This window comes from Bemisia tabaci, chromosome 8, assembly GCF_918797505.1.
Source record: "Bemisia tabaci chromosome 8, PGI_BMITA_v3".
Lineage (NCBI taxonomy): Eukaryota > Metazoa > Arthropoda > Insecta > Hemiptera > Aleyrodidae > Bemisia > Bemisia tabaci.
Genome location: NC_092800.1, coordinates 33,471,416 through 33,541,337, shown reverse-complemented (window position 1 = coordinate 33,541,337; position 69,922 = coordinate 33,471,416). Strand labels below are relative to the sequence as shown.

At 38.1% G+C, this 69,922-nt stretch overlaps 3 protein-coding genes across 11 annotated transcripts in view; all 3 read right to left on the bottom strand.

Annotated features, from left to right (window-relative positions):
- Positions 1-20,723: 20,723 nt before the first annotated feature.
- On the bottom strand, positions 20,724-42,467 carry LOC109030202 (uncharacterized). The gene is made up of 14 exons (XM_072303586.1): positions 41,960-42,467; positions 39,262-39,679; positions 38,035-38,392; positions 35,404-35,605; positions 33,000-33,227; positions 31,711-31,962; positions 30,807-30,973; positions 27,452-27,654; positions 26,337-26,753; positions 25,034-25,394; positions 23,735-23,924; positions 23,103-23,330; positions 21,922-22,173; positions 20,724-21,352 (listed from the first exon to the last, which is right to left on the bottom strand). Exons 1-14 carry the CDS (start codon positions 41,976-41,978, stop codon positions 21,183-21,185), a joined length of 3,465 nt encoding a protein of 1,154 aa, XP_072159687.1. The 5' UTR covers positions 41,979-42,467; the 3' UTR covers positions 20,724-21,182.
- Positions 42,468-48,670: 6,203 nt separating this feature from the next.
- LOC109042758 (cytochrome P450 6a2) lies at positions 48,671-61,283 on the bottom strand. 6 transcript variants are annotated; one of them, XM_072303864.1, is made up of 7 exons: positions 61,104-61,270; positions 59,524-59,634; positions 56,868-57,271; positions 54,775-55,244; positions 53,409-53,621; positions 50,976-51,218; positions 48,671-50,094 (listed from the first exon to the last, which is right to left on the bottom strand). In XM_072303864.1, exons 3-7 carry the CDS (start codon positions 57,263-57,265, stop codon positions 49,916-49,918), a joined length of 1,503 nt encoding a protein of 500 aa, XP_072159965.1. In that variant the 5' UTR covers positions 57,266-57,271; positions 59,524-59,634; positions 61,104-61,270; the 3' UTR covers positions 48,671-49,915. The 6 variants fall into 6 exon arrangements, with proteins under 6 accessions (XP_072159965.1, XP_072159964.1, XP_072159961.1 ...); XM_072303863.1 differs by having other exon boundaries at positions 61,111-61,270; XM_072303860.1 differs by lacking the exon at positions 59,524-59,634 and having other exon boundaries at positions 53,409-53,564; positions 61,104-61,283.
- A 5,540-nt stretch (positions 61,284-66,823) lies between these two features.
- The window catches only part of LOC109030245 (probable cytochrome P450 6a20), a 22,813-nt gene continuing 19,714 nt past the window's right edge, over positions 66,824-69,922 (bottom strand). For all 4 annotated transcript variants that reach the window (XM_019041107.2, XM_019041108.2, XM_072303069.1 and 1 more), the window contains exons 5-7: positions 69,684-69,911; positions 68,108-68,359; positions 66,824-67,131 (exon numbers count right to left, since the gene is read on the bottom strand). In XM_019041107.2, coding sequence (XP_018896652.2) covers positions 66,959-67,131; positions 68,108-68,359; positions 69,684-69,911 — 653 coding nt within the window. In that variant the 3' untranslated portion in view covers positions 66,824-66,958. The remainder of the gene's footprint in view (positions 67,132-68,107; positions 68,360-69,683; positions 69,912-69,922) is intronic.

Below are 69,922 nucleotides of genomic sequence, written 5' to 3'. Positions count from 1 at the left end.
GAATACTGATACAGTATGAATATGAATAACAAAATACATTCATATATATTTCTTTATATTTATAAATGTCTCTTGAATGTCATAATATTCGGTTTTCGTGTAAGATGTATGTTATTGATGTATAATTTCCCCAACCTTGTCTTCAATGCATGATTCGGCTAGTGTTTATCTGACAGAAAAGTATAATGGTAATAAACTGTAGTGAGTTTATTTTTATTTTTATTCTCTGGCATGTATAAATACACTGTTTATAAATCTTTCTATGAATTTATTTATTGAATATATAAGTTAATCATGTTATTTATGATGTCAGCATAATAATATGTGTTTTAAATATCTGTACTTTACATAACCGTCACTAATTTTTGTACTTTTTGAATTTTCTTTTTTACATCATTAAATTATTCTACCTTTTAAATTTTGAAATAATCTTTTTAGTTTTTCAGTATTTAGTTTTAATCTTTTTTAGTCCGTTTTTTAATATAATTGTTGAACTTTATTTGTTGTTCATTTGTTTCTTTTTTTCTACCCGGCAATTTGAATAGATAATTTTTCCAGTTATTTTCTATCATTAGTTTATCAATCAATGTAGTTAATATGTAGCTTGAGCTAGTAAAATAGGACATTTTCTCTTCTGAGTGGCCATTTTTTGTAATTTATAAAGTTCAATGCACTATCAGGTGTCCTTCAACTTAGTATACCGTGAAATACAAGCTGAGCTGAAAAGTCAAACTGTGATGAATTATTTTTGTCAGATACTTCATCCGAAATGTAAAATTAAAATTCATTCAAAAGGAGCACTAGCCAAATTATTATGCTGAATGACTTTACTCCTCTGAGATAAAACTTCAAGAAAATTCTGAGAGAGACGGGTGAATTTTACTTTTCTCCCTGCAAGACTACCCGCCCCTTCTAAAGACAAGTGGCATTTGCTTCATATTTACCATCAACGAAGATGCAACGAACTGTGGCGTAGGGATAATCTTTATTCTTGACTAAACTACACCTAGTTAACTTAAAATAACTAGTATAATTGATCTACAGCATCAATAAATATAATATGAAAACCGGAACAGTATCTATTTAACAATTTGAATTTGGCTCAGTCATTGAATAGTCGGAAATGCAGAGAGAAAGCGTCTCTCTTGTTGTCTAAAGTATCACAATACCACTTATTTCTAAACAGAGTTTCAAAGTTTGGCCCACGAGTTTCGATAAGTAGGTAGCGATGCTCGTTAGCAAAATTTTTAAAAGTGGTAACTCAGTATAGTTTTTCATCGTTCTCACATTGTTTTTCATTTTATTTATTTTTATTTATTATTATTATTTTTGGTAGCGCAACTATCTAAGTACCTAATCCCCTGAGTAGTTTTCCCATAAGGCTCCCAACTTCTTACTCAACTGTTTTGTTACTTAGTTCATTCAGCAGAAGCGTTATGGGAAAAGATATTTGTGTTTAAAATAACTCAATACCCCTCCAGCAGGTATTTTTAGCTCGTTCCAACTTCATCCAGTCGAGATAAAAAAGAAAATATTAAGTTTAAGGAAAAAACAGAATCCTCCATATCGGGGAATTTTTTTCAAGCTTCACATTCTGTAGTTTTGTACACATTGTTTTGGCAACGTCCATTTCTTATTCAGATAGATTTTCGCGTATATTTCTCGTAGGAACTACAGATGAGTCTATACTTCACGTTTTTCTGTCCCTCAAACAAATTTGGAAATGTAGGACCTTCCACTGACTCTTACTGTGTTTGATATTCAAAAATAAAGAATTTGAGCAGTACCTCTACCTGCCAGAGGCACATTTTGCAAAATATTCCATAAGTATTGCCCGGTGTTCAGTTTTTTCACGGAACATCGGCTATGTTCATTAGGCTGTACAAGTATCTACAAAGGATGTTGAAAACTTGACTATCCTCTTATTCGTGCGAATAAGGGATCTTTTCGGAAAATAAAATATCGAAAAGACAGTCATTTCTGAATGTCTTGAGAGGACTAGATTTGTTTAACATTTTTACTTCATCGTTTTTGTATCAGAAATATATTCTTGTAATTTAATCTACTTATTATCAGTTAAACCAGCATAGATCATTCGATGATAAGTCTCGGTATTTTATTTTTTTATGTTGAACTTGTTTTCGTGTACTCAGTGTTGATTTTTCTCCTCATTGGGAAAAATGTATTTTCAGATATTAAACATAGAAAAGGCGATAAAAGCTATGAGAAAGGAAAAAAAACTAGGTTCAAAGCATGCACCTCACCATTGCATGAGAGAATTGAAAATAACTGTGACGACATAGGCTTACCAAGTTAGGATTAGTTTCGAAATTGTTGAAAATTATTTTAAAAATCGATGGGTGGACCTTTTTAGCCAGCCCGATGAAGAAATTGATTGTCACATCAGTTGCATATATTCCCATAAATTGGGGAGGACTCAAAGAAATATCTTAGAATATATGTTAGCCGTCGAACCGCGATCAAAATGCGTCGAATTGATCAATTAATGGGCTCAGTGTATCTCAGTGTTTTCAGAATTCTATCTTTTTACTTAAAAAGTATTTCTTTGAAATCAAATTAAAGACTTGCGCCTTCATAAAATTAGATATTTACAACTGAACACTTCCACCTTTACAACAGTGGTCACGAGGTCTAATTGATTCTCATAAGTAGGCAACTTCACGAAGTTGATGGAAAGTAATAAAAGGAACCTCCGTAAAATCTTTGCGGGGATGGTCAAGACTTATACGCTTCTTCATTTACAACGAGCCTTTTTTTCCTTTTGCATTATATGTTCACCCATAAGCAATACATTTTTGATTAACATATTTGTCAAAAAACGCTTAAGTCCTAGGACTAGACTTTCGAAGTAAAACACGGGAAGGAGTGGCAAGTTGCAACAGAAAGGCATATAAATTGGCCTAAAACGAATGGTATTAAATCATCGATGCGTAAAACATTTGAGTATATGTCAATAAAAATCTATTTTCTGAAATGTAAAAATGTATTTTCATTGGTGTTTGTTAATTCTGAAATAATTTCTATGTAGAAAATAGTTAAATATAATTATTTAAACATTTCTCAACCGTAGATAATTACCTATTTTTAAATGCTGTCGATTTGTATTTATATCCATTTCAGTGTGTTCTTTGGTGGTTTTATTTGTTACTGCTCTTTTTCTATAAACTCTCTTTTTTTCCTCTTTTTTAAAAAGATTAAAATCAAGCATATTTTTAGAATTACCACATACCACTCTACCTATAGGATTACCCTTTGCTAACTTAGGTATTTGAAAAGAAAAACACTGTGATTAATTTCCATACAACATGAAGTCGTTCAAATCGTTAATTTAATTTATAAATATTTTTTCCCTCGAAAAAATACGTAAAATTGTTCAATTTTGATTTTGATTTTGAATCTCCAGCTTCAAAATTTTCCAATGTGCCCTCAAACAGCTCTTCCCTACATCACAAAAATGAATATTTAATGCACCATTTCTGTTTTCTCCTCTCTTCCTCAAGAGAGTCCCTTTTATTTCAAATCACTATAATAGTAACTTTGAAAGTCTCAAATATCGCAGTCTATTCACCATAAAACCTGTAAATAAGAATCACATACTTAGGATGAGGCCATTTTCACACAAGCAGGAGATGAGCATCGGGTTATCCTGCCCTGACAAGGAAAAACACCGTATGAACATTTGAACGTTGCCAAATCTTTTGTGATTAAAAATGAATTGTCCAGAAAACTTGTAAATATTTCCCTGGAAAATTGTTTGAAAATTTACTCCCACGTTAACTTAACGCATCTGAAAATTTCCAAGCAAAACTGTCATTACTTTTATCAAGAATACATATTTCAATCAGAAAGTTTTTGCAACCTTAGAATATTTATAGGGCATTCTTCCCTCGCACGGTTGTATTAATGACTCAAAAAATAACCTCTGGCCGGAAAGACATTGATGGGCTCGGCAAAAGTAGTAACATTAACACTTGTGAATTGCTTCTTCTCGTCAGTTTCACGTTCATCTGAGGAAGCGAAAGTTTTGTTCTGACCTTTTCATCTTCATGTTCTGCTAAATCAAAATTGAACAGATTTTACTCGAGGTGCAAGAGTTTGATCGCTGGAATCCATCTCTCCGTTTAAATTATTTGTAAATTTTCATTTGTAGTTGAATTTTTGTTATTTTTGTTACCTCTTTTATACCTTGTTTATATGTTCTTTTTCTTTTTCTTTTTTAAACTTTGTCTTTAGTTTTGTTTTTGAAATGGTTAAAATTATGACCAACATGGTGTCAAAGTTACCTCTTACTATTAATCAAAATGTATTGGATATCGATTTGGGTAGTAATGGCAAAGAACGAGCTTCAGACAAGTGTCGAAAGTGTCACGCTAATTTGGACAAAGACAGGAGAAATTTGTTAAACGCAAATATGTATATTACAGAAGTTCAAAAGATCAATAATATAAACATATCTGTGAAAACTCATTTTTCTAACACTGTGGGAATTAATAATTTCTTTTCACAAACTAACAACAATCAAAAGTGAAAATCGGTATCGAGTCTGAGGAAGCTTTGCTGTTACTGCCAGGATTCGATTCCACATACATATTCATTACATTTAAGCATCAATGCATGCATATACACTATTTCTGATGTATTAATTTTACTCCGTGTGTTACAAAATGCTAATCCTGCAAGGTGTGCTTTCACTCGAAAAATGCTCAAAATCCAGCAAGACGGCTAGAGGCGCTTACTGATAATCAGGAATCAGTTTTACCGTCTGAAAGTTATCTATTGTCTTCATTCACCAGTATACCAAAATACTATGCCATAGTATTTTGTCATATCAACGAACTTCCTTATCGAAGTTGCACCAACAGAACCTTTCTCTACTTCCACTAAGCTGATACATACATGAAATTTTACTTTTTGGACCTATGCATGCGAATTAAGAAATATCATAAAGTGAATTAAATGCGACGAAAACGTATTGAAATTTAATTTAAATACCAATAGCTCAATGACAGCATTTAACTGACAATTTAAGCTTGTGTAGAATCACAATATTAACATGTAAAGCTTACATAGAACATATAAAACATGTTTTCCGTGAGGAGCAATTTGCGAATATTACCCCTTAAATGTGTATAGCCCTATATTTAGACATCCGAGTGGTTAAAACTACCTAGGTTCCTTATTTGTTCAAGTTTTTCTGTCTGTGCTGTCTCTCTTTATTTCAATAAGTATATTTGGACTCCGTTTTGCAATTAGGAACTTTAAATTCTAGCCGGGTTTAAAAACAACGTATGTGACATTAGTTTCCCCTATGCACATAAGTGTTTTTTCAGAAGAGCCAGAATTTATAGTTCCAAATTGCAAAATGCAGTCCATTTAAGAATGGTTTCATCATAGGAACATTAAGCTGCTCAATAGTACGGTTGGCAAAAAAAAGGCCCTTGCAGGATTTGTTAAAATTGTGTGTGTATTCTATGTACATAAAATAATCTTTACATTTATATAAAGTATGATATATGGATTTATTTTGTTACTTCATTATTTTTATCCTTTTATACCTAGTTCATTTTGTTAAAAAAAATAAAACAGAAAAAAAATTTACTAATTTTATTATTACTCTTATTATTTTTCTATATAACAAATCTTTTTATTAGCATTTTGTCATATTGTTTTACCTTTTTGAAAATAAAATGTCGATGTTAAAATAAACCGTTTACCTTCTTTCCACTGATTTAATTTTCTCCGCCGATTCCCGAATCCATCATATAATATTTACACAGCAAGTACTGATAATTAACGTAAGACAAAATGTTGTCACCTCCCGGCCAAAGTATCACGAGCACCATGCGACGGCTCAAAATTTCCGCCACCATTTTATTTTTTTACACAGAAATTGTTGGTTCTGGAATCTGTTTGAAAATTTCACTGATTTTTATCGGCGCACAAAGAAAATTCAGTGAAATTTCCGGACAGCTTCATTGTACAATTTTTCTGTGAAAAAATAAAATGGCGGCGGTAATTTTGAAATGTCGCAAAGCGCTTGTGATACTTTGCTCAGGAGGTGACGATATGCTGGATCAGAGAGAAAAATGAGTCTTGCTGCAAACCGTGCAGATTGGAAGAACGAATACACCATTCATGCTGTAGAGTCCCAAGGAAAGACATTGAATAGAGGTCCTAAGCTACCAATAAAGGAATGGATGCCAAAAAAATCACCAAAAAAATACATCATCCATAATTGATCATCTATGATCATCGATAATTGCTAATGATCGTTGATTTATTAGTGTCAAAAGTGATGAATTTAAGACTAGATTTTCTTCTCTTGATGAAACTAGAGATTAATTCAACTCATTTTACAACGTGGAGTATACCTTTCAGACCGCTCATTTCACTTAAAAAACTCAACTGTTTTCAATTCCTGAAATTTTTCAAGATTTTGCTTTGCTTCAAATGTCCTCTAAAAACTCCACGAAAACAAATAGTGAAATTATGAATATGTTTTAAGTATAATGTCGAAGGAACTATTCAGTTATTCGTGCTCTTTGGTTGTCTATCGTCGCATATCGACGTGAAAATACGAAAAATTGTATCTTGGTTGCGGTGTCTCAAATTCTCCGCCCCTTGGGATGAATACTTTATTTAAATATAGAGAATGTTTCTCAGAAATTTTTTTTCGAAATTCTCATCAGGTAACATTTTTGAGACGATGAAGAAAAATCACACGAAATTTTACGTGATAACAATCACCATTCATAAAAATGTGCATTTACTCCTTTAAAAATTGATAGGAAATTTGCAACGTCTCAAACAGAGAAACGGAAGTTCCGTAGTCTCACAAAAACATGAAGGGGCACTAGTTTTCTTAACGCTATCTCTTGGATACAACTATATGTGCTCTTGGCATGCCTGTGATGCATAATCAAAAAACTGAAGGCGCGCTTCGTTATCTCATGGTAATCCTGATAGGCTGGAAGCAGAGACAACTATTTACAATCGGTCTTGTTTCATGGGTGGCCATGATGTGCATCGATGGCTGAAGTCGGAAGATGCGTATGCGTATGCATGCCATAACTTTTCAAAATGTCCAATTAAGTTTTATTTTTCCTAAAGAAAAAGAACCAGAAAAACGTCGTATTATTTTCTGTGAATGAGTGAAAAAAATTCACATAGAATTGAGATGTTGCATGTGTGAGGAATTTGCGATTTGACTACTGATTTCTATGTAAAAATTCGGGAGAAACACGATGATGCCACTGGTTTTCTCTGAAATCAACTCCCAAGCTCAAAAAGCAGCTCTCAAGTTGAGGCCAAAATGGAGGGGATATCCCACGCTATCCTGAGAGTCCACCTCTACATCAAGACAAACCCTCCATGCGCAGATAGGGAGCATATACATTAGCAGAGTTGCCGTGTTTTCAGTTTTGGAGTCCCCTAATAAAGTGGCAGCCCTGTCAATGTATTTGCTCCCTATCTTTGCATGGAGAGTTTTTCTTGATGTAGACGTGGACTCTCAGGGTAGGGTGGGATATCTCCTCCATTTTGGCCTCAACTTGAGAGCTTTTTTTGAGCTTGGAAGTTGACTTCAGAGAAAACCAGTGGCACCATCGTGTTTCTCGCAAACTTTTACATAAGAAACAACAGTCAAATCGCAAATTCCTCACACATGCAACATCTCCATTTCCTCTTTAAAAGAGTGGCTAGGAAAACGAAACAAAAACTTCCAACGCCGCACGGTGGATCGAGTTCATCAGAGAGGTCGAACATGAAAATCTTAACTAAATCTTCAAATTTTCATGTTTAAAAATTTAAATTTAAAATTTTAAGGGGTGCCTTGAGAAGGAACTTCCACGAGGAAACCAATGCAACCACTTTTAGAACCTCAAAGTCGTGTATAAACGAAGTTGTAAGCGTTTAAAGTTTCTAAATTTTGTCCAACCTCTCCTATTGACTCGATCTACTGTGCGCATACAAAGATACTCATTTCTCGATTTAGTCATCGATTCACAGAAAATGAGTATTAAAATTGAAGTCTAATCTCTTCACATTGCAATGTCTGGATGCTGCCATTCTAGTGCACTACAGATGTCAAATTTGACTGGAATGATTCAACGCAATGTTTTTTACAGGGAACGAAAAAGAAAACAAAGCAAGTTACCTACTCAGATTTTGCAGAAAATTAAAACATCAAATTTCCGGGGACCATATCAAGCAGACAAACGCTTAAGCACTCACTCAAAACAAAATATTCACATTCGCCGTGATCATTATTTCACGACATTACCTCAGGTATATAAGCCCCAAGTCTTTATCTTCTGATTCTAAAGACGAATAAGTAAGAAGTAGAAGAAAAGGAGAAGGAAGATGGAGTAAAAGAGAGAGTGAGAGGCGAAAAAATTAGGAATACACGAAGAAAAGGGATTATTCTCTTTTCCGTACTCCTCCTTCATCTTCTTTTCTTGTTACTTGTTTTCATACCTCTTTTTCTTTCACGTGAGAACATAACTTCATTTCAATGCCGCCAACTTCCTTCTCGCAAATTTCATATTAACAAGGAAAATCTCGGGCATATCTAATTGAAAATTTCACCAGTTTTCCCTCAGATCTCATGCAAAGATCAGAAAAATTTCGAATTAAAACTGCACAAGTAAATTTTTTAAAAAAAAAATTAATTGTTTGAGTCAATTTGGCAACTTTGTAACGGAGGTACGATCCCTCGTCCGAGAGACTACGATATGTCAGAAATCCCAAGACCCAAATATGTCAGACCAGAATTAACAGTTATAATGTGACGATCCTTGAAACAATAAAAAGATACACATTTCATGAGCTTTAAAGATTAAAAGCTCCTTTACTCTTCCAGGTCGACCGTTTGTAAGGATGATGAATGAGGCATGAATACAGTGCGCGAGGTAAGATAAAAGAATGTAATACGATCTTGGTTACACGGTACATCCCAGCTCGCTCGACAAGGCATTGAATAATGCAGAAGAGATCTTCGGCGAGGTGCGAAGGCGTGAATGATCGATTATCGATATTTCCCCATTTGAAGCTATGATAAAGAATCGATTATAAGGTCTTCGTTGCGGACACCCTGTTTATCGATATTTTTTCACAGGTTTGAATGGCAGACCAATCGATATATCGCCAAGCACGCCACGCCACTGTGCGAGAGGTTTGAAGGAAGATCGGAAAATATGAATTATGGCTTAAATGAAGGGTGGATAATGCGTCAGGCTCAAATCGAGTGTAAAGTAGGTCGAATTCCTGTGAAGTAAAAAAAACCCCTTGGAAATCGTGAGCCCAAAACCGGGCCTTGGGGTTGCAACTAGGTCGTCGGTGCGCCACTCAGCTCACCCCTTTTTTGCCCCCCCCCCCCATCCCTAACGCATTAACGTTTGTGCGTCACTCCGATTGGGTCAGAGGGCCAAGGAGATCTTATCATGGAACTTTCACGCTGGTGTTCGCAATGGTTAAGCTTCCCTGGTGAAGGGCTCTCTCCGCTTCACAATCACACGCAGAGCCTTAAGGGCGTACTCAAAGCCGTTCTTTCATCAGCAATTTTCCTCAGGGACCTCATGAGGTAACAGCGTGAGAGAGCTTAAAACAATGGTGCAAAACACAGCAATGTAAGGATTTTATAAAAAAAAAATAAAAATAAAAATAAAATAAAATAAAGAAAAATGTGTGTCCGTCCATTGAAGGAAGGATTTTGGTCCACAGAAACCCAAAATTGAGTTATTGATACAAACGAGCGTGCTACGAACATTTTATGGGCATAAAACGACCAAAAATTTCGAACCTGACCGGAAGTGTGTTGATTTTAAGTTTGCAGTACAAAAATATTCAGTTTCGAGAGAGAGCTGTCTGAAATTCTCTTTAAGATGGTTGAGGCTAGAAATGTTCTGTATTATTGTGCAAATTTGCGCTTCTCCTTAACAAAAATATGACTTAAGTTGCTCATTTCTGAATTTTTTAAGACAACTTTTCCTGAAATCTAAAAATCTAACCTTTCGACCGAGCTCGGAAAAATTGCCTCACGAAAAATGTTGCCTCCTTGGCACAAAGTTTTCTTTCCCAATGACGGCAGCAGATAAGAACCTTTACTACTGAACAGCATTACACTTATGACAACTTCGAAAAATGGTGCATATTCCTAAATTTTCAGCCTTTAGAGGAACATGATGCACTCCTCCCTGCAATTATCTCAACATTACTCTCGATATTTTGGCAAAGGAATGAATCAAATAGGTGGACCTAGGTGACTATATAAAATAAGAATTTCCGCGATGTATGTAACATTCATCACATCGGTATCCCTCTCTATTAAAGCGTTTCAAAATCTTACATGGTATTTCATTTTTTCAAAGGAAAACGAACCAAAATATTTCTTCCGATTTTCCGTGATTTTCAAGAAAAAATTGTCAGTTCTCTTCAAAAAATTGTTGAGCCCCCCTCCCCTTACTCCTTTGTAACGCACCCGTAACGCAGCCCTACATCCTACCCTTATGAATTACGTAACGCTTGCCTGATCCCCCATCCCCTCTCCAATTTTCATAAAATTAAGAAAACGCTGAGAAAACAGCTTGAAAAAAATTTGGGTTTTTATTTCGCTAAAATACGACGAGAAGAGATCAACAAAGTTTCGGAAAGATTCATTTGAGCACGGCGGAATTTTCAATTTTTTGCACGTTTTTTTTCACAGTCCCCCCCCCCCTCCCCCCCCGGCTTTGATTTGGTGCGCAGCGTTGGGCTTGACCCTCCTTTCCATCTCGTAACGCACCGTAACGCTGGCTCAACCCCCCCCCCTTCTCCCCTAAGTGCGTTACAAAGTACTTGAACGGCCCCTAAGATAGGGCTTGACCCTCCATCCTCTTCATTAGATTCCGTAGGGAAAACTAAACCCTCCTTTCCCCCTCCCCCTCCCCCCTTTCCTCCTTAAAATTCCCCCTTACCCGGAGAAAAAATCCTCGTGCGTGGGACCCGAAGTTTAGGTCTATGGATCTCTGAAGTTTTCAGATTGAGCTTCTGAATACTTTAGGTCTAACTGTCAAGGTTCGGATCATACATCTGAAACTTCAGTTCTTACATCTGAAGTACTTCAAATGTGAGAACCGAAGTTTTTCGGATGTGAGAACCGAAGTACTTTCAGCTGTAAGAACTGAAGTTTCAGGTGTGTGATCCAAACCTCAGCAGCTGGACCTAGAGTGTTCAGATGCTCAATCCGAAAACTTCAGAGATCTATATGACCCAAACTTCGGGTCCCACGCACGAAGTTTTTTTCTCTGTTTACAAAATTAACCCCTTTAAATAGGTTTCAAAATACTCGAGCAGCTTACTTCGGGGCATTCTATTACCTTTTTTTCTTCTTTTTCCTCAGTCCCTCCTTTCTTTTTTCTTTTTACGTACCTGTCTCCTCTCCCCCGGAGGTTTCGGACGGATGCATTTTTCATCGGTTGCACCTCGCCGAGAGGAAGAACTCGATGGATCGATCGGAAGTGGGATTGCGGGGGAAACTCAAGCTGAACGTTTGACCTTTAAAAACAATGAGAGCAAGTTCGGGGAGGGCAGGACGGGAGGGGCGCTGGGCGGGGGTGGCGGGCGCCGGGCGCATGCGCCGAGCAGCGTGGCATCGATCCCACCTTGACCTAGTGCCGGGGTGCCCGCTCTATTTTTAAAATCCCCCACCCTCCACCCCCTCCGCTCCCCTCGCCGCCCCCTTCCCCTCGAATCGGCCGCCCCTCCCGCCCTTACCCGCGTGGGGTAGGCGTAAGCTTTCAGGGCTTGATGCTCGCCCTTTGGGGCGCGTACAGTGGACGCTCCGTGGAGTTTCGTTGACCGGAATGTTAAAGGGCTGCCTTGATAGCGGAGAGAACAGTATAAGTGCATGCTGGGATAAACCTCGACACACATAAAAGCACGGGCTAACCATGGCTCATACAGCAATGCACTTACGAATCTCCTCGCTATCACGGCAGAGGGACGCTTCAAGTACAGTGGACTCTCGATAATTCGAAATTGAAGGGAATCGGCTTATTTTTCTTCGAATTAGCGAGGATTCGAAATAAAGAGAGTTCGAATTAAAGAGATTCGTTTGGAGAAATGCCGAATTAGAGAGGTTCGAATGTAGAAGGAAAAATGACTGGGAAAAATGGAGCGCCTTCAATTTCGTATGATACTGTGCAACACTTCTAGTGTAAAATAGTTGCTTCAAGCGCCGTGGTACGCTGCGGCGCGGCGCGGCGGGCGGGCAGCGGCAGCCAGCGCAAAACGCGCATTGGTGCCTACAAACCTAACAGGGATACTTCACGCATTGCGCAATGCGTGAAGTATCCCTGTTAGGTTTGTAGGCGCCAATGCGCTGCCGCTCCGCTTTGTGTTAGGCTCTAATATTTAATCTCATGGAGTCAGCGTTTTCCAACTCATGACTTTGAGATGTTTGCACACTCTGTATGGAATATTCTTATTGTAATTCATGAGAAAAAATATGTAGTAAAGGAAAATATAATGTGCGTTTTGTAAATATTAAGGTGATTCCGTACAAACTTAAGGATTTACAAAGCACGCGAATTTCTACACAATTTCTTATAGCCTTTTATAACCGATGGCGAAAAAGCAACAGCCAGGCGATAAAGTGTAAAGCTCCGCGATAGGAACTATAGCCCGGCTGCATCATTTTTTATCGCTTCGTGTAGCCCGGCCGTATGATTTTTTCCACTTTCTACAGCCAGCTATATGATTTTCTGTAGCCTTCTTTAGCCGCTATAAGAACTCCTATGGTATTTTGAAACGCAGCTCTTATCGCCAATTTTTACCAGGGCTCATCTCATGGAATGAGAAAACCCACTGTTCGACGCGCATCATCTGGTTGTGAAGGCTAATGGGTGGGGAGGAGGAGAGAGAGATCGTGAGATCGAAGATGCAGAGGGTGGGGCGGTGAGTTGGGGGGTGGGGCTCTGGGGGTTGCTGTGTGCATCCGTGCCCTCTGGGTCTTGCGCGTCCCAAAATGTCATAGCTTCAACTTCACTCGCCGCGATACTACTTGGCCACCGTCCAAAACCCTTGGCTCGTGGCCAGCTTAAACCATCAGAAAAATGAAAACCTCAAGTGTACGCGATATGGACGCATTAAGGTGAATTTAATTGATCTAGGGGCGAGATCCACCATTGTATTGTATATTACCTAGGTCACTGAAATGCAACGATCGAATTGGTTTTTAGTAGAGCACTGGAAAAAAAAAAACATATTGGATCTGGAGTCCAGACTCTTGAAAACATTGACAAGAAAAAATACTCTTGATTCAATCAGATTTAAGCTTAAATCAAGAGCAAATCCGCTCAAATTTGAGCGGATTTCTTTTGATTTAAGCTTAAATCTGATTGAATCAAGAGTCATTTTTCTGTCGATGATTTTCAAGAGTCTGGACTCTAGATCCAATGTGTGGTTTTTTTCCCAGTATGGAGTAAGGAGGTATAAGCTTTGGACAACAAAAATTTTGACGCATTTCTTTTTCCCCTCCCCTGAACAAACCATCAGAAAATGTTTAAATACCCTTCACAAACCGCAAAAATTGAAAATTCTAAACTGACGCCCCTCTACCTGAAAACGATTTAAGTATATGCCTCCCCTACATATGGTCAGAACATGGTGCATTCATTCTAGAAAATAACATTGAGTCCCAAGCGACAAAAGTAGAACAGCGCACCCTCAGCCATACGTTTTGGTCGACGGACGCGGACGAGACGAATGATTGTAACAACTGAATGCAACTATTCGTGTTCTGGGGCGGTGCGTGTTGCATATTCAAGGAGTTGAAGGCGCTCAGACTTTCCTGCACAGATAGCGATGCATTGTGTGTGTGGCTTTCTATCAAAAATTCTCAGATATATTGATCCGTTGAGGTAACAGGACAGGTGAGGGCGTACTCACAGAGTACACAGGCAGTTTACGAACTACGGAAGGAGGACGCAGGACTAACGAAAGAGGGAGGAAAAGATGAAGATTATCTACACTGAGAGTTTTGAATAAGTGCAATAGAAAGGGCAAAACACGTTACGCTATATTTGGGATTTTTCAACTACCCTCCTTCCCTAGAGTCCCTTATATTGAGAGTCAAGACACACACCCTCATGATCACAAACGGATTAAAGATTACAAAAATTGAACGTTTTCCGTAATTTTTGATCGCCCATTCTCAGATTCCTTCATCCGTTCCCTCTCTTATTCCGTTGTTCTTGCGACCGTATTCTCGGTCCATTACAGATTATAATCTTTGCAATTGCTGAAAATGTAATCTTTATTCCGTTTGTGACTCTGTGGAGGCCTGATACGTAACCAATCAGAATGGATTCACATTGTCTTGACTCTCAGTATAAAGGACTCATCCTTCCCTATCGTAACGCTTTTGTCGAGTGTTGAAGTGCATGTCGTGATTTCCTTGCGATTTTGAAATCTTACGAGTTGCTTTACTGATATATGTACAACCGTGCTACGGAGAAACGCCATATGAGCCTCCAGACGTTGCCAAACTTCTTTTGACTAATCACGAATTTTTCAGGAAAAATTTCAAGTATTTTTCTTAAAAATTTCTAGAGAATTCAAGCAGTAATTTGATTTAAAGTGCCTGAAAATTTTATCGGAAAAAATTCAAATTTTTTTTAAAAATGAGCGTTTTCTGAGAATAAATTTGGCAACATTTGAATTTTGTTCGGTGTTTTTCCTTAGCACGGCAGTATAGACCCTATTGGTAGTAACTTCACTATAGGGATTCACCGTCACATCAGATTGGATTTAAAAAAATAACAATAAAATAATCTCTCTCATTTCGTCGTTCCTTTGGCTTACCAGCGTATTTCGATTCCGCATCGGCCCTTGGAAGCATAGATTTACATGAAAAACAGGGGTACCGCGAAAAATTGAGATACGCCCTCACGTCAAAGGGCGACGATTTCCACCAATAAAAATGAATCGATATATGTCACTATTCAGTTAGCGCATGTATTTCTCGTGTGCAACATACCCATCCCGAATTTTAGCGGGGCATAATTCACGAACGACCCCATTAAGACCACAGAATCATGAGCTGATCGTAGTAGAGACTGTATGGAGAGTACCGACAGATCTGCTCCGAAAGTCTCATCAGCCTTCTCCGATGCCTCCGCGAATAAGTTGGCCAAGGCAGCCAACCTATGAATTTCAATTTTACAAGCGATTGCATAACAATAGACGTATTGTTACGAACGTCCTTTATTAAGCACGTGTTTGACTCATTTTGCGATAATTTCTCATTCGCGATAAACGCTCATTTCTGTACATTCTTGCCATCTTGGTTAAATTGGAATCTGCAGACTGCAGTGAAATTGTGCGATTAAAGTTGGTAGAAAGGTGGCTGCACTTATGGCCTTAAGCCCTCCATGACCGATCTGTCGGTACTGCTCCCTATACAGTACTCTAATCGTGAGATTCTTGTGCTCACGTTTCGTCTGAAACAGGGTCAATACGATACAAAATCCCTTCCGCCGCCGCAAATTCTTCGAGGCGGCACCAACGCACGCTTGCATACAACAAAGATCAAATAATACTCCCTAAGAGGGATATAAAATGAAGAGCTAAACATGGCACGAAACACTTTACAGGCCATGAAAACGGAGAAAAATGAGGATGAGATAAAGCCTTGCCCACAAATCGTCGCCTCACTCGACTATAGACATAACTTCATCCCCGTGTAAGCCCTGAACGGCATAAAATTATATGCTGAACAAGGGTTATTTCGAAGAGCCGGTGCGCCTTTTCATCAGTGACGTAATGCAAAAGCTCGGCTGGAAAAGAGTGTCGTGGAAGTTTCTGGGTCAGATTTCCCCCACCACCGACGACTCTCACCCTGCCACCACCCTCCCCCGCTCAAGCTTAGCAAAAAGCGCGTATCTACATACGGTTTTCACTTGAGTTATGAGGTTTTCACTCGGGAGGGTAGCGCTGTGCTGTCCTACCCGTTTCAATTCCATGCCTCCTGCGTTCTCCTGTCTCCGTGCTTTTCATCATGGTGGCTGCCGTTCTTCCCAGATTGGTCATGGATTCCCCCTCTCATTGTTCTGTAGTTAAGCCTCTTTTACATCCGATTAAATTGTTCTCAAGGCGAGTGCATGGCGTCGGTCTGAATGACCTGGTCATAAGCGAGTAAGCTCGGGATTAACCGTTCTGGTGACAGGATTAATCCTGCAGTTTGAAAAAAAGTTGGGAGCTGTTCAATTTTTTTAAGCCGAAAGTAGGCCAGGAGTTATGCATTATAATCCGGCAATTCCAGGAAAACTGATGATTTTCCTCAACGAATATCAAACCGCCAAAGGTCCGGTTTGATTTGATGTTTTTGAAAGTTTGCAGTCCTATTATTTTAGGCTTAGAGGTTCCAGTTTATCGATTTTGAGGGCTTTTTCCGGATTATGTCCATTTTTCTATGTGTGCATGGTCACTTATGATCTCAATCCGATGACTGTATAAAAGCAAAGTTGAATTCTAGACGTCTGCAAATTTACAAAGATTTCCGATTTTTGAAATTTTTTACAGACCAGAAAATTAGGCTTTTTAAAGAAATCATCTAGTGTGAAAGACTGCCGTTCATTAATTGAGTCACGTGCCTCAAAAATTGCCCCAACTCTACATGGGATAGAGAGGAAAACCCAGAAAAACAACAAAAACTGAATTTAGTCAAACATTTTAGAGGAATGGAAAATATGTTCTTGGGCCCTTTTATTTCGTTCCAAAAAAGAGTATTATAACCATAAATTTGAACATTATGAAATATAAAATTCCCTTTATGCTGACCAATGAATGTTGGGGTGAGCACTTTGCTAGGAAATGTTTTGCAAATTAGATTAGAATTCCTAATCCAATTCATTAACTCTTTGGCCATAGGTACTTATTGGGCCTATCAGAGCTGTATAACAAGTATACGCTATGTAGAGATGTAGCCAACGGGTCTGCGAATTTACATTTTGTCTACGTGCCGCTAAAAGTGGTGAGAATAATGAGTAGAAAATCAAAGTGCACATGAATAGAATTCCAACTCATATGATTAGAATTTCAACTTATATGAATTAATTTAACTCAAGAGCAGAATTTCCTATCAGTTTTCCAACTCTATGACTAAAATTCCAACTCACATGAGTTCAGCGTGAATTACCGTTCCGATATCTCAGAACCAGTCCCGCATCAAAGAAATAAGCGAACAAAATGTTTTATTTTTCAATTTACGTAGGTACTATGTCGTGTCTCCTGGTTAGAAACACACCTTGAAAAATGAAAAAAATAAATCCATATGAGTTGACCTTTTTACTCTTTTGAGTAGAAAATCTAGTGATATGAGTAGATTTCTACTCATATAAGTAGAAGTTCCACTAACGTGAGTTGGCGAATTCTGAATAGCCTACTCGTCATTTAGTGGTGATCTCCAGATGGATTTTCCAAGATAAGGGGCATTTTCAGACACAACGAGAAACACTGCGGAAGGCTCTGACGCGCACATCGAAGGAAACAGAAGTAGCGCGTAAAGCGAGTTCACTGCCCCGGGAATTTATCTTCTCAGCTCATTAAAATTAATCACTGCTCAAGTGACCACCGCGGTTACAATCCTAGCGCCAATTATCCGTGATTTTCAATAGGCTCAATACGCACGCAGGTGATCATAATTACACGGTCGAGAATTTACGTATGGCCCCTGATGGCTTGGCCCACCTAGTTCGGCGAGAAAATTTAAAAGTCAGAACTCATTCGAAGAATGGAAGTTAAAAATAAATCCAGTATTTGTAGGCAGAAGACCATGCGCTGTAACGTGTTATGAACCATAGTTTCACATCGAGCCATTGGTATAAGTACAAATTTTCAAGAGGCAGTCCGTGACATGGTATCATGAAAAACCTGAAGGGGAAAAGTTTGGGAAAATGGGGGGGGGGGGCTCAGTTTGAGTCGAAACGTCTCGGGTTCCCTTCGTGTTTTTATGTCACGGATATATACGTGGAAAAAAATTCATCACATGAATGATTGGCCACGCTATTTGGTGCTTGTAACGGTACTTCTCAATTCATATAACCGTGCTTTGCTTCATATGACCAAACTTTTAAACCGAACTAAACTGTAAAAATAGTTCTGTAGCATGAAACTAAGTGTAAGAAGAGCTTGGATGAATGGTTTGAGGATACTATTACCAAAACCAAGAGTACGTGTACACGAACCGTATAATGTGGCCGCGATAGTGCACCGAACTCTGGTCCAAATAACCAAACCTTTTCGGTCGTATCTAACGAGAAAACTTGATTTCGAAACTGGCTCTCGTGAAAAGGGGAGCCGGAGGGGAGGGGTGTCACTGAAATAGACGAGTAGGGATACGTAAAATATTCTGCTGATATCAGTTGGATTTTTACTGATTTCAGTTGAAGATCCGGTTTCGAAACTGCTGATGGTCCGCTAGACCAGGTACGAATTCTGATACATGTTTCTTAAGCTTGTGCATTCACTTAAGTAACACTTCACGTCTACAGTCTTGTAAGCGCTAATATGCGTTTCACGCCAACTGACCGACTGCACTGCTTTTGGCGCAATGCGAGAAGTATTCATGCAGTCTTGTAGGCGCTAATAAATGTCACGCCGACCGGCCTGTTTGGCGCAATGCGAGAAGTATTCCTCCAGTCTTGCAGGCGCTAATATACGTCAAGTGTCGGTCGCGCTGTGTTTGGCTCGATCATTCGAACTTGCGTTAGAATAATCGCGCCATCGAATAGTGGGGCTTAAAGAGCCCATATTGTGTCTCGACGCCGTATGAACACTCCAACGTTGCCTCGTTTCTCCCGATAAAATATTTTTTCCGAGTAAAGTTATGAGAGTTCTCTATCTTCGTTTTTTTAGATTGAAATGGACCATTAAACAAGTACGAATTTAAGCATTCTGGTATATGCTTCTTCATTAGAATTTCACGTAGAATACGATTCTTGCATCGAAATTTACTAAAATCAACTCCTAACTAAGATATTACCGTTTTAATTTTACATTGGTTACGGATAATTTGAATTGCCCGATCACAAGAAACACAATACTCTAGGTGAGTCGCAAATCGCGCACTATAATGGTTTTGGGCAGGCTTCTCGATCAAGCACTGTTCATTTTCCACCAATTATGGTTCAAAGTGTAAACAATTTGCTATAGCTGAGCCAAAGCGTCAATATTGAGGTTGCCATATTTTCACACCGCAGAGACTGCCTTACCGCGCGGTAACGTTATTACTTCGCGATCAGTGGCGTGGCGTGCTTTGCGATCTATCGATATTTCCCCATTTGAAGCTGTAGTAAATGATCGATTATAAAGGTGTTCGCTGCGAACACCCTGATTATCGATTCTTTTCTATAGGTTTAAATGGTAGATCAATCGATTTATCGCAAAGCACGCCACGCCACTGTTCGCAATCTGACATACGTAGACCATTGTGTTTGCATGAGAGGAAGGCTTGAAATCACGCGTTAAGAAACATTAGATATCTTGATTAGGAATCAATTTCAGTAATTTTATTGCACGAATCTTGCCCTACGTAAAATTTGGTTAAGAAACATGTATTAGAATGCTTAACTTCGTACCTTGTCCAGTGGCCTATTCCCGCTCATGTTTGATTTTTTAGAAGAAATCAGCAATAGCTTATTTTGAACGGTTCTGCGAATTTTCCAGTTTATCGTGACATAGAATCTCATGGCGTATTGCAACGGGGCGCTTGCAAACATCCATTAATAAACAAAAAAATAGGTTGTCTTATGAAACTTATCATTTTTCTTTAATACAATGAAGCGGTTTTTGATTCTCATTCCTTCATTTCTACATAGGAGTACTCATTCTCTCTTGAAATAATCAAAACCTCGATATTTCCAAAAATTCACTCAATGTGTTCCTATTCCTCTGCTGGAACCTTAACTTTGAACTGCACCATTGTGCTTGGCAAAGTATTCTGAAGGAGAGAGACAACAACTGAAACAAGGGGAGCGAGAAAGTATAAAAAACAGCTGTTTTCCCAGATACTAGCATTAAACATATGTAAATTTAAACTTTTCACCTTTTTTTTAAATTTTGCCTTTTTGCATATTGGAACTTGATTGAACTTGTAAAATTGTAAAAGCTAAAATGAGTACACAGTATCCAGTATAAATATAACGCTTAATAAACGTATAAGAGGATCTTTTTACGAGGTTATCTTATTCGATAATTTACACAAGTTTCAAAAAGTAAGCAGAAAAATACATTTTCAATTAAATTTGTTAATAATATGTTTACCGTCTCATTATATCATGTATATTGCAATTATTTCCTCCTACATCAAGAGTTTAACTCATTTCCAGGTAGCCATCTGAGCGACATCGAAAACCTCATGTGTGAAAAGCGCCTTCAAAAAAGAAAGAGACAACTTCTCATACGCGCCTGAGTTTGAACGATAGAGGGTACTAACGCAACTTAATCCTAATTGGCGGGTTAATAGCGAATCAGTTATCGTCATCATTGCTGTTTAAAAAGTCTACGTGTAATCATAAGACGGTCGCTTTTCATTAATAAAACATAGTAATCGTAAAAAAGCGCTGACATTTTATGATTCTCAAGGCTGCAAATGCAATTTTTCCTCTTTGCTTTCTATATGTTTATCTGTATCTGTTGTGTGCAACAGATCCATTGACTGATAAAAAGAAATAAATTATAAGCACATAATAATGAAACCAAGAGATTGTAGTAAAGAACTTTGAAAAATGGTCTTTGTATTGCTTGAATCCATAAAGTTACAGTAAAATTGTATGCGGTAAAAACAGTTGCAATGTGAGCAAATAAAACGCAATAAAGACGGAAATATTGATACCGCATCAACGAATGGAACTTATAACGAATGTATAAGCTAAGTGGTATAAATAACTGGGCATAAACTGACTCCAATTTCAGAGACTAGACTATTCGCTTAGTTTTGCTTTGTTAGCTACGGATTATTTAAGAAACGGTTTCGTAACAACTTAGTTGGTAACTTTTCTGTTTATCGAAAAAAAAAGAAATATCAGACTAAACATGCCGTCATTCGAAAAAAAAATCAACGTAAAACTAAATGCAACATGAAAAATATAGAAATAATGCTTAACTTTAAAAGCTGTTAAATTTCATGACTTTGCGCGTTTCTGAAATCTGACCCAAACATCACAGGGAGTGTGCAATCCAGGTTTAGGATCGTATTTCAAGGGTATTGATGTTTTCTCGCATGTGTGAATCGTGTAGTTGCTGACTATGTATGATAGGACTGATTTCATCTCGTACATAGCGAATCGCATACCTGAAAAGTGAATAAAGTGACAGGTAGTAGCGATAAGATATATTTACCTTCTTAGCGGTGCTATAGCTGCTTTGGCTGCACGTGGGTACGGTAAAAAAGAGGGAAGCATATAAAATCTGTATGTTTTTCTCAAAACATAAAGAAAGAAAAAAGAAAAGGTGAAAAGAGAGATTTAATGCATCTAAGCCTTCAGCATTGAAGTTATTGTAGCTTCGATAAATCGAATAATTCCGAGCAAACAATTTACAGTGGATTTATTGTACTTTCTAGAACGTGAAGGTAGTCAATCTATGACTCGATAATTTCTAGGTTTTAAGAAACACTTTCGAAAATCTCGAACAGTTACATTATATATACGCAGTAGTGCGTCCGGCTTTAATGAATAAAATTTAATAGGGAATTGTTCCAAAATAACTTTAAAAGTACATCCAAAGTGAATAACACAATTTATTTTTTTGAATTTAGTCCGCGGTATTATTAATCTGCACTTTTGGAGTTGACTCATCGTATTTTCTAATAAAATATTGCAAATTTAAGAAAAAACCAAGCCTTAAAATTTTAAAACTTACCGATGCATATCCGGGGTCCATCACCAAACGGTAAGTAAGAGCCGGGTACGATGTTATCCTTGTTTTCTCCGATAAACCTCTCTGGTTTGAATTTCTCTGGTTCCGGAAAGTATTTTGGATCATGATGAAGAGCGTAAATCGAAACAAATAAGTTGACCCCTTCTTCAACAACGACTGAGGTGTTCGGTAGTTGGGTCGTCTCAGTGCAACGTCTTGCCAGAACAGAAGCAACTGGGTATTTTCTCAGAGTCTCTAAAAATGAGAAAAAAAAGGAAAATTATGACTGAGAATGCAGGTACGTTTAACAGTCTGTTGAACACGGTTGACACACGCAATTGAGTAAACTTTACGTAAATAAAGTAGCACAAAAATCATGCGCCATTAAGAGGTCCACCATTTGACGAGCGAGGAGCGTCATGTAGCCTTTATAGTTAAGCCAATTGAGGGGCTTGGAGGACAAGGCGCATAAGTGCAGGTTTCGCTGTTAAAAAGCTGCTGTGTTTAAGGCTGTGTTTTTGGAATTACATGGGTCCTTAAGGCGACGTAAAAGTTCAAACTGACTTTTTATGCCTCAAAATTGGAATTTGGCTGCTAATTTTCAACAGAATATCGACGGTATAAGTCGGCAATCACATAACTCGGTTTGCGACGTCGCAGACTTCCTGTCATACTTCATTTTTTAAACGGGAAACTACTCAACGGCAACTCTTTAAAACTGTCGTGATTTTTCTTCTCGGTGCGAAGAAAATTCTGCAAAAACTTCAAGGAATGATGTCAATTTGTTCTCCTTTAAAAAAATAACATAGAGGCAGAGATTTTCAGACACCGCAAACGATACGAGTTATGTGATTGCCGACTTACACCGTCGATATGCATGAAGACTAGTTTTACTTGAAATCATGAATATCTCAATTTTTTCAAAAAATGAACTTATGCGCCTTGTCCTCCAAACCCTTCAATCATAAATGGTGCTGTGGTGGTATTCTTTGTTCACTCTCTTGGCACAAAGGTTGATGAGTTTTGCAAAATATCATTTTGGTATGAAGAGAGGAATTCAGTGATGCTTATCGCCATGTTTGTTGCAGAGAAATTTGTATTTCTCGGAGAAAATAGAGATACCTAACCTCTATGGATTAAAATGTAAACCTTCAGCAAAGATTTTTGAATATTCTGGTACCCACCTGAAATAACAGCATCCATGTAAACGAGCTCTTTCAGGGCGTCGTAGTCCAAATTTTTACTCCGTCCTTGTTTCACAGATTCCACCTCGTCTCTCAGTTTCATGAAAATATCTGGGTGTAAAGCAAGCTCGTACAGACAGTGACTGAGTGTAATGGCTATTGTCTCATACCCAGCAATAAAGAAGGTAAATGCATTCGAGACTACAACACTGTCAGTAAATAGGATGTCTGGAAAGATGAACAAAGCAAAAAACTTAATTTTTTTCGAGGTTTCATGGCAAGGTCTTCAAACTAGTAATATATTTTGACTCTCATTGTAAATAGTTTTTAATTTAATCTTAACGGTTTCACCTGTGTAAGAATTTTGGCGATAGAAATATGTAACTCAATAAGTCAAACAGTTACTCGCTGTTCTAATTAATTTTGAAAATCGACCAAATTTTTAAACCCTTTAGCTTTTACAGACGCATCAGAATTTCAAATGTCTCTGAAAGTAGGCACGTCGATCTCCATTTCAATTGACTTGAGATGAAAAGGAGCATTTACAAAAATAAATAAACATCGATTTAATAGTAAAATAAGAAAACACGAGCTAAAAATACAGCTAAACTAAAATTTGACAATTTATGTACCTTTCTGTGTTTCAACAAATCCATTTTGAATTTCATTTGTAACTGTATCCTGATCGTTGATGTTTTGCTTTTGTTTAATCTCTTCTGCTTGAATATCGATCAGAACTTGCAAGAAATCACTCCTCTTGTACGTATTTGATTCTCTATGCCTGACAGCGTCCTTAAGGGCCGTCCAGAAAAATTTCATAACCTAAAATAATAATAAAAATTCAAAAACACACAAAAATTAAGATCCATCGTTAATTGACGATTTTCGCTAAACAGGATTTCCCCTCACAAATAGGCTAGAGAGAATTCTCTAATTAACCTTAGTCGAACATTAACTCTGATCAAATGTCAAACGACACCCAGTCTTAGTGATGCAATTTCTATTAAATCTTCTCTCTTGCACCCTGAACAAATTTGGCAGAAGCCATGCAGGCATTGGGTTTGCGGAACATTCAAGGAACGTGTTCGTCAAAATGCTTCTACTGATTTTATATGCGTTCAAAATCGATTCTTTCTAAATCTAGAAAAACGCCCACAAAACTCATTTTTGTTTTTATCAAAACGATCTATCCTAAAATACTCTCAAACGGTAACTTTTTGTACGCTTGTTTCTCAAAACGACGCATACCTCAAGTCCATGCCCAATAAGTCCCTGCACTTTTTGACTGCGACAGTAGATCCACCATCTTGCTTCTTGCATTTATTTTCTATGCTAAACTGGCGTCAAAACGATCTTCTGTCGCAGTGTAAAGTTGCATAATTTATTTAGCGTTGAACTTTGTCCACTATTTTTTGTGGCTCCATCATCTCAACTTATTTTATTATTTTTTCCTGTCTCGAGAGCTCCTTTGTCTGGTTTAATAATTGCATACAATGCAAAAATGAGGCATAACATACTGCCGTGCTAAGGAAGACCGCCGTATGAACACTCGAGAGTTGTCAAATGGACTGCATTTTGCAATTTGGAACTATAAATTCTGGCTCATTTGAAAAAAACACGTATGTGCATAGGGAAACAAATTTCACATGCGTTGTTTTTAAACCGGGCTATAATTTATGATTCCAAATTGCAAAATGTAGTCCAAATAGCCTCGGATAAAACATGTATTTTTGAAGAAAATCATGCGTATTTCTCTTTGAAATTTTCAGACATTTTAGACACATTTTCGAACAAAAGGGTCTGAAAAATTGAGGAAAATTATTCAAAATTTTTCTACATAAATTATGTTTTTGTTGAAGAAAATATGGCAACGTCTGAAGGCTCATACGGTGTTCCTCCTTATCAAGGCAGTATAATAGAAGGCACATTACTTCTGGATTGGATTCTCCCAGTCCGATGAGTTTTGTCAGAGTTGGTGATAAACTCCTCAGCAAAACCCGAATGTGCATTCTTAGCGTAGTTTTGGTGAAGATTCGGCCGATTCGTCTAAACTCAGAATTTTCGTCCCGGATTGAGTTGCAATTGAGACCAAAGGCGCAAGCACCGATGACGTCAGTCGTGAATTTGGCCATGATCTCCCGTACATTCAGCATGGGGTTCTTGCAGTCATCATCCAAGGCCTTGTCCAGGTAATCGGCCAGTTCGGTGATGCATTCCTGCATCAATCCTTGCATGGCCTTCAATTTGCCCGAGCTGAAAGCCGGTGTCAACTTGTATCGCACATTCCTCCAGCTGTTAATCAAATGGACCGCATTAAACAGAAAGGAACCAAGCCACATCAGCTATTGCCAAATTTAATTGAGCAATTTAATTTTTTACATGAAAACGGTTCTGCGGATTTCCGTGGAAATTACAGTGAAAATTCTCCATAGTTTGAAGCAAATGCCTTAAAAATTTTAAAAGAATCCGCACGAACGTTCTCTCGTAAAAAATTGCATTGCCCGATTAAATTTGGCAATAGCTGATGTGGCTTGGTTCCTTTCTGTTAAACTCGGTCCAAATAAGGCTTCGGAAATAAAATTAAGGGCGTTAAAGTCTGCACAAATAGAGTTTAAACTTCGTCATGATTTCGAAGTTTAATTTATTTTGGTTTTCGTACTTATCTACGAAAAAAAAATAGCTCATAATTCAAATTTACGCCATAGACTGATCTTTATAAGGTGAAAGAAATGATTATCTTTTATCACTTTCAGGTAAATCATAATTATATAATGAAATTTTGGTTTATTTTTAAAACTAGATTATATTCTTGTTTTTAGTCAAATTTAATGTAATTGAACAATTTCTAATCCAATGGCTTAAATAAAAATGTTTAGTTTTGGGTACTTATTTTCTCTTTTAAGATATATAATTGATTATGAAATTGATTATGAAACTCCGAGGCTTCGGTTCAAGCAACCGAAGTTTTCGGATGTAGGAACCAAACTCTGGTTCGGGCAATTGAAGTATTTGATAAGTATTTCCTGAACCGAAAATGTCAGTGTTTCGTATGAATTAAAATTGCATTAAAAAACCACTATCTCTTTCTCGATTTTGAAACCATGCAATTGCCTGCATTTTTTGGCTATGGATAGGTTATTTATCGATCAACCAGAAACAATGGTTCCTTTGTGAGCCGAAGTTTGATTCTCCACGTGGGGAAAAAAAGAAAAAACTGTAATGAATAACACCAACCGTTGTCCCGTCAAATTAAGTAGATTCGGTGAAAAAAAGCTCAGGCTCTCGATTTTTTGGGCATTGCGGTCGTGAAAATAGGAGAAGTTCTTCACAAATATACTCCGGATTAATTCTGGATCTCGAATCATGAGCGCTGGGTTTGTCATCTGGTAAAATCCGCCAAATTTATGGCCGTCGAGTTCATTGTAAATTCGTTGGAAAACAAAAGCTAAGGGTACACGTCGGAGGACCAAATCTTTCGTGTTACTGAAGAGAAAAGAGATCGACTTGGAGCATGGCACACCCCGCCTCTCCCAATAAGAGTATTTTTTTCGAAGATAGTACACAATGGAAAGTGCTAAACAAGAGACGAGTAACAGGACACTCGTCATGGAAGACAACGAATTCAAAACCGGGAACAGAGGCATGTTGTACCTGTAAAAAACCCAAAACGCGTTAATATACGCGTTACAAAATCATATTTACACCATTGAAAATAGTTATATCCCATTTACATCCTGAAGATGACATTCAGTCCTTTCGAGTCAAAATGGACGAAATTTAAATTAATCTGACCCTATACTGTAAATTTATGCGTCACGGGCAATTAGTCAAATCAGGCATTTTATCGAATGCCCGGGCAGATAGTCAAATATTGACAGTTTACAAAATTTTGTAAATTAATGGCGAAGAGCTCTTGAGTTTTTGATATTTTGGGGGAAAAAATCATTAAACTTACGAATTCCTCTTGTTTCTTCCTCTTCAAATGCTTCTTATTTATTTAAATGTTAAACTTTTAAATATTCTATGTTTTGAGACATGCTGATGATTCACTTAGAGATAAATGTTCATTCATGAACTAAAGATCGATTAAAATATTATTCCCTGATCCATATTTTTACGGAGAGATCTTTTTACTGGAGGAATTAATTATTTTGCTCAAAATTAGGAAAAGAATCAGAATTTCATCCCACGTGAAAATATTTGACTATTAGCCTAGGCATCTGACAAAATGCCTGATTTTACTATTTGCCTGCGACATAACACTTCTCTGGTTTGAGGAGCTTAGTGGAGTTTTTGTTATTTTTTATTATAGGAACGTACATGGTTATAATTGGGAGGGCTAAATTTACTTCAATGCAAGTGTAATATAATCAACATATTTGAGAAGATCAGGCAAAAAGACCTTGACCTTATGCTTAAGGCATGAGCGCTGACAGAAAGACTGTTTTCCTCTGTGGATTCGACTGGGTACTTTCTTACCATCCAGAAAAAAAGGCTTTGCAATTGATATGACATTTGCTGTGTGATCACTTACCATCAGATTGTCGTAAAACTGCAATTTGAACACAATATACAATACTTAGAGAAATAAATGTTTAACAGTTCTGTTTCGTTGAATTGCACTCCTGGAGGAAAGAAGCAAAACCACGGTTACGTGGTTGGAGGGAGTATTATAACTGAATTATTATCAATCGTTGAGAGCTCTGAATTTTAGCAAATTAAATTGGCACTCATTGAGTGTAAAAAATAATCTTCAGTCTCTCACGCCAAAGGTCACTTGATGAAGATAACTCAATTTTTATGTATTTTTATTGAGCTACTTGACATGAAAAATACATAAAAATCAATTTTTTTTTTTTACCATGTCCATTCTCTTTGGAATCAGAAGCCTTTCGAGGGCTGTGCCACTCAATCCATAGCGTCTTCATCGCTGTTTATTCCTTTGTGAAAGTGGAGCCCATACGTTGGGGCCAGTGGCGTGGCGTGCTTTGCGATATATCGATTGTTGTGCCATTAAAACCTATGAAAAAGGATCGATAAACAGGGTGTTCGCAGCGAACACCTTAATAATCGATTCTTTACCATGCGTTTAAATGGCAAAACAATCGATAAATCGCAATTCACGCCACGCCACTGGTTGGGGCTGTGAGCATATCGCAAATCGACGGTGAAACTACCAGACTACGTATCTCGGTTTGCGACGTTGCAACTTCTTGTCATATTCATTAATTTTTAAATGGAAAACCATTCAACATAAATTCTTAATATTTTCCGTGATTTTCTTTATCCGTGCGAAGGAAACTCTGTGAAAAATTCCAGGAATGATATTAATTTGTTCTTCTTCAAAAAAATAAAATGGGAGCGAAAATTTTTAAACACTGCAAACGAGATAGGTGGGCTGGTAGTTTCACGGTCAAAATTTATTTAGATTATTCTGTTAGGTGCATGCTTTAATGGATTATTTTAGGCACGGTGCAAATTTCAGCAGTGTGGTAGATCAATTAACATCGAAATGTCATTTATAATACGATTTGCAAAACGAAAATTGTTGAAAGAATCTGTTAACCAAGGTATTTTTGTTTCCCGGTCCCCAGTTTCAAATTCCCCGCTCATAAAAAAATCATCTTATGCTTCAGTTAGATCAACTATTAAACGTCCCCGTAAAGCGTGTGTGTTTCTTGCTTCAGTTGAAAAATAAGGCAGAAAAGAATGGTTTAAAACTGCTGGATTCCTTTAAAACCATGGGAACAGTTTGGAAGATTTTACCTTTATTTATGCTAAAGGAATGGATGCGGGGAATTTGACTACAAGTGACGGGGCTGAAAAAATTTTGAGTTTAGGAATGGATTTTGAATTTTCTTCACGAAGTCATCGTGATTTTTGGTAGGTCTCACCACTGAAAATTATATTCTTTTATTTGTATCTCTTCTGGGCTACAGACCCACTGACTGACATAAAAAGACAGTTTTTACATACACATGCAGGATGAAGAAAAATGAGACAACGATGGAAAACTATTAAAATATGTCCGATTTATTTCATAAATCTATCGAGGTAAAGAAAAATTTTATGGAGTAAAAAAACGAAATCAATCTTATTACAATAAAATGCAATGAATACTAAGGTGTATAATTGGACTACATATCGCACTTAGGAACTACAATTTCTAGCCCATTCATGAAAACACTCATATGCATAGAGAAACTAATGGTACGTACGTCGTTTCTAAACTGACCAGGTATTGTAGTATTTTTAATTTCAAATTGCAAAATGCAGTCCAACTAATGTACTACGAAACAAAATTTATCACAAAACGAAGAAAAATAGTATAAATAATTTATTATAAGATGAGAATCAAACCATTCTCTACAATATAAATGCATAAGTGTAACGCGTTACACATAACGCTCGGGCGCAGAGCGCTTCAGGGGGGTTGGACCGCGAACTAGTCACTGGCCAGGGTGCGTGCCCCCTAGTTCAGAGATAAAGCTACTCACCTAACGTGTATTGGATAGTAACTGATTACCTACGTAACATTCAGTGGCATGGCCGGATTTACCTACTTGCCGCCCATGGGTCGCCTGTATTTTGCCGCCGTCTTCTCATTCATTTTGAAACATCAATAAAAACCATCAAGTGAACGTGTCGGAGGGAGAAGGGTGCATATGACGCGTTCACTCGTGTTGGACACATTTTTTGCGTAAGCCCTGTCAACACTACTAGCAAAAGTTCACGGAACTTCGCGCGAAAGTTCAGTTCCGTAAACCTATCTCTGTGTGGACAAGGCCTTTCATTTGTAAGAAATTAAATAAAAAATTAAGAAAGAACAAACATAAATGTGGTTTAGTAATTTTAACTTCCGCCGCCGTACCGCGCTGACCACACTGTGTTTGGCGCAATGCGTGAAGTATTCATGTAGTCTTGTAGGCACTGTGCATTTCACGCCGCGCCGACCGCTGTTGACTGTGCTGTGTTTGACGCAATGCGTGAAGTATTCATGCAGTCTTGTAGGCGCTAATATGTGTTACATGCCGATCGCCGCGCCGAGGGCTTCTCCTTTTCATCTCAAGTGTTCGTCATCATTGCTCACTGCGCCGCGCAGGCCTCCAGGCCAAATTACGTGTTTGGTCTCACTCTTAACTCAACTAATTAAAGGTGCGCAGTCTTTTGTATTACCGAAATACGACAAAATTAGAAATTAATGAACTCTTAGGAAATGAGAGATTTTGTCGCCGTTTCTTGTTTGTAATTTAATTCTGAATCCGATTTTTTTGTACCTGCATTTAAAAAAATTGCAAAATTTGCCGCCCCCTAATTTTGCCGCCATGGGCCGCGGCCCATGTGGCCACCCCCTTAATCCGGCCCTGTTCAGTGGCGAGGCACGAATGATCGATTATAGATTTTCCCCCATTTGAATCTATGGTAAAGAATAAATAATTAAGGTGTTCGCTGCGAACACGCTGTTTATATCGTTCCTTTTCAATAGGTTTAAATGACAGATCATTCGATACATCGCAAAGCACGCTAAGCCGCTGGTAACATTTTCGGGTTCAACCTGTTAATGAGTTTGCTGTTTATCGAAAGAGGCGAACCAACAATGAGTTGAACTATACCGTAATTCTAAAGAAGAATTCACAGAAAAATAGAAGAGGAACATGATATGTACACAAAACAATGCTGAAAAATTCAAGTTGATACATTTTATGACCTCACGATTCTCTTAAATTGAACCCAAACATCAAGCGGAGAGTGCAACCCAGATCGGGGATTATATTTCAAAGGTATGGATGTTTTCTCGCAAGTGTGAATCGTGTAGTTGCTGACGATGTATGCCAGGACTGACTTCATCTCGTACAATGCGAAACGCATGGCTAGAAAATGAAAGTAAAGGAATTCTTTAAAAGAAGTACGAGGTTGAACTCTCATTCAGCGAGAATTAATTATTCAATTAGGTTCCAATTACTCTTGCAAGTGGAACGGGATAAGATCGTCGTTTTTTAAACAAGTAAGCGTAACTACATTTAAGGGGCTTGGATGACAAGGCGCCCAAGTGCAGTTTTTTTTAAAAAAAAAAATCGAGATGTTAATAATTTCATGTAAAACTAGTCTGAATACATATTAAGAAAAATACGCTCCCAAATTCCAATTTTTGAGCATCGAAAAGTCAGTTTGAACTTTCTTTCCGCCATAAGGATCCATTTAATTTCGAAACTGTAAACCTGTTTTTCTTGAAATGATTCTACATTGGTGCGCAGTAAAAAAACTCACTTCGTCGTATCCAAATTGGACTCAAAGTTTTAAACGTAAGTCTTTTTTATGTAGATGAAGGAATTTAAAACTGATCGTCATGAAAATCGACAATCTCCCAAAAAAGCTTTGTTTTTTTGAGATTTCAAATTCTTCCGCTTTGTTTTGGTTAATATTTTTCAAACGAGGTGGAGAAATGGTGCTGGGTCCACACCATTTCGCGAGGAAAACAAAGCCGAGAAGTTCTAAAAATTAAAACTAGACCATTTCTCCACCTTGTTACATACAGTTCGGGCCACTTCTTAGTGTTTTTATGTCTTTATTTTTCAAACCTGATATCTCAAATCCAAAATGAGCTTACCTATACATATTCTGGGTCCGTCGCCAAAAGGTATATAAGAGCCAGGTACGATGTTGTCCTTGTTTTCACCAAGAAACCTTTCCGGTTTGAATTTTTCTGGCTCTGGGAAATATTTTGGATCGTGATGCAAAGCGTAGATAGATACAAACAAGGTAGTTCCTTCCTCAACCACGAGTGAGGTGTCCGGCATTTTGAACGCCTCAGTACACCGTCTGACGAGAAGCGATGCAGGCGGGTCCTTCCTTAAAGTCTCTGAAAAAAGAGGGGAGACAATCAGTAAGGTTTTGATTGAAAGTAAGCCAAAGCTGAAAATCGCGTTTTCGGGCGACTAGGCCGGTCCCGTAAGGTATGAAAGTATGAAGCTAAAAGTCTTAAGATTGTTAAGAATGCACAACTTTGAACATTATTTCAGGTTGTTAGCACAGTTTTCTTCCAAGTCCTCTTTTGCAGCGACAAGCAAGTGGGTGCTAAAGACCTAAAAAATTATCAATGAAATCAAATTTTTGCGTTATATTAAAATGCGTTTATAGACACAATTTTTTGCCTAGTTTCACGTATTAGCACAGTTTCCCCAAAATTATTCGCAAACCTTTTTCTTTTCGCAACATTGCCCCATTTGTTGCTGTAACGATTCGCGCTCATTGCAAATCGCGTTTTTCGCCGATTGAAGTTGCAGGCAAAGAATGAATCCGCGCCTCCAAAGATTTAAAAATCACCCGTATGCAGAAAATGTTTATATGATAAGGTCTCCACGCGTTAAGCATATCGTGTTTCTTTGTCGGTACGCCTACTTTTCTGCGCTGCGTTAAAGTCCCCGTCAGTCAATCCTGCATTGTGTCGTCTTGGCGATCTCTCGTATATGGTTCAGCCTGATTAAAGTGTGTTACGGAACCTTAAGAGCGTTCCTCCGCGGCGTCTCACGCCGGTGGAAAACGCTGATACCGAGTTGAGGGCGAGAAAACACACACATATTGTTGCAGGGCACTTAAGGAGCGGAATTCGCAGTGGCGTGGAGTGGTGTGCTTTGTGATATATCGATTGATCTGTCATTTAAACCCAATCAAAAATATCGATAAACAGGGCGTTCGCAACGCACACCTTATAAATCGATTCTTTACCATAGCTTCAAATGGGGAAATATCGATACTCGAGCATTCTCGCCACGCCAGGGGATTCAGGGATTTTTCTTCTGATCCCCGCTATAATTTGTCTCCTATTTTTTTCATGATCATATTTTGATTTATAGTATTTAAATTACTCACAAAGCCTCATGAATACGTCGTACCAACCTGAGATGACAGCCTCCATGTATACGAGCTTTTTTATGGCATCATAGTCTAAATTACCATTGTGCAATTGTTTTACCGATTCAACTTCTTCTCTTAACTTTGCACAGATTTCTGGATGCAGAGCTAGCTCGTACAGGCAGTGGCTGAGTGTGGTGGCAGTTGTCTCAAATCCAGCAATGAAGAAGATGAACGCGTTTGAGGCTACCACGGTGTCCGTGAATAGAATATCTGAAAGTACAAAGAAGACTAATTAAAATTAATTCCTTATTTTACGGATTTCCGAAAAGTTTTGCTCGGACCCGCATACTATGCATACATTTTGCAACTATTCTGACAACTTTACTTTACTCTCAGTTTTTGCATTTCCCATTTTTCCAACAATTAATTAATATCTTAATCATATTTGTGTTGCCATCAATGGTTTGATCGAGAACGATTTAGCAAAAAGGGTTATAGGACATTTCGTCAACAATTTTTTGTCCGCGCACCTGTTTTTTCCAGTAATTAACGTCCACACGTTTTTTCGGCACGGGAGTTTTGGTCCACGTGACAGTTGAGACCCAAAGTTAATTGGCCCACATGTAAATACAAACGACAGTTGCTCACGACGTTTTTGGATGAAAATGTATAATGTCTTGGAAGAATGAGGGTTTGCTTGTTTTTTTGATTTGTCTATTTGGTCCAACGGAGAATAATATATAGTTGAGAGTTTTGGTAAAAATGGGGAGCGTCAATTCCATGAGACAAAATTCACTAAAACTCTCTACACATCTTTGGTGTAACAGGACTTAATTATCTTTCAAGAAATTCCCACCTTGTTATACCTGAACCAGATAAACCTCTATATTTGCCTCAGCTAAAGGCTCTCAGATTTTTCCTGTGTACGATAAGTATCTTGATTTATTTTGCGAGGAAAGATCTGTACTTTTAAAGGATGCCTGTCATTCTTGATACGTTCAATTTCGTCTAATACTGTGCAACACCTCTGTTGCTTCAGGCGCCGCCGCAGAGCGGAGCGGTGTGCTGACAGCGCGAAACGCGCATTGGCGCCTACAAACCTAAGTGGATACTTCAAGCATTGTGCAATGCGTGAAGTATCCACTTAGGTTTGTAGGCGCCAGTGAGCCTCTCGCGCTGGCAGCACGCCGCTCCGCTCTGTTAGGCTTTAATATTTATACTCGCATAGTCAGCGTTTTTTAACACATGATTTTGAAATGTTAGCACATTCTGCATTGATTATTATCATTTAAATTGATGGGTAAAAAATATGTATCAATTTATCAAAGGAGAATAATAATAGAATGTGTGTTTTTTAAATATTGGTGGTTCCGTGTCAAATTTAATGATTTCCAAAGCACTTTAATTTTTTCTTTTACATTTTGTGCTTTTATTGTGCTGCAGCGAGGTGTACACGCAACCAAACGCTCAAAATTTGACGTATTTGACTCTAAAAGATCGATGTACAAATGGGTTAAAACTAAAGATTGCGTGCTTCTTGGTTTTTTTTCCTCTCTTATTCATTTTTGCAGTTTCTGTCGGCACAACTGCGACTCATTGAGATTAATGTCGCTTGGAAAAGGTTTCACGAATATTTGTCACGTTTTAAAAATATAAATGTTTTCAACTGAAGTAATAATTTCGAGAAGAAAAAATTAAAAAAATAAAAAAAAGTACCTATACATATATGAGGTATATTGTACATCGAATATTTTAAGGATAGAAATAAAACCAAGTATTCACCAAAGACAATTTAAAAATATGATTCAAAAGGAGAAAGTAATAACGTTTCATTTAGAAAATGAGCAACCATACCAACACCTCCTTCTCTCTCAATTTCTCATTTCCATATTGTCAATATAATTTTACACACCGACTAAAATATAACGCTTGGACCAAGTCACTGTTGCTTATTTTACGTGTGGGCGTGAGCTATTGGACAAAAAAGGCGCGCGGACAAAAAATCGTTGACAAAATGTCCTGAAACCGCAAAAAGGAACCAGCGCGATTACAGTGTTTTGAAAATCGTGCACCTTCTCCTTCCCTTTTAAAAATACTCAATATATGTACAGTAATAGAATTCACATAAATATTTTCCTTTAAAAGGAACGAATTTTTGGTTGGAAGCTAAAAATATTTGCTGTTCTGAGAGATATTTTAGTTAATTATGAAGAAGCAACATTTTTACAACACTGTAAGTACACTGGTTCCTTTTTGCTCAATGCGATCCATTTGTCCCTATTCCTTAATTATTTTTTTTTCTTTTTTCTTTTTTTGCAGTAAAAGGGAAAACTGTAATTTGATGTTGAGGAACTTCCTCCTATTTTATTAATTGATGAAGGAAGTTCTAGATGGAAATGAAAGGAAAATAAATTTCGTTAACAGTCAGCTTGACCAGTCGACAGACCTTTGGGTGTTTCGATTGCATTCTTAGCATGACCATTCCGGGTCTCGGCTTGATCTCCATTCTGATGATCATTACTTCGCGTGTGTTTTATCTCCTCTGCTTGAACTTCGATCAAAAGTTGCAGAAAATCATTTCTCTTGTTCACATTTGATTCTCGATGCTTGACGGTGTCCTTGAGAACCGTCCAAAAAAACTGTTCCACCTGAAAACAATCATGGAAATATGACATAAAACATTTGAAAAATCGCGGACCAGCATCAGAGTGGGAATACTGTTTTATTTTCTTATTTAGAAGTTGAATTCAAAATTCTTCTGCACCAATAAACTTGGAAAATCACCGTAAATTTGATAATGCCAAAATTGTTTTTTTAAAATTATTTCCTGCGATTAAACGATTAAAAAAAACCAATGAGTTCATAAAAATACCTATGGCAAAATCACTACACTTTACATTCAAAGTAAGGCTTTACATTAGAGTATTCATTTCATTCGGTCTTCGTTTTTCTACATTGATCCAGGTTTTTATGATCTGTTTGTTGGACCTATGCCCCAAGTGGCTAAAAAAATGTCATAAATTGATGATCAGCGAATTTCAACAATCATGACCGCTAAAACACTAATGATTGATGAAATAAAGCCGCTCTGAGAAAATGGTTGTCGATGAAAACGTCAAATGACACGCAGAACGTGCAACAAGCAAATATTGGCCATCGGATTCGCCGGTTTCGCCACATGCTGAACAAGGGCGGACTGGTAGTCGAAAAGTTAGGAGGAGACCTAAATTTAAGGGCCCCTCCTGTCGTTCGGGGGCCTCTCTAAGAAGGTCCGGGGTCCCTTCCCCGGTAAATTTTGAAAATTTCAAACTTTTTAAACACGTAGGCATTATTGTAGTTGGATTCTACAGTACTTGAACTTCAAAATAACCCATTCTAAGGATTCATCGGGGTCCCTTCATCACAAATGCTTTTGGCGATCTTCCATGCCTCTTAGAGACAAATTTTCAAGGAATTCGGGGCCTTTTAATGATTGAAAAGGATAAGAAAATTACAACATTACGGGAAAAAAACATTGACTCGAAAAAAATTCGACTGAATTATGACTGAAAAAATTCGAATTGACTTCGAATAAAATTGTTAGGGGGCAATCGCCTCCCCGCCCCCACGGCCAGTCCACCCTGCGGCATAGGAAAGCCGAGAAACTAAGCGGGGGCGCTACTTCAATATTAAATTTCCATCGCCTTGCTGAGGCGCAGGGATACAACTATTTGAACTCTCCGGAACGCGTGAGGTATCACGCCTCAATTGAAGGCGTTTTCGAATCTTATGTATTTACATGACGAGATTTTCTAAATTTTTTTGCATTATATTGTAGATTTGATTTCCTTTTATTATTTAATTAAAATATTCCTGTTCCTTATTTTTTAATTATTCTGCAAAAACCATCCATTAGCGAAATACAACCCTGGCTTCAGCGCCCTGAAACTCCGTTAGTTTTTTGCATTTTAATGTAGATTTGAGTTCCTTTTGCTATTTAGTTAAATTCTTCTTGCTTCTTAATTTTTAATTATTATGCAAAAATTATCTTTTTGCGAAATACAATCCCGGCTTTCGCGCCCTTAAACTATGGCCTGAACGGTCGAAACTGCAGTATATCGGCACAAGAAACCAAAAGAAAACGCAGGGACGCTACTTCAATATTAAACTTACATCGCCTTCCTAAGGCGCAGGGATACAACTATTTGAACTCTCCGGAACGCGTGAGGTATCACGCCTCAATTGAAGGCGTTTTCAAATTTTCTGTACTTTCATGACGAGATTTTCCAATTTTTCGGCATTATATGATAGATTTGAGTTCCTTTTATTATTTAGTTAAAATATTCCTAATTCCTAATTTTTAATTCTTTTGCAAACACTATCCATTTGCGAAATAAAACCCAGGCTTTAGCGCCCTTAAACGACGGCCTGAACGGTCGAAACTGCAGTAGCGGCACAGGAAAACCGAAAAACAACGCGACGCCGGGTTACTTTTTCGATGTATAATCGCTTGTTTTCGATACCCGGGTACCCGACCTTCCAATGTAAACAAAGAGGATAGAAATTACTACGTATCTCACACCGCCATTTTGGATGGAACATATATCGAAAAAATGACCGAAACTCGGCGCACACCGGGTTCTGAACTCGTCAACCAGGAAATGGCGCCAGCTCTCCCATTTACACTGTTAAAAATAAAAACCTTCACCGTAATGAAATATGGCACCCAGAATCTCAACGTTAAGGTCATTCAAAATACCCTCCAAAACAGCGAGGATATTTCCTTTAAATGGAAGGAATTAACCTCCCGATGGAGGACTTAATCTCTAAACGGAGAATAAAACCTTTCAACCGACCACGCTTGTACAGAACTACTTCCCTCTGCGTACTCAGCGCACTCTTTCAAGTAGATGTGGAATTACATGCAAAGCCCGTAATTTTCATATTTCTGCATAGGTATTACATCTGAAATTTGAGTTACACAAGTAATGAGTATTATTAATGTGTGCATTACGAATCTATGTACTCTGGCTGAATTTGACGATTCTGTCGAATGCGCAAAGAAGTCCCTAACCTCAAAATAAAATTAACTTATTACCTCCGGATTAATTGATCTGAGTTTGAGGTAACTCATGAGTTTCGGCGCCAAGGTGCGACAGATGCTTCTGATGTGCGCCCCCATGGAGGGCTTGAAGATGAGCCGGCCGATGCGTCTGAACTCGGAATTTTCGTCCCGGATTGAGTTGCAATTGAGACCAAAGGCGCAAGCACCGATGACGTCAGTCGTGAATTTGGCCATTAGTTCCTTCACATTTTGCTCAGAGTTCTCGCCGTCAGCCGTGGCCTTGTCTAAGTAGTCGGCCAACTCGGAAATGCACTCCTGCATCAAACCTTGCATGGCCCTCAGCTTCCCCGAACTGAAAGTTGGTGTCAACTTGTATCGGACATTTTTCCACCTGTAAATTTAAAGCACGAAGAGTGGGTAAATCCATTCGTGACTCGTATCAAAGAGTCACATTTCAATGGCTAGATTCGTAAAATGTGTATCTAGTTTACAACGTTTCAAAATCAAAGGTTATGTGTATTTTTTAAAAAAATACCGATCAAATCGTGTCAAAATATCAGAATGGATGAAAGTATTTCGTAGAAAATCTTTCATGAAAAGCTGTTGGTTTGCTAAGGTTAGTTTTCTGATGGAAACATTAAATATGATAGGAGATTTATAGCTACGCACTTGGAAATACGTATTTTCTGGCTGTATTCGCCGATTTTTAAACTTAACAGTCAAACTTTCATGATGAATAAAGTTTCAAGTTAAACTCATAAATGAAGCGTTTTCTGTGTTATCTTCGATTCAAAGTTTGATCCCGCTCAACAAAAAATCATACTCTCTTTTTTTCAAAATAGATTCTGAAGTAATTTCAGTATATCCTTGACCAAAGGACGACCATTTTCAGCGACAAAGATAATTTATTCCGGCTTTCACCAAGTCCGCCGTGGAGTTTTTTGGTTGACGGAACCAAACTCAAGGTTCGGTGAGCCGATGTTTCAGTTCGACGAATTGAAAATTTAATCGTAAACCAACAGCTTTTCTTGAAAGATTTTCTACGAATCAAAGAATGTTGATTCGTAAGGAACATGCTCCATTCAGACCGACACTTTCCAGTTCGGTGAACCAAAACCGTCGGCTTATTGAAATAATTCGGTTCTAGCAAATTCAAAGGTCGGTTCGCGTAACTACTCTCGGTTCGCTTAGCCGAGGTTTTCTGCAAAAAGAAATAACTACTTACAAAATTGATTATTAGCCATGATAAATATCACTGACCTTTGTCCTGTTAAGCTGACCAGATGGCTTGATAACGAACTCATCTCTTCGCTCATCTTGTTGTTGCGATCGTGAAAATGAGAGAAATTCTTCACGAAAATACTCTTGATCAGCTCCGGATCTCGGATCATTAGGAACGGTTTCGTAAGCTGGTAAAATCCGCCGAATTTATGGCCTTCGAGTTCATCATATATCCGTTGAAAAACGAAGGTCATGGGTGTCCGTCGAAAGAATAAATCCTTGGTATGGCCGAAGGGTACATCGACCTCTCTTGGAGTTGGCACACCCCGTCTCTCCCAGTAAGAGTATTTACTTCGAATGTAGAATACAACGAAAAGGGTAAAACTAGAAATAACCAGCAGCACAGTTGTCACAGACGGTAAGGAGCTCAAAATTAGTGACGAAGACATTTTGATACCTGGAAAATATCCGGAATCAAATAAATAAATTAGAATTATAATCCTACGTAGACTGGATCCATGGAGAGGGACCTGATCTTTCGGAAGAAAAGAGGTTGTTCCATCTACATTGAAACTGGCCCAGAATGAAATCTCCTCATCTTTTCAGGTATCAAAGGGCATGGTCAGGGACACCCAAAAATGGTTGAATTTTTTCCAAATTCCCCCTAGGGAGGGGGGGCGGGGGGTTATATGAAAAACGGTTTTTTTTGGCTATAACTTTTGAACGGTTTGAGATATCGATTTGAACTTTTTTTTTAAATGAAAGGTCGTTTAAAGAGCTTTCTTTTGGTATATTATGTTTAATAGTTAGGTCAATTTTTGACCAATTTATGGCCTGTCAAAAATTTTCCATGAGTCCAAAAATCAGATTTCTGTAGTTTAGAGCAGCGACGATCGCATGCAGATGAACAAAAAACTGTTCAACTTGTACAACATAATAGCGTATATTGTGTGCATTTATCTGTTCAAATGATCATTAAAGGTAGTCTTCCTCGGTTTGCGTCGCGTGGCATGACGGGAGGGGGGTGGGAGTGAACTATCGTACTCCGGAGCGCTGCCCCGCGGAAGCGGACCCCGCCGCGCCAACTTTGAAGAAGCATAACTCGGAGACAAATCGTTTCCCCAAGATGATCTTGGGCTCATTTTAACCGTCAGAGAGAGGGCTATAAGTTGAAACATTTTTGTTCATCTGCATGCGATCGTCGCTGCTCTAAACTACAGAAATCTGATTTTTGGACTCATGGAAAATTTTTGACAGGCCATAAATTGGTCAAAAATTGACCTAACTATTAAACATAATATACCAAAAGAAAGCTCTTTAAACGACCTTTCATTAAAAAAAAAGTTCAAATCGATATCTCAAACCATTTAAAAGTTATAGCCAAAAAACCGTTTTCATATAACCCCCCGCCCCCCCTCCCTAGGGGGGAATTTGGAAAAAATTCAACCATTTTTGGGTGTCCCTGACCATGCCCTTTGATACCTGAAAAGATGAGGAGATTTCATTCTGGGCCCAGTTTCAATGGTAGATGGAACAACCTCTTTTCCTTAACTTTTTTCAAGAGTTGAAATCACGTTTTTGTATAACCTACGATTTTTTTTTTTTTTTTTTGAAACTTCAGAACGTAAATACAGTACAACGCACGTGGTATGGGTATGTGCTTACCGTAAAGTTGCACGTAAACTGAGATTTGAACAAGAAAGAAGAATAAGAATAAATCTGTATTTGCATGCAATTCAATTAGGTGCGCTTCTGATTTTGAAGAAGTAAATGACAGAATTTGTAAACGTGCAACTGTAAGTGACCTCTCCAAAAGAACATTTTCACAGCTAAGTGCGTGGAATGGAAATTGAAACATTTAATTTGTTCCCATTCAAGGAAAGTTTGCTCTTTTTAATGATGGCGGAGAATCTTATAGTGTAATTTTAGTTGTCTTGACTATCTCAACGATCGACCACTATGTCAGATAGGGTAAGCGCTGACGAGCAGTGAGAGATTGAAAAACAAACACCCTCATCTAAATTGGACGTATTTCTACCAAACAGACCTATGTGGAGGTGAGAAATATGGGGTGTGCTCGTCGAAGCTGCAAGAAGCAATGTAAAAGTGGCGTGATTTTTGAAGAATTGGAAAAGCGGGATAATGCAATTCTAACAGACCTAGTGCAACTGAATGCGGAACTCATGAGCCGCGGGCATGGCAAGAGAGCCTTGCGGACCAGGGCTCATGAGTTAATGACCACGACTACCGCAACCACGAAGACGTGACTACGGCTCCTCCTCCGTTGACGTCACTGGCGCTTTACTATTCTCATTCACTCTTACGCAAAGAAAACTAACGAGCACACCCTCACTTGAACATAGGTATGTTTGATAGAACTACGTCCAATTTCACGAGAGAAACCTTGAAAATATTAAAAATTAATAAAATTAATTTTTGAGTGAGGAGCCATCGTTTATAGTGAACATTACAATCAGACAATTCTAAATTCTCGCAACTTAGCCACAGAAAAGAAACTTATCTTTGACAAGTTGATAAATTTCGATTCCATTCAAATGGCCTCCCCTCTCTAATTCAGGGTTCCTCTATTTTCAAAGTGAACTTACCAGTCCAGAGAAATTGTTCCATTGCAACATACGACGATATTGGTTCAATGCCCTATTCAACTCCAGTAGACTTTGGGTTCTGTTATGTGGAAAGTTTGAATTGTTGGATAAAGATAACGCTAGTTACTCACCTGCCAGATAAATTGTCATTCCCCGGATGAAGGTACGTAACTCTATTCCAAGTTTGTAAAACTAGCTCAAAAAATTTAACTTTTTCACAAATATTTGATCGTGCAATTTCTTTTCAAAATTGTTCTAACTTTTACATCTAGTTAACGAAAAAAATCACTAAAAATGTCAATTAAAAATGCCCAACAGCTACGCACTAAACATATAAATTGCAAGCAAAAAGAAATAAAAAATGTGGCCCTAACTGTACAAAACAAGATCGAAAGTTTTCTTGAAATTGTTGAACTTTTTGGCCTTGCTTTCCTTGCGAAATTGCGTGTACCATTATTGAATCACCTTGTTACATATCAATTGCAATTTGGAGGAAAAGAGGTTTCTTCGTAGAAAAAATGACAAAATTTAGAAACTTTCGACCAGTTCAGAATGTTTCACTCGCAAGTTTGGTGTGAAAAAAATAAGAAAAACATCGGAATGCTTCATTTATTACTTAACCTATTGGTAAACATTTGCACTAAACTAAAACGTTATCTTACAAACCTGAAGTTGCTTTTAATCCAATATTAGTTCGTTAAATCCAATTGGTTATCTACACTAAAACCTCACATCACTATAGCTTTTTCGATCAGCTTCTAATGATCGAAAAAATAACGAAAGTTTGGACTCGAACGCGGCAGGACCATACGACGCAACGCGTAATACTGATACCACGAGATCAGCTGGCAAGTCATCTGATTGCGTCACCCGTATGCAATCTAGTCGGGACGCTTAGATACGTTGTTAAACTCAACAACGCCCAACGGAAGTCCCGATGTGCGTTGAGTAGTTGAGTGACACAGTGACAACTGACAAAATAAGCGTTGTTACACTCTGATGCATTTACACTGTGTTCGAGATGATTGTCATACGAAATGCTGGACACGGTCTGAGATTTGAACTGAAACAACTTAAAAATATATGAATGATAGTGGCTGATGTAATGTTTTAGAATATGATGCAAATGGTGAAAGTTATAAATGATGAATAATGGGTGGCGCAAAGGAACGTAAATTGTTGTATTCAGCCACAGTCATGAAATAACCGTCGAACCAACTTTAGCTGTTTGAATGTGTCATTCTTACCTCCATTTTTATTTATTTTACATACATACATACATATAGGTCGCTTTACAGCACTCCCTCGCGCTCTACGACCCCTAACCTCCACTGCTCTCTTTCAAACCACAAATCTTGGGGGATTGAGCACCTTAACATTTCCGCTTCAATCCCTTCCCTCCAACCTTTCATTGGGCGCCCTCTGCGTCTTCTCCCAGGAGGAACCCAGTCAAGGACCTTCTTCGGCAACCTGTCTCCTGCCATTCTCTGGACATTTATTATTTATATTATTCTCTTTTCTCTTTTTTCTTTTTTATTATTTTCTTTTATTTATTTTAACCTAACGTAAAACCTTAACTGATCCAATCAAGACTACCAGTTGAATAACTTTCTTGAAGCACATATTATACTGAGGAGGAGAAAGTTGGTTATATTTCAAAAGTATGTGAGTCACTGATATTTAGATAACTTATACCTACTTTAGGAAGGAGGGCTGGGTGAGAGTTGTGAATGATTGCTTAATCTCTGTTTTCCCATTTAAGTACTATAGTGTTGGCTGCACACAAAAATTCACAAACACATGTAGATGGGTCGCTAAATTTCTAGTCATTAAATGCGACATTTTTTTCGTCGCATAAAAGAATGGTTGCAATTAGCCACACATGAGTTATCACCAGTGCCGTGATGATATTGTCAGCAAATTAAAAGTGCCTTCAATTCAAGTTGATGCAATTTGTACGACTCGAGCGCCAAGTTCACTTCATATACACAGTTACATGTTTATTACTTAGGTATGAGGTTTTGACAGGGAATTAGAGAGTGTAAACTGTCAATAAACGGTGTCAACTGTGCCTAACTCCATGTGTCAATCGATCGGAAAAAATTACTGAATGGAGAAACTCTTGCAGAAGGAATACAGGAATGGCGACTCGGCTTTCAGGACGTTTGCGGGAATTCATAGGTCTTGAGCTTTAACCTTTCTAAATTGATTCATTCCTTATCGAAGTAAATATGACAACGTCTAAATGCTCAACCAGTGTTCATCCTTAGCACGGTCGTAAAAAACTACACAGTTTGTAATACAAAATCTTAAGATTTGCGCTGTGTAAGGCGTGATAGCCGTGATACCACTATTCGAACTCTTGGGAGCTCGGTGTGCCTATTCAATTGATTGAAGGCGTTTATATTTTCCGTCACCCTACTCTGAAATGAACTGCCGAGGTAACAAGCAGATTCTCAATTTAAACTTGTCTTTATCAATAACATTTTTCGCATAAGATGCTTAATACGATGCCTTTCTGTGTGCGTGTCGACCTACATCTAAACCTTGCCTAATTATTAACTCGGAGAATTCATGTATTTCTTTGAAAAATAATGTAAACTTAACGGATTTTCCTCTTAATTTGATGAGGATGACTTGAGGAGAAATATTCAAAGCAATTAAATAAAGTTAATTAATTCCTTACCGCCATAAAATCACTCAAACTGCCATGCTAAGGAAAAACGCTGTATGAGCATCCAAGAGTTGCCTCATTTTCTTCGCTAAAATGTCTTTTTTTGAGGAAAGTCATGCCTAAATATCGTTTCACTTTTTCGGAGGTTTAGATTAAATCGTCCAACAAATTTCAATCACCAAAAAAAAAATTGTCATAAAAATTAGAAAAAAAAATATTCAAAATTTTCAAATTAAAAAAAAAAAAATTATAAAAAAATACAAAATTTTCTATCGAAGGAAATATGGCAACTCCGAAAGGCTTCACAGTGTTTTTCCTGAGCATGGCAGAAACAAACTACATGGTTTGTAATGAAAGCATAAGTGCTGTAGACCCTGATCAACTATTCAACCCTATGAGAGCTCAAAATGCCCATTCAATTCATTGCAGGCATTTTTCTTTTCCACCGCCTCACGTTAAATTCCTATGAGCTATCCTGGTTTCTTTAAAATGTTACGGAAAGTTTTACCAGTACTTAAAGAAAAATATTTAAATCGATTAACAAAAATTAAATTATTATTTCACTTCCAAAAAGAATGACCCAAAAGCTTGTATACGGAGTAGGTGTAATGACTCATGACAAAATAAAAGCTGGAACTTTTGTTTTAAAAAATGAGATGATTATTAAGATTCAATCAGTTACCTACTAACTAAAACTTATCACAATGTGGAGTAGGTAAAAAAGTATTAAAATAAACTACAAATGTTTAAACTATCGAATACAGAGTACAACAAGGAACAAGTCTTTATACAATTAAATTAACGAATCATAATTAAATCAACGCCTAAAGCCGGCTCCAGACTACGCGGCATTCGCCGAATATTACTCGCCGAATACCGAATATTTGGCAAGTCCCGCGTAGTCTGGATGGAACATTCGCGTCGACTCGGCTCGTGTTGACACGAGGCGAGTCACTCGGCTCGGTATTCGCCCCAATCCGCTAAAAGTCGGTTTTTGCACGGAGAAAAAAAACTCGTGCGTGGGACCTGAAGTTTAGGTCATATGGATCTCTGAAGTTTTCAGATTGAGCATCTGAACACTTTAGGTCTAGCTGCCGAAATTCGGATCATACATCTGAAACTTCAGTTCTTACATCTGAAGTACTTCGGTTCTCACATCTGAAGTACTTCGGTTCTCACATCCGAAGTACTTCGGTTCTCACATCTGAAGTACTTCAGATGTAAGAACTGAAGTTTCAGATGTATGATCCGAACTTCGGCAGCTAGACCTAAAGTGTTCAGATGCTCAATCTGAAAACTTCAGAGATCCATATGACCTAAACTTCGGGTCCCACGCACGAGTTTTTTTTCTCCGTGTGTGACACGAGTCAAAGGGATCGCGAGCGCGAAGCCGAGCGTCCATCGCGACATCGGGGTGTCATCCAGACTACTCGTCCTCACGCGCCGAATGTTCGCTATAGTTTTGTGGGAAGGGGGCGAAGGGGTGCAGCGTTTTCCAGTATTTTTTCTTCACTTGGCGAACATTCGTTATTTGTCAAATGACGAGCCAAGTACGGCTTTCACGAGTAGTGTGGCGCTGTACACTCGTGGAAACACTCGAATCTGCCCGTCGCTTTCCGAACCCCGAATATTCGTTACTCGGCTCGGCTATGGAACGCCGTTTGTACGAAAACCTATTTTCAGGGGGAGAAGTGATTTTTCTTGGGGGAAGAGCAATTTTCGTCGGGGGAGAAACACTTTTTCAGGGGTGGAGAAACTTTTTTAGGGTGGAGACACTTTTTCTATGGGTGGAGAAGGAATTTCAGGGAGGCGTGAGAATTCTGTGCTCCACTCTCCCGATGAAAATCTTTCCGTCCATGATCGTGAATATATCGAATATCTGGAGGAGAAATGAAAAAAAAATCCTTCCCTCCGCCGTGCGTTCGATATCGCGACTGCTCGGTGCGGAGAAGGATCTTGCTGCGCCGCGACTGCTTTCGATATATCGATTGAGCGCGGTGGAGAAACGTTTCTACGCGTGGATCCACTTTTTTTCGCGGCGATCCACTTTTTCGTGGGGAGGAGCCGATCGCGACTGCTCGGCGCACAATGGTCCACAGACTGGATTTAACGGATCTTTATTCGAAAATGCAATGCACCGTTTTGAAAGTTGAAGGAGCTAATCATTTTAGGGTCGCGGATTTTATTGTACATCTTGGTGAGTGAAACAATAAATATTAACATCCTGACCGAGAAACTTGACTTTAATTGTGATTTCTGACGCTTTTAAGACTCAAGATTTTTTCTCCTATTACGACAATAAAGAACATGTATAAACAATTGTTTTTTAAAAAAAAAAGTCTCCCGGTCGTGATCAGGTGATTTGAATGTATTTTTAGGCGCTGAATTCGAATATGACCTCCGTTTTTGTGCATCGCCCTTCAATCTTGGGCAGAAAATGGGAATTTTTGGTGTTTTTGCGACTGTTGACCCCCGCATCATGTAGGTAAAATTTTTCTCATGTACGAAATTATACTACTCTCATATATTTTGAGCCGCTGAGTCCAAAAATGACCTTCGTTTTTTCCTTTCATCTTTCACTTTGAAATGAGGAAATTTGGAAATTTGACGAATGGGAAAATGAGGAAATTTGACGTCTTTTTGTGATGCCTGCAATTCATTTTGGTACATTTTCCTGGACCCACGGTAGAGTTGTTCTTATGTATTTTAAGCTGCTGCTAAATCCGAATATGACCTCGGTTTTGTTTATCACTCTCCAGCACTGCGATAACGCTAATTCTTCCGAGCCTTTCTTGTAAAACCTTTTGCGACCCCAAAGTCTATTAAAAATATATTGTAAAAATGTTTTCGATGTGCGATACATCGATTCTTATGTATTTTGACTTGATGACCTTTGATTTTCACTATCACACCTGTTTTTCCCGGCAAAGTCGATTTTCCTCGGAGAACCAGCTTTTTTAGTACTGTTGCGACGATTTTCCTGTTCTGAGGAGTTTTAGATATTTTCCGAGATCCTCTTTAGGTCTGCTCTGATGTCTTTAGAGCCATCGAACCCGAGTTTGACCTCTACTTGCCTAGTCCTAAAAGGGTCAGAAATCACAATTAAAGTCAAATTTCTCGGTCAGGATGTTAATATTTTGTTTCACTCACTAAGATGTACAATAAAATCCGCGACCCTAAAATGATTAGCTCCTTCAACTTTCAAAACGGTGCATTGCATTTTCGAATAAAGATCCGTTAAATCCAGTCTGTGGACCATTGTGCGCCGAGCAGTCGCGATCGGCTCCTCCCCACGAAAAAGTGGATCGCCGCGAAAAAAAGTGGATCCACGCGTAGAAACGTTTCTCCACCGCGCTCAATCGATATATCGAAAGCAGTCGCGGCGCAGCAAGATCCTTCTCCGCACCGAGCAGTCGCGATATCGAACGCACGGCGGAGGGAAGGATTTTTTTTTCATTTCTCCTCCAGATATTCGATATATTCACGATCATGGACGGAAAGATTTTCATCGGGAGAGTGGAGCACAGAATTCTCACGCCTCCCTGAAATTCCTTCTCCACCCATAGAAAAAGTGTCTCCACCCCTAAAAAAGTTTCTCCACCCCTGAAAAAGTGTTTCTCCCCCGACGAAAATTGCTCTTCCCCCAAGAAAAATCACTTCTCCCCCTGAAAATAGGTTTTCGTACAAACGGCGTTCCATACTCGGCACTCGGCGAATGCCGCGTAGTCTGGAGCCGGCTTAAACCGCAGCATTGCGGAACGGAGCGCGACGCGCTTAGCGAGGAGCTAATCACAGCGCCTTGATGCAACTATTCGTACTCCATAGATGTACATGATGCATACTCAACAATTGAAGGCGCTTTGAGATTCTTTTCTAACTCTTGCGCAGCAGGCCCCCCACGAAGCCATGGAAACCGATTATCCTCGTCCCTCAGTTACATCATAGATTATAGTTTTTTTCATCACATGAGAATCATTCGCTCGAGCGTTTTATAAAACTATGACTTTAAAAAGGGGAATAGAGGGGGAAAAACACTTATATGCTAAATTAGAATTTAAAAGGTACTCTAAAAAAGTTTTGAGCAGCAATAATGGAAAAATTAAAATAAACGAGTAACGTTTCAGGTGATTAGAAATCAGCATTGCGTGATGCACTCAGCCACAGTTCTGAGTTTCCGTTTACATGTTTATTATCTGTACCAATATCCAAAAGTTTGTTTCAAATTTCACATAATTTGAACTCAAGAACGAACACCTGAGTGAGAGTGAGATCAAGTTACAGTATACATATGACAAAAAGTTGGCGCGGAAACCTAACATGTAGATTTTTTATTCATTTCTCTTTGTGCAATTTGAATGGAAATATTATGCAAAAGAAGCCGTATTTAAAAGTTTACCTGTGGAATCCTTTATCCCTGTTGTGAACGTTTTTTTAAAAAAATGAATCACAAATGAGGGTATAATTTGATGATCAATCTATTACACTTATACCGTAGTTGAAAAACAGTTAAATTATGGACATTGATTTGTGAAAATGCATATTCTGGTAAATGTTTAGAGAAAGAAAAGTCTGAAACCACCTCCGATGGGTCTGTTGCCCGCAAGAGATACAGCCAACTGAATGTACCGTCTACGGGGATATTCGTTTGAGAATCACGTTGGGCACAGCAACTGTCTAGAATCCACTCCTTAGCACGCAATCTACGTTGTTTTTGACACGATCTTTCAAATTTACCGCGTATACAGGCAGTTTTTCTTGGTGGCCGGTAGTTAGGTTTGCCCGAAGAGAGATCAACCTTCATAAACTAACGATTTCTCAAACTTTTAAAAACTCATCACCTTGCGTAAAGATTCAATCGATTCAAAGCTTTTGTTTTTGTAGAGTAAAGAAAGAAAAAGGAAACAAACGCTTGAAAACAATTAAAATTACACAATAGAAAAGCTAGTGAAATTGTTTGTTTGCTTAAGTTAGTTTTTTTTAACTCCTTTTCCTGTACAAACGTGGTCGGCTGTGACTGAGAAAAACTGCGCGCAGACGCGGGAAACCTGGAAAAGCACGTTACAAACTATGGAGATGCGCACTATGGAATGGATTTCAGACTGTTTTGACGTGCTCAACGTGATAATTTGGGATTTTACTTGTTAAGAGCATATTTTTTTAATGTATCTCCTGCGCGCAACAGACCAATTGACTTTATGCCATATATACTTTTCTTACTCCTACCACCTGATTTTTTCCTTTATTCTATATATATCATCAATTTTTTGGCACCAACATCCAAAATGCCATATATAAATGGATCCTGCAGGAAGTGAGTTTTGGGGAAAACACGAATTAGTGAAATTCATCAATGAAACTGAAAACTTCTAACTTACGAGGTACTCACTTAATATACAATCCGTGAGAACTTCGTTTAAATTTTACGTCTTCTTTTAATCCGCATGAAAATTCCATTTTCCGGGTGGAGCAAAACCCCTCTCGCCAGGAACCGAAGTTCCTTAGGTAGTGGTGTTGTTTCGCAAGGAACAATATCGTAATTTTTGATGAGGAATGTCATAATCATTTGCAGCTCTAAGAAGGCATATTTGTACCCTGAAATTAAAACGGGGAAAAATCGTGAGGAAATTGCGCGTGGTACAAAAATTATTTATACTACTAGCAAAGCAATCAACGGGAGTAAAAGAGGAGAATATTCCTATTCATCACTTGAGATGAAACAGGCCTGGAATTCAATTACCCCTGTTATTAGGTATATAACAAATAATTTCCTGTACTATTCTCAATTACTTCCATCCCTGACTTGCCCTCCATTAATATCTCCATGCATGCCATTTTTAGGTTCATGTATACAAGTTGGAAAGTATATATATATAATTTAGATGAGAGATCGGTTAAAATAGGTTCGAAATTGTCTTCAAAATAGTTAGTATGCAATCTCACGAAATTTGTGTTTCAATAGTTGTTGCTGCCCTCGTGACTTATTTCAAAGGAATGTACGTAATTGACAGTATCTGGGGACACACAAATGTTCAGAAAGAAAGACAACACTACACAAAGAGAAACAGAAAAATTGATTCTAAATCAAAATGAGGAATCAAACTTGAAGTATTTCTGAGAGAAAAAAAAATAAATGTTTTTTTTAAAGTAAATGAATGGGCAAATTAAAAAAAACTACTTTTTTGGATTTCAGATTTTTGATGAATATATCACGGGTAAGTGGACGTGCCCTCAAAATTTCGCGCCCGAATCCCCCCCCCCCAAAGTTACTCCTTGAGGGGGTGAAAAACCACCATAAATCCGTGTGCACATAATCAATTCGAATTTGAAAACTTTTAAACTATGTTTGGCTTATTCTAATTTTGGTATCAATAGTAAATTTGTTCGATGTGGAATATACTCCAAACAAAACAATATGTTTAAGATGCGATGCTTCAGTTCGCTTATATCTTGACATACTTTGAGCCATTATTTACCAGGGCACATTCTCGATCCATCTCCAAAGGGTAGATATGTTCCAGACTTGGGCTGTCTCTCCAAAAACCGTTCTGGCCTGAAAAGATCGGGATCTGGCCAGTGCATTCGGTCACGATGGATTGCGTATATGGGAATTATCACATCTACTCCCTTCTTGATCACTACAGACGTTCCAGGGATTTCAAAGTCCTGTGAACATTGTCTTTGCAAGGAGGGAAAAACGCTGTACTTCCGCAACGTCTCTGAAACATCACGAAAACTTCACATTTTACAAAGATTTAATAAGGAGTGAAATGCTAATATAAGTATCAAGCTGGGTAAATTTAATCAAAATTAACTGGACCATTTTTCATTACATATTCTAGTAACATTAACCGGGCGGTAGTATCTATCACGTTCGGCTGAACCGACCAAATCGAGTCATGTGAATCACTCAGCTGAAATTCAAAATGGACCACTAGACAAGGCACGAATTCAAGCATTCTGATACATGTTTCTTAACCAGAATTTCACGTAGAGCACGATTCGCTCAAATTACTGAAACCAACTCCTAACGACTTATTGATGTTTTTATTTCACATTGGTTACGCGGATTTTCAACTGCCCGCTCACAAGAAACCCAAAGCTCTCTACGTGAGTCAAATTGTGCACTACAACGGTTTCAGCAAGCCTCTCAATCGAGCAATGTTCATTTCCCTCCATGTGTTGTTCAAACTTTAAGTAATTTGCTATAGCTGAGCTAAAGCGTCAAGATTGAGGTTGCCAGATTTTTATATCGCAAGAGACTGTCATGATAACGTTTAGCGCGCGATGTGAATCACGCAGAGCATTGAGTTTTCATGAGCGGGTGGTTTGAATTCACACATCAAGAATCATTGAAAATCTTCGTAAGGAGTTGATTTCGGTAATTGTCGTTGTGCGTATCGTGTTCTACATGAAATTTTGGTTCGGAAACATGTATCAGAATGCTGAAATTCGTACCTTGTCTAGTGGTCCATTCTCTATTCCTATCAACACGACTTCCATGATATCAAAAACATTTCTTTACTTTTAAGCCGGCTCCAGACTACGCGGCATTCGCCGAGTACCGAGCCGAGTCACGAATATTCGGGGTTCGAGAAGCGACGGGCAGATTCGAGCGTTTCCACGAGTGTACAGCGCCACACTACTCGTAAAAGTCGTACTTGGCTCGTCATTTGGCAAATAACGAATTTCTGATCGGATAGGACGAATGTTCGCCAAGTGAAAAAAAAAACACTGGAAAGCGCTGCACCTCTTCGCCCCCTTCCTACAAAACTATAGCGAACATTCGGCGAGTGAGGACGAGTAGTCTGGATGACACCCCGATGTTGCCCTGATGTCGCGATGGACGCTCGGCTTCGTGCTCGCGATCCCTTTGACTCGTGTCACAAAAACCGACTTTTAGTGGGTTGGGGCGAATGCCGAGCCGAGTGACTCGCCTCGCGTCAACACGAGCCAAGTCGACGCGAATGTTCCATCCAGACTACGCGGGACTTGCCGACTATTCGGTATTCGGCGAGTAATATTCGGCGAATGCCGCGTAGTCTGGAGCCGGCTTTTAGCCTGGGCATCGATGCAAGAATCGTTATTCTACGTGAAATTCTAATTAGGAATCATATACCAGAATGCTTAAATTCGTACTTGTTTAATGGTCCATTTCAATATAAAAAAGGGAAAATAGAGAACTCTCTTAACTTTACTCGGAAAAAATATTTTATCGGGAGAAACGAGGCAACGTTGGAGTGTTCATACGGCGTCGAGACACAATATGGGCTCTTCAAGCCCCACTATTCGATGGCGCGATTATTCAACGCGAGTTCGAATGATCGAGCCAAACAGAGTACGACCGACACTTGACGTATATTAGCGCCTGCAAGACTGGATGAATACTTCTCGCATTGCGCCAAACAGGCCGGTCGGCGTGACATTTATTAGCGCCTCCAAGACTGCATGAATACTTCTCGCATTGCGCCGAAAGCAGTGCAGTCGGTCAGTTGGCGTGAAACGCATAATAGCGCTTACAAGACTGTGGACGTGAAGTGTTACCTACTTAAGTGAATGCACAAGATTCAGAAAAATGTATCAGAATGATGAAATTCGTACCTTGTCTAGTGGTCCATTCTCTATTCCTATCAACACGACTTCCATGATATCAAAAACATTTCTTTACTTTTAGCCTGGGCATCATTTTTTATGTGTCACGCTAAATTTTATGTGACAATAAACACAGGATGGCTTAAGCCGCAGAATGAGATTTTACGTTTCTTAGCAGAACTAGGAATTTTGTGTCAGGGGCCAGAGGAGTACCTCATTGGAGAGGGTCTTTACATTAAAGGAGTCACGAACAAATGTTTAGTTTTAAGCCATAGATTTTGACATAAAAAAGAAGAAAAAATATTTGGAGAAAGTACCTTGTATTACAGCGGTGGTGTAAGTCAATTTTTCATAATCAATTTTCTCGTCTTGTTGCATTGAATCCACCTCTCTCCTCAGTTTTATCCATATTTCGATATTGTTCACAGCCTCATAAAATGCATAAGTAAGGGTAATTGCGATTGTAGAAAATCCTGCCGTAAATAAGAAGAAAAAGTTTGCGACTACGATTGTCTCAGAAACAGAAGGATCTGCTCAAAAGGAAAAAAAAAATATGGACAATATTAATGACATAGAAAAGAAATCCCCTGAATCCCCTTTCAGTGTATACGCTTGCAGCAAAAAAAAAAAAAAAAAAAAATATTTAAAAGTTTTTTTAGATCCTCTGTTGGTTAAATATAAGTACCAGTAAAAACTACCAAGATAGCAAGAAATAAACAAAGTTTAAATTTTGGAGGTCCACGGTGATATTTATTCCGCAAAGTTTTAAAAACTTTGAAAAAATGAACTAAAACTAATATGTTTTATACGAATGTTACACTTCACCTATATAGGTATCTCATTAACACAAGTAAATTTCCAAATGTTACACAAAAAAGGGTTATTTTAATAGAAAGAGCTTAAATTATTTTTGAAAATAATGGTGAAAAACAGTGATGAATAAAAAGGCACAAATCGATTTTTCCCTCTGAAAATAAATCAGCGAGGTACATACATTGACATTCCTCGGTCCAAATAAGTCTGTCTCCGGCTATAAAATAACCTTTATCATAGGTACCGAAAACATATATCACACCAAAAAAAGTCATAGTTTCATGCGATTCTCTGAAAGTTGGAAAAAGTGAAATTTGAGGGTTTTAATCCTACATCGACAGTAAAACTCATAGGTATCTTGGTTTGTGACGTTGCGTTACAAACATTCTGTCATTTTTTTTAACAGGAAAACTGGACAGCAATTCTTGAAAAACTGCCGTGATTTTTCTCCTCTGTGTGAAGAAAATTCTGTGAAAAGTCATGTTAATTTTTTCTCCTTTAAGATATTAAATAGGAGCGGAAATTTCTAAACATTGCCGACAAGAAACGTGGTTTAGAAATTTCACCGTCGACATGCCTCTACTGAAGTGTAGAAAGTTAAAAAATGCCAAACGACAACAGGTGTTGCCAGACTTGTCCATGTCCAGGGACTATTACTCTAATATGGCAGGAATCTAGTGGACCATTAATTCTTGTCGTAAATTTAAGAACCAAGTAAGTATATGGAATATATTAAAAAAAAAAAAAAAATCATGAATTGCAAGATTTTAGTTCCTTAAGATGCGCAATCTTAACAATACCCGATTCTTCTTAGCATTCTTTGGATTTCCACTCTTCAACTAATTACAGAGTAGTGAGTAGTAGGCCAACCTGCGTTTTTTAGATCCAACAAATTCTGCAAAAAGTCATCCTTTGCCAATCCTCCTGTTCTTCTCGCCTCCTCTTGCTGCGCAACCAGCTGAATGAAAAACAGATCAATCCTTTTGTCATGTCCTTTTAAATTGAAAACATCGTTTAAAGGCGGGCACACATGGCGGAACAAATCACGCCAGTACATCCGCCAATTTGGTACACACAGGAGTTCTTGAATATTACGAAACGAACTTTCGCCGTCCATTAGGGCGTCCGTCGGAATGCTTGCTGCGGTGAGGCCAATGATATGGGTAGTCAGTCTTGCCATAAGGTCGTGAAAGTCGACCTCCAGAGTACCTTTACCTTCACAGGCACGATTCAAGTAGAGTTCGAAAGCTTCGATGCCTGTCTTGATTTTAACCTTCAGATCTGTCAACTTTGATGGCGTGCGAAAACTGGGCACGATTTTCTTGCGGATTTTCCTCCACCTGCAAAATTATTATAGTCGAGATGAATTAATTGTTGGTGTGTTAAGGACGGTGAATATCAAAAATAAAGTGGTAAAATAAAGAGGCCACAAATCTCGGTATTCTTTATTGAAAACACTTTAACTTAGTTACCTCACTGGAAAAAAAAAAAATTGGATCTAGAGTCCAGACTCTTGAAACCATTGACAAGAAAAAGGACTCTTGATTCAATCAGATTTAAGCTTAAATCAAAGGAAATCAAGAGGCTTAGTTCTTGATTTAAGCTTAAATCTGATTGAATCAAGAGTATTTTTTCTTGTCGATGTTTTAAGAGTCTGGACTCTAGATCCAATGTGTTTTTTTTCCAGTGCTTTTTTTAAGGAATAGAAAAATTGTGTGCGATATTTCTCTCTTTTTGAGAATATATCCTCTAAATGTTTTGTCAAAAGATTGACAGTAATATTATACTTCTATTGATTTTTATGTTAAGAAAAGTTACTGTGATACCACAAAACCATGTGTTAAAAAGTAAATACAAAAATGCACCAGAGCAATTCAGTTAATTTTTCATTTTGTTAATAACGACCTCAATGTATGTACACTTGGTAATTATAATTATTGTACATATGCTTCTACGTATTATACTTTCACTTCATCACTATATTTTGATAGCACTCTGAACCGTTGCAGTTAGATGCCATGGAGCAAAGCAATATACGTCCTATATGGAGACAGCATATAACAACTACGCTTGGAGCCCCTTCAATTCAAGCAGGATGCAACTTTCAGCACACCTTTAAAAATGGACCTGCAGTGTAGCATCTTTACGCATGTCTTTCATCGCAGAAAATAGGGGTGGTGTGATTGAACTCTTGATATCTGCTCTGGAAATTTTGCGTAACTGATGCCTCATTGTCGCAAGTATGTGATTTAACCTTAATTTCTTTTTTCCTCTTTAAACGAGCACAAAATTTATGAACGGATTTCCACGTTCACGTCCTTCTCACTTCAAAAGGGTACCACTCTGTTTTGAGTGAAATTTTCTGGAAGATAAAGAATAAGGCAAGCCCAAGCCGTGCCAATGAAGATGTTGCATGTGTGAGGAATTTGCGATTTGACTACTAATTCTTATGTAAAAGTTCGCGAGAAACACGATGGCGCCATTGGTTTTCTCTGAAATCAACTCCCAAGCTCAAAAAAAGCTCTCAAGTTGAGGCAAAGATGGAGGGGATATCCCACGCTATCCTAAGAGTCCACCTCTACATTAAGACAAACTTTTCATGCAAAGATAGAGGCAAATACATTGACAGGGCTGCCACCTCATTTGGGGACTCCAAAACTGAAAACACGGCAACCCTGCTAATGTATTTGCTCCCTATCTTTGCATGGAGAGTTTGTCTTGATGTAGAGGTGGACTCTCAGGATAGCGTGGGATATCCCCTCCATTTTGGCCTCATCTTGAGAGCTTTTTTGAGCTTGGGAGTTGATTTCAGAGAAAACCAGTGGCACCATCGTGTTTCTCGCGAACTTTTACGTAAGAATCAACAGTCAAATCGCAAATTTCTCACACATACAACATCTCCATTAGGCCTGGCCGTATACTTAAAAATCTGAGCTTGGTAAGAAGTATAAGATACCACGAACCTTTCGCCTGTTAGATTCAATAGATGCGACGAGCAGCTGTCCTTCTCTGTGTTAAGGAAGGCCCTCCGGTCTGGAAAATAGCTGAAATACGTAGTCAGCATTTTTTGAATCAAGGCCGGATCCCGTACCAACAAGACAGGTTTCCCATGTTCATAAAATCCACCAAACGGAACATTCGACAGCGCTTTGTAGTGTGCCTCATATACCAAAGCTATTGGTTTCTCTTTTCGAGAGAAGTTTTGCCAGAATGGAGGGTTGATTTGTGCAACCCCATGTCGTCTCCAATAAGTAAACCTCTTGAGTGTGAATCCAATTATACAGAGACACGCAATAATCATTAAACCTACAGAAGTTTGGGTCGAATAAGTGACATGAATCCAGTCGTGAAAATCGGGCATGTTTTCCTGAAGCAAACGAATGAAAACAGATTTTGAGCTGGTAAGGTTCCTTTTTGGATCCAGTAGTCCAAACCTTATTTGATATCAAAGTAAAAAAAAATTTAACGCCAATGTCTGCGTTGGTAATGATTTATTTCTATCTTTTTTCAAAGCTTTAAAAATGCCAGAAAAGTGATATTTGAAAACTTTTTTTTAAATTTTTAAATTATTTCATTCCTCTCATAACTTTTGACCATACGTCTTTTCAGGATGAGGGAAATATTATAAATTGTTTCACATTGTTTTACACAAATCATTTTACATAAAACAGTTTAGCATCGGCTTTATTTTTATAATTATTTAAGACTGTTGATAGGAATTTTGCACATTAACGATATTAGAAATTACGACCAGGTCAGTAGTAGCAAAACCCTGGACGCATGCTTTGTAGGATTTCTTAAATTGAGTTTGAATGAAACTTCTTGAAATTTTTTAAAGGCGGCGTACTTACAAACAAAATAATGAAAAGCATCATTTAAAAATGTTTATTATCAAATTATAAAATCTTGATGCTCCTAAATCTTTAAAGTACATTTTTCACTTCAAATCCTTCAAAATCCATATCAAATAAAATTTACTTACCACCGCTCTGAGCGTGGATATATTTTCAATTGTTGCATTTGAGAACACAGAAAGGATTAAGGAGGGAATAAACGTTTTCATTACACTCCAATTTTTTTCAAGTTCAAACACCCGAATGAAATAACCCTCAGAGACTCAATGACGAAGACTTCTGGCATCGTCCCGGGACTTAAGAGATCATTGTTTATCAACAAATTCCAGGATCACTCGATTGCCGGATTGAACAATTCTTAGGTGATCTCATTTTGAATCAAAATACAAGTACACTAATTATGGCAACAGTGTTAAGTTTAGCCAGTCCATGGCATGACCCTTCTCTCGCACCGAATATTATCTCTATCTCTTATTACTATGACTGCGTCTGAGACCCCTGTTTGCCACATAAATGTGACTCATACCTTCATCACTGATCAGACGATCTATAGAAGAAAATTACTAAGGACATTGATCATTTGGCACCGTGGTGTAATGGTAATTACATCGCTAAATTCATGACTCGTTGACGGAAATCTACTAATTACAAATTGAAAAAAAGCAATCAAGAGCCTTTCCGGTTCATCAAAATGGACCCCTTTCCTTTTGCCCTATCAACATGATACCCCCCTCCCCCCTTAGGTAATCGACTCTCACAAAACGAAGATTTTCCCAACTTTAAAAAGAAGCCAAGCTGGTTGCATATCTCCAGCGCTATTTTTTTCCGGGTTAAAAATCTCGGAAATGAGTGTGGAAAAGTTGACCTAAAGGAACTCAGCGTGAGTACATGCTGAGTGGCTGGCGACTGCCCCTCTCTACCCCCGCTCCTTATCCTATCCTCTCCCCTCCCCTCTCTCCCCTCTCCCCTCCCTTTTCACCGGCTCCCTCCCTCCCTTTTCCCCGCCTAGCCGTCCACCTGTAACTGCGATAAAGGTATTTTCTTAATTTTTGCTTTTTTTTAAAAGTGACAAATGTGAAATTTTGCACCAAATTAAATCATGTTGGAGGAATTTTCAGGAAAATAACCCACTGATTCTGAGCCAAAGTGCTTTTTGAGTTGCTAACACAACGGAAAATAAAAATTAGTTATAGTTGAACAACCCATCTCCAGGAATTACAAAAACGTTTGCAAATGTTCTAGGCATAAAATAGTTTGTAAATACCCATTCAGCCTATTCTAAATGTTGACCTAAGCTTGCAGCATCAATATGTAAGATAACAGAGTTCTAACTTTACCGAACGCCATGTGCCATACCCAAATGACCAGACTCGGGTGCCTGGAAGTATTCTGAAAACTATAAACTATAAATAGAAATTTCGTACCATTTCACTGCAATATTCTCTTCACAACGCCTGAGACCGATCAGCATACACTGCAATTTTCAGAGTATTACAAACTTTAACAAAGGAAGCTGCAGATACTTGATAAGCACAACTAAAAGCAAATCATATTTTATCAGAAGCAGTATGATGATTGAGGATTTAGAATAAGCTAAACTAACCATCAGTACAGTTTACACATGCGAATCATCAAGCGATAAGGAATAAAGCAAGAAAAGAGGAAGTACCCACGACGGACGCAGGATGGTAAAATTTTGCAGTATAATGATGCGACATTCGTATTTATTCTTTTTAAACCTGTTTCAGATTGATGATGCTCTTACCAACGCTTCCGAAATTCCTGGAAGTAGGCGATTCAACTGTGACAAATTTTGATTTTCCGTCGTGTTCGCACCTCAATAAACACTACGGCACGGAATTCGTGGAGTGCTGCTCTGTAAAGCCAACAAACATGATTTGATTTAGTGCACAATTTCACAAGTCACGACCGATCACAAATCACGCAAAAGCTACTTGTTGGAGACTGACGCATGGATCCGCGATCGCAGGTGCAGTGAAACATCACTGCTATTCCCAAATCGCAAAAAGCGGTTACAGTGATTTTCAAATAGCACCTGCTGTTGACTGCACGATTTTTCAATTAAAAATACCATTTTTTAAATTTGAAACACCACAATTAGATCATTTTTAGCATTATTTGAGACCTACTCTTTTTTGGATGTGACAATTTTTTTTTATTTGTTGCTGTGAATCCCTTTCTATGAAAATGTAAATCAATTCTTTGGATTTTTAGATTATACTTATTGCACTTTTGATCCCTCCCCCTCGGTTATCTGCTATTTTTTGCAGTGATTTTTCACTGTTATTTTGGAAAACAGTGATTGCCGTCACTGCTATTGTAAAATAGCAATTCTGCACATATCTACAAAATCCTTAATAAAATTGTAACGATTGACACGCGTCATTGATGCGCAGATAATATAGCTCTATTTCTCCATGAGTCGCTCAAACTTTGAGCTGAAAGTTTTTCTCCGGAGCGATATCCGTGTTTCTCGAGTGATACATTTCGCAGGGAGCTTTCTATGTCGGAGTGAGTTATCTCACTCGCCGCACAATGGATCGAGTCAATTAGAGAGGTCGGACATGAAATTTTTGACTAAAATTGCAAATTTTAATGTTTATTTTGTTACATTTTGAACTTTGACGGGTGCGTTTTGAAGAAAATTTAACGAAGAAACCAATGGAACCACTTTTAGAATCTTAAAGTTTTGTATGAACGGAGTTATAAGCATTTAAAGTTGCCAAATTGTGTCCTACTTCTCCTATTGACTCTTCCCACCGTGCGCCGTAAGAAGTGGTCACTTGATGCTCTGAGCAGGGTATCTCCAAAATATTTCACTCCGGCCACTGAGGCCAGAATCTTTTTTAACATGACGTAGATTTTGTAATTCTCAACTAACATATCGTAGGTTTTTAAGATTTTTAATGTCCGTCCAATCATGAAAATGCAAGTGCTGTAGAGAAAAGAGCCTTATTCACTTCTCAGGCGGGCAAATTTTAGTCAAGCTGGGTCAAAATATTGCCGTGCTACGGAAAAACGCCGTATGATCATTATTCGAGAGTTGCCATATTTTCTCTCGGAAAATAGTTATTGTTGAAGAAAGATATGAATATTATTCCATGAAATTTTCTAGGACCTCAGGTGAAATTGCAAACGAAATTATCTGAAAAATTGGAGGAAAAGCATTTTCAGATTTTCCCGCAAACTTGTGATTTACCCGAGGAAATATGGCAACGCCTAAAGGTTCATACAGCGTTTTTACTTAGCACGGCAGAAGACTAGACCCCAGATTTTCGATAGAAATTACTCTCTCGATGAAGTAAAAGAAAATATCATACTAACATAATACCTGCAGCACAAAGGTTTGAAAGACAAATAAGAGCGGTTGATCAATCCGTTAACTGCTGTCGGCTCCATTTCACTTTTTGTAGTTGACGAGTGAGTATCATCTGATTTTATGACTGGAAATGAGTGCTTAAAGCACCTAATCATGCTGATAAACTATCAAAAATACTTTGAAGAGATGAAACGCACACCAGTGGCGTGTCGTGCTTTGCGATATATCGATTGATCTGCCATTTAAACCTATGGAAAAGGATCGATAAACAGGGTGTTTGCAGCAAACACCTTGATAATAGATTCTTTACCATAGGATTAAATGGCAGAACAATCGATACATCGCAACTTACACCACGCCACTGACGAACACTTAATAATTGATACAACGGTTATCAATCGATTACTAACGTTGAGGAGCTCCTACCTCCGGTTGCAACGTTAAGTTGCAGATCTCTGTTTAAGTTTCATTTTTTTAAAAGGAAACTAATCTGCAGTTATCTTGACATTTCCTATAAGATAAGTGTTCGAAAACTTTAAGTGTGTTTGACTGTCATTCACCTATCTTTAGGAGGATGGCGCAGGAGAGAACCGAGTTTAACACAAACGCACCCGGGTGGTTTCACGATAACTGGAATAGTTTTGTCGCCGTAACAGACAACACATTTTTCGGTCATACTTTTAGTAACAATGATAATCACTCGAATTTTTTTCGCATTATTCAAAGGGTTACGTATTATATCGCTTTTTAATAATTTATCGCTCTACTTCTCAATTAATATTATGTACATTGCTGTCTGTTACGCTGACTTTTTACCGCGTAACAGACAGCACATTTTCGGCCATTTATAAATTAAAATTGAGAAGCAGAGCGTTATTATAACGCATAGTTAGACTTTTACGTAGTCACCTCATATTGAATAGCAAAAAATAATGCTAAGCTGGCAATAGGGTACGAAGACAAGGTTTACTTATTTGCGAGAGAAAGCCCTGGAGCCCAGCGAGAACCCAAAGAGCCAAAGAGAACGCTAGTGTTTGTCACGCGCAATATACACTGGTCAGAACTGCCGTGCTAAGGAAAAACGCCGTATGAAAATTCGAGAGCTGCCAAATTTCCTTTGATAAAATGTATATTTTGGAGGAAAGTTGTGAATATTTTTCCTTGAAATTTTCAGTAACTTTAGAACAAAATACGAAAAATTCTCTGAAAATTTGAAAGGAAAATATTCATAAGTTTACCAAGAAATTCGTGTTTTACCAAAGGAAATTTGGCAACGCCTGAAGGTTCATACGGTGCTCTTCCTTTGCACGGCAGAGAAATTGTGCACACCAATTACGAATATTTAAGGATAAAGCGCGCACCTTTGTGGCAAAGTACACATACAGTGTTCTAGTTGTAGGTACTAATATTGATGGATAACAAACAATTCCCCCAACCTTACCAAAAAAATTTGGTAAAAATGAGTTAGTGACTTTGCCGCATTCTTCAGTGTAAATACGCAAGCTGATGACTTTAGTTTTTTTTCAAATTCTGTAAGAGAGCGCTTCAATGACGCTATAATGTATTAAAAAATTGCAAATCTAACCTTAAAATTATAAAAATGGCGAAGTTTTCTCTTCGTTCTGCAAGATCGTCCGTTTGCAGATAAGCGTTATTGTTTGTTAGTCATCGATATGCGTTTCACGCCGATTGCACTGTGATTGGCGCACTGCGTGAAGTATTCCTACAGCCTTGTAGGCGCTGGTATGCGGTTCAAGCCGATTCAGCGGACCATACTGTGTTTGGCACCATGCGTGAAGTATTCACACGGTCCTGTAGGCGCTAATATGCATTCCTAGCCGACCGAGCCGACAGTTCTGTATATGTAGCTGTATGGTGGTAAAACGCGTTCAAGTGTTACTTACGTTCGAAAGTTCTCGTGTTTGATAAGTTATTAATTGCTTTATGACCAGTCAATAACTAAATTGTAATGTATGTCGCACAGATTTTCAACATTGCGAATGATAATATACCAATTGAGGGGCTTGGAGGCCAATGCGCATAAGTGCAGTTTTTTCTATTTCGAGAAGTACGTGTTTGAAGTTTTGAAATTACATGAATCCTTATGGCGGGAGGAAAGTTCAAACTGACTTTTTGATGCCTAAAAATTGGAATTTGGGAGCGAATCATTCATAGAATACCTTAAGACAACTTTTACTAGAAATCATTGATATCTCAATTTTTTGAAGAACTGCACTTATGTCCTGAAGGCCCCTCAATTTTTCTTTTTCCATAAAGAAAAAAAAAAAAAAAAAAAAAACTGATTATTATTATTTCACAAGACTCAATCGATCTTCGTCGCTATCTTTACAAATATTTATTTAAAATTTTATACAAGATCATCAGGTAACATAGTTCCAAAAACATGAAATATGAGTAAGAAATTTAAAACACAGGAATCAAAATAGTGTTTTTCTACAGTCTCACCTGTGTGAAATATGCCTAAGTACAACTTAATATCAAATACATGTATATTTAGGATAAAAAAAGAATGATGACAAAATATTCAGAACGCATAGACTTAATTTTCGATCTTATTCGTGAGATTATTCTTGATTTTTATTGTGGATTTTATTCTTTGAGAATTTTCATTAAGGTCAACATTTATACCGTTCATTCAGAATTCAAACCTCTATTCTTTCATTTTCTTATCGAATTCAAAGTAAAAGAGGAAATAGTACCACTATAATATTGCACAATTCATCGGTGGTTTACATTATATACCATTGTCTCCCGTAATAGCGGTGTTTCAAAAGTATGATAAAAAAAACTTATGCTGGTGTTAGTAATGTACAAGTTTCAAAACACAGTTGAGATAATGAATAACATAACAGACCAAAAATCAACGGAGATGTTATGTACTCCTTTTAAACTTTCGAGGAATTTTTAAAGTTTCGTTTTCTAACCGCACTGGTTTCAAGGAAAATATAATATGCAGTAAAAATAATAAATTTTCATGAATCTTGAACTACGATTATTAGAATTAAAATGGAATGAGCTCGTAGGAAAAGCGTCAACCCTCATTCTAATCGGTCATTCTTAAAAAATCTCAATCGCTGCGAATGAAAATACGAGAACGGGTACCGTAAAAACTGTTTTAATTTATATTCTCTAAATCTTTGAACTTAAAAATTATCGAATAAAATGCTACCAAATTAAAATCGGATTGTATAAAATTTAAGAGAAGTCCTACTATCCAAGGCGGAAAAGCAAACTGAGCATTTTTGAGATGGGTCGATTCATTTACAAACAGCTCCAGTTTAGTTCTTTTAAACGTAGAAGTGGTGTTATTAGTATCGATTCTTCGAAGTTGGCAGCGTTGTTTTTCCTTAATATAAATCCTTTGAAAATATCGAATTCAGGTGAGGCAAGCTGCCCCATCAACCTACCAGTGATGCCAACTTTCAAAATAGCCACTGGGTGTCATCAGCGTAGTGGAAACTGAGATCCAGGCTTATTTGACGTCATTCGTCCTTCGTGGAATGTTATCAGCGCACAAATTTGAGCCTTCTTTTACGTCACTTGCAAAGTTGGGAGTGTATTACATACTTTTCTGATACGCTCGTCGTGACTTTTGAACCGTTTCCAAAGGAAATAACTCTTCTCTTTGGTCCAGCTAATATTTGCAATAGGTTCACTGCCACTGCTTCAGCAAAAGAAAATTGTGACATATACCGCCATATAAAAAAAAAAAAAAAAAAAAAAAAAATCCGTAAAATATGTAAGTTTTCAGATATCTGAAATGAGGGGCTTGAAGGCATAGGCGCATAAGTGCAGTTTTTGTTATTTCGAGAAACACGTGTTTAAGGTTTCGTAATTACATGGGGCCTTATAGCGGAAAGAAAGTTCAAACTGGTACTATTCGATGCTTGAAAAGAGGGTTATGCAAAACGGCCAAAAAGTGACCCCGCGGGGATTGTACGAAACTTTGTGGGATGATTGTATAGGTCATTTTGGGCCTGCATCTGGCTGATTTTAGGCGAAAACCGCAGGGAAACAGCGTTGCCATTTTTTAAAGTCGTAACCTTCAAACACCCATAACTTTCGCAAAAATGCAGTTACAGAGCTCGTATTTATACCAAAAAATGTGGAAAATTTTGCTCTATCGACCTACGCAAAGGAAATTTTTATTTGAGTCCACTGTTGCCACGTTTTGGCCATTTTTTTAATTTTCATAATGATTAAAAATCACGTTATCGCCTAAAAATGTGTTTGCAGTTGGTGGGGATTGAATAAAAACCTGTCGGAATTATTGTTCGTTCGATTCCGCATCCATTGATATGTTATACTTTTCTGAGAGGCTTAGGAATCCAAGTTACAGCGATTTAAAAATTCGGCAACACGCCCGACGCCCGATTTTGACGCTCGTTAAGGTACGTTTCGCGACTCCGTGTTGAAGGAGAACGCCTAGATAAAACAAAATTCGAAGAGCCAGTTCTTGTTTTACGCTTTTTTGAAACTTTCACGTCATTTTTAGAAATTCAAGTAGCGGCGGTGTTGCCGGTTTTCAATGAAAACCACCGCTGCGATCACAATTGATTGTAGTTCTCATTTAATCACGTCTAGCTACATAGTTTATCCTAAACTGACCATTTGCGACATGATGTTAACAACGCCGCCTAATTTCCGTCGGAATTCGCGTAGAGGCGGGGTTGCCAGTTTTCAAGGAAACCGCCGCCGCAATCACAAAAAAATGTATCACTCATTAAATCACGTCCAGCCTTATTCTGTAGTTGGAATTGTCAATTTATCGAATCGATGGTTTCTTCTATCTCTTTGCAACGGCACTGGTGCCGGACAATAACGAGGTATCGAAATTTAAGGCTACCAAATCACCCGAGCGGTCTGATGATTAGTTTTGGAAAGGGACCTAGATCCATCGATCTTGATCTCGATACAATATCGAAAACCGGCAACACCGCCGCTACTTGAATTTCTAAAAATGACGTGAAAGTTTCAAAAAAGCGTAAAACATGAACTGGCTCTTCGAATTTTGTTTTATCTAGGCGTTCTCCTTCAACACGGAGTCGCGAAACGTACCTTAACGAGCGTCAAAATCGGGCGTCGGGCGTGTTGCCGAATTTTTAAATCGCTGTAACTTGGATTCCCTAAGCCTCTCAGAAAAGTATAACATATCAATGGATGCGGAATCGAACGAACAATAATTCCGACAGGTTTTTATTCAATCCCCACCAACTGCAAACACATTTTTAGGCGATAACGTGATTTTTAATCATTATGAAAATTTAAAAAATGGCCAAAACGTGGCAAACAGTGGACTCAAATAAAAATTTCCTTTGCGTAGGTCGATAGAGCAAAATTTTTCACATTTTTTGGTATAAATACGAGCTCTGTAACTGCATTTTTGCGAAAGTTATGGTGTTTGAAGGTTACGACTTTAAAAAATGGCAACGCTGTTTCCCTGCGGTTTTCGCCTAAAATCAGCCAGATGCAGGCCCAAAATGACCTATACAATCATCCACAAAGTTTCGTACAATCCCCGCGGGGTCACTTTTTGGCCGTTTTGCATAACCCTCTTTGGAATTTGAGAACAATTTTTTCGCAGAATATGCATTCAGACTTGTTTTACTTACAATTGTTAATATCTCATTTTTTTCGAAAACTGCACTTATGCGCCTTGTCCTTCAAGCCCTTGTGAAATAAATTATCATTATTTTCAACAGTGTGAGATTAGAAATCGGGAACCTTAAGGTCTATATATTACAGTTACTCTATATACAATTGTATTAAATAAGTACTAAAAGTATAAAAAAGAAGGAACTTAGGATAACGTCAACAAAACGTTTGATATTCATGATTGTTACGGGTTGGACCGCCTTTGTAACCGAACCCAGACCCCGTCGAGTGGAGTGAGAAGCCCAGATCGAGGATCGTAATTCAATGGCACGACCGTTTTCTCGCACGGGTGGAATGTAAAATTACTTACTAAATAGGACAGGACCGATTTCATTTCGTATTGTGCAAATCGCATACCTGTAATTGAAAAAAAAATTATAAAATTATAAAACGATCCAAAAAATGTTTCTGAAGAGAAGAATGGAGAATTTGCAAGGGTCTGAAATTTGATGAATTTCCTGTTTAAGTGGAATCCTCTGAGTGAACTGAACACGAAGATACCCTTGATTCATAAATTGAGCAATTATTAGAGGAGATATGACAAAATAACCTGATCTTCTAAAATACATGTGTTTAAATGAGAAATGCCGCCAGATGACGTCACAAGGCGGCACATTTTCTCACTTTTAAATCAATTTTTCTCCAATTTCCCATGTCAGAAAAAAATTATGAAAAATATTGCGAACTCAGCTCATTAGGCACTTTCAGATGAAGCAATAAAAAAATTGCGTGCAAATTCTCCGCTGAATTGTCGCACAATGGGGCTCTAAACAGGGAACAAATGGATTGCATTTTGCAAAAAGAAACCAAGAGCACTCCAATATAGCTAAGATTGTACAACATTTTTACCTTGCAGGTATAAACTGATCATCATACGAGTACACACTACGCTAAGTATACAGCGTTTAGCAAACAGGAACCAAGCTACATCAGCTATTGCCATTTGACCGGGCAATTTAATTTTTTCCAAGAGAACGTTTGTGCAGATTCCTTTGTGAAGAAAATTTAAAGGAAATTTCTTCCCACTATACACAAAATTCACTGAAATTTGTGCAAAAATCCGCACAACCGTTTTCATGAAAACAATTGGATTGCCCAATTAAATCTGGCTATAGCTGATGTGCCTTGGTTTCTTTCTGCTTAACGCAGTCCAATTGAATGTTAAAAAGTAAATTTCAGACATTACTGATTTTCTGAGCGTAATTTTCACGCTTTTTTACATTTGACACGTAAAGTCAGTTAGCTGCATCTTATGTGTGCAAGAGGCCGATTCCCTTGTACTTAAAAAGAAAATAGCCAATTCTATATGAAAAGCGAAAATATTTTCATTTACCGATGCATATCCTGGGCCCATCGCCATATGGTAGATAAGATCCAGGAACAATGGTATGCTTGTTTTCTTGGCTGAACCGTTCTGGGATGAACCTCTCTGGCTCCGGAAAGAACTGCGGATCATGGTGAAGGCCATAAACAGGAACGTAAACTCCAGTGCCTTCTTCTATGACGACTGATGTACCAGGCACACAAAACGCTTCATTGCACCTTCTTATTAATATCGACGCAGGTGGGTATTTCCTGAGAGTTTCTGCAAACAGAAAAAACAAAGAGAAAATGTTATTGAGATGTATTACGTGGGCCTTATAATTTTCCTAAAATATCGTAGATAGGCAACACTACTTACGATTGTTCTTGGTGCTTTGTGGCATATGTTCACGTGAGGCAGGCTTATTCATCTCCCGAAAAAGTCTCGATTTTTCTTAAATGTGCTTATAGCCTCGTTTCCTATTTATTTGTTTGTAAGTTTACACCTACCTATGTAACTTCATTTAGTGAAACTTAAATTCGAGAATATTGAATTTACGAGATATCTCTCATCCGAAAATTACTCACCGGTTCGTTTATTTTGCTTTGGGAGACAGCACAGATATTCTCTAATAAATACCATATAAATAACCAAGTTTTCTCAACGAACAAGGGGTTTGCTCAATTGAATCTACGAGTATTACTATTCAATCAGTTCTCCTCTTTGAATTGAAATCATTCGTAGAAACTTCGATACGGAGCCAGCAGTGTACTTCATTCCTTTCTCTGAATTAATTTGGCTCTTGAAGTATTCAGGAAAGGGGAACTAATATTTTTTGCATCAAATGTGACTCTCTTGGTCAGTTAAACAAATATCTGCAATTTCATACAATTAAAATTTTGAAACACAAAACTTTTCTTTGTAAGAAATTGACGGATTTAACCAGAATCAATCTAACTACATTAAGCCGTATTTTTTTCACACTCCATTCGTATGACAAAAAACTATTCTAAAGTCAGGCTTGAAATGCTTTGAGTATATCGACAAAGGAAATCCCAAACCACGTATCTCGATTTGCGACGTGATAGACTTTCGGTCATATTTTGTTTTTTAGATGGAAAATTCCTAAGTGTCAATTTTTTAAAACTTCCGTGATTTTTCCTCTCCGTGCGAATAAAATTATGTCAAGGAATGATGCTGATATCTCCTCTCTCAAAAAAATAAAATGAGAGCGGAGATTTTTAAACACCGCTACGAGGTTTGGAAGTTTCACCGCTGATCAGTGCCGTGGCGTAAATTGCGATGTATCGATTGTTATGCCATTTAAACCTATGGTAAATAATCAATTATTAAGGTGTTCGCTGCGAACACCCTGTCTATCGATCCTTTCCCATTGTTCAAATGGCATAACAATCGATATATCGCAAAGCACGCCACGCCACTGATGTGCTTTTATATCCAGAGGATATTCACAGATAGTTTGCAGGACGTTATGACGTTTATTTCTCCGTTATAAAAAGTGAAACCTGAGAGATTCGTACCTTAGCTCATCTCTACTGAGATCGTTTCATATCGCAGTAAAAACATGATGTTTGAAATCAATTACCTGCCAAGACGGCGTCCATGTATTCGAGTTCTTTCATGGAATCGAAGTCCAAATTACCGTCGTGAGCTTCTTTCACGGAATCTACCTCATCTTTCAGTTTCTCGCAGATTTCTGGATTCAGTGCCAGCTCATAAAGACAATAACTGAGCGTCATAGCGATCGTTTCAAATCCGGCAACGAAAAAGACAAACGCATTCGAAGCGACAACAGAGTCTGTGAACAGGATATCTGTAAACATT

Bases quoted from the DNA above. Each gene is read 5' to 3' on its own strand.
- LOC109042758 (XM_072303859.1), bottom strand. From the start codon at position 61,253: ATGATTAGGTGCTTTAAGCACTCATTTCCAGTCATAAAATCAGATGAT. The intron at 57,272-61,103 runs GTTAGTATGATA...CGTTTGCTTCAG, and splicing joins CTTTGTGCTGCAGGTATTAT to GAAAACATGCCCGATTTTCA. The intron at 50,095-50,975 runs GTAAATAATGGC...TTTTAATTTCAG, and splicing joins TGGATCGAGAATGTGCCCTG to GGTACAAATATGCCTTCTTA.
- LOC109030202 (XM_072303586.1), bottom strand. The intron at 25,395-26,336 runs GTTGGTGTTATT...TTTGATTAACAG, and splicing joins CTTAATTTGACGGGACAACG to CTGGAGGAATGTGCGATACA. The intron at 22,174-23,102 runs GTGGGTACCAGA...TCTCATTTTTAG, and splicing joins CATGGATGCTGTTATTTCAG to AGACTCTGAGAAAATACCCA.